This window comes from Macaca nemestrina, chromosome X, assembly GCF_043159975.1.
Source record: "Macaca nemestrina isolate mMacNem1 chromosome X, mMacNem.hap1, whole genome shotgun sequence".
Classification (NCBI taxonomy): domain Eukaryota; kingdom Metazoa; phylum Chordata; class Mammalia; order Primates; family Cercopithecidae; genus Macaca; species Macaca nemestrina.
Window position 1 is genome coordinate 25,260,236 of NC_092145.1, and position 60,948 is coordinate 25,321,183.

The 60,948-nt window shown below is 39.8% G+C and overlaps 2 protein-coding genes across 5 annotated transcripts; one reads left to right on the forward strand and one right to left on the reverse strand.

The window, feature by feature from the left end:
- The first annotated feature begins 1,599 nt into the window (after positions 1-1,599).
- On the forward strand, positions 1,600-2,701 carry LOC105481447 (G protein-coupled receptor 119). Its single transcript, XM_024792734.2, has one exon. It carries the CDS (start codon positions 1,600-1,602, stop codon positions 2,605-2,607), a length of 1,008 nt encoding a protein of 335 aa, XP_024648502.2. The 3' UTR covers positions 2,608-2,701.
- Positions 2,702-14,599: 11,898 nt separating this feature from the next.
- On the reverse strand, positions 14,600-48,717 carry LOC105481448 (solute carrier family 25 member 14). Of its 4 annotated transcripts, none has more exons than XM_011741075.3 (11): positions 48,571-48,677; positions 48,203-48,440; positions 43,274-43,367; positions 41,860-42,007; positions 39,193-39,287; positions 37,519-37,604; positions 29,410-29,505; positions 22,871-22,995; positions 21,953-22,088; positions 15,976-16,056; positions 14,600-15,048 (listed from the first exon to the last, which is right to left on the reverse strand). In XM_011741075.3, the coding sequence occupies exons 2-11, from the start codon at positions 48,266-48,268 to the stop codon at positions 15,007-15,009; spliced, it is 969 nt and encodes a 322-aa protein (XP_011739377.1). In that variant the 5' UTR covers positions 48,269-48,440; positions 48,571-48,677; the 3' UTR covers positions 14,600-15,006. The 4 variants fall into 4 exon arrangements, with proteins under 4 accessions (XP_011739377.1, XP_011739376.1, XP_011739379.1 ...); XM_011741074.3 differs by having other exon boundaries at positions 48,194-48,440; positions 48,571-48,668; XM_011741077.3 differs by lacking the exon at positions 48,203-48,440 and having other exon boundaries at positions 48,571-48,717.
- Positions 48,718-60,948: the final 12,231 nt, after the last annotated feature.

Sequence of the window (60,948 nt, forward strand, 5' to 3'; positions counted from 1 at the left end):
GGCTAACTTGACTCTGTGGAGTCAAGAGCTGGGGAAACCCAAGCACACCTTAGGTCCAGGTATAAAATTAGGCTAGGTTCTAAGCAGCTGGAATCAATCTCCCAATGGGCGTACACAAGAATAAGAACTGTTTTCAGGCTGGCAACTAGAATACTGAGTCCCCACAACACAGTCTTTCTGATCCTTTTTTAGGAGAGACATCTGCCAAAGGCCCTCTCAGACTGTCAAAACGTCCTGAAATATATTTGCGTCCAACTCTGCACCTTGCTCTCTACTCCCTCACTTCAAACACTAACCTTCCCCATTTGTGCTCTCACCTGAACTGAGTAAATAAGCTTCTAACCACTCTTCTCCCCACCCCTCTCTTCTTGGTATCCAAGATGAGAGTGGCAGGCGAAAGGTTAGTTCTAATGTACCCAAGCAAATAGATACACATCCTAAAACAGGAGTGACTTATGCAGCTGCCCCTCTGGAGTGCATCTTACCTGCTTCAGCAACACAGTCGCCCTTTGGTCTAACCTTCCCCCCTCAACCACCCCCACGTTCCTATTCCTGGAAAGTGGAAAATTCCATAGCCAAACATCAAACAGACACTTCCCAGAATGCAGCTCATCTCCTCTTCTCCTCCTCCCACAGAGGTACCTTGGGTCTATAGGATTAAGAAAGGCAAGCCCAGCAGCCACTATTCACTGACCAGAGACCTGGCCCAACATGCTGCAGAAATAATTATCAATGAGTATACTTGAGAGACAGCAGCGCAAGGTGGCGAATGGGCTCTAAACTGAATGACAGCTGTTAACAGTTTTTGGCCCTGTTTTTCCTGTCCTGAATCCTCAAATGGGTTCCAAGGGATGAGAAACGGGGGAACAGCATGCCCTACTTGAGAGAATTGGAATTTGAGGAGCTAGGAAGCAAAAGGAAAGAAACAGCTTAAATGTGTGGTAGCACTCTTGAAAGTATGCTGGGGCCCCTCAAAAAGCTCACCTGCCCTCACTTCCCACTTCAACTGATTGTGAGCATCTTGCTTGATTAAAAGCAATTCATAATAGTAACTGAGAATTAATTATTAAGAAAAAGTTTAATTAAGCTGAGATTAGTTATTTAAGCTGGTACTCGAGGTTTTGGAAGGAAAGTAGAAATTTAATGTCAAGATATAGAGGAAGAAAAAAGTATGATTGGAGTCAATTATATCTTTTGACAGACAGGAGACCTGATGAATGTCCCTGTCCCTCCAGAGTCCCTGAAGCACCATTGAAGGGAGAGGGCCTGGCGAGACAGCATGTACAGGTACTTGGGAGTTGTCTAGTAACTTGGTGGTTGGAGGGGGAGGGACTAGTTCAGGGCCCAGGGGGAGGTCTGTACTGAGGTTGCTGCCTTTAGAGAGCTGGAGAGGCAGGAGGCTGAGGACTGAAAAGAGAGGGTGAGTAATTCTTCATGACCTGTAGGATCCCAAAGATGGCGAGCTGCCAGCCTGGACTGCCAGTGAAGGCTGGAATCGTGTTGTAGCTCTGAACCCACAGCTCTTCTTCTCCTGGCTCATGAGAATTTCGGCTGGAAAGACAGCATGCCCTGGTAAGTGAAGTCCTGCCACTTCGAGACATGGAGTCATCTTTCTCATTTGGAGTGATCCTTGCTGTCCTGGCCTCCCTCATCATTGCTACTAACACACTAGTGGCTGTGGCTGTGCTGCTGTTGATCCACAAGAGTGATGGTGTCAATCTCTGCTTCACCTTGAATCTGGCTGTGGCTGACACCTTGATTGGTGTGGCCATCTCAGGCCTACTCACAGAACAGCTCTCCAGCCCTTCTCGGCCCACACAGAAGACCCTGTGCAGCTTGCGGATGGCATTTGTCACTTCCTCTGCGGCTGCCTCTGTCCTCACAGTCATGCTGATCACCTTTGACAGGTACCTTGCCATCAAGCAGCCCCTCCGCTACTTGAAGATCATGAGTGGGTTCGTGGCCGGGGCCTGCATTGCCGGGCTGTGGTTGGTGTCTTACCTCATTGGCTTCCTCCCACTTGGAATCCCCATGTTCCAGCAGACCGCCTACAAAGGGTCCTGCAGCTTCTTTGCTGTATTTCACCCTTACTTCGTGCTGACCCTCTCCTGCGTTGGCTTCTTCCCAGCCATGCTCCTCTTTGTCTTCTTCTACTGCGACATGCTCAAGATTGCCTCCATGCACAGTCAGCAGATCCGAAAGATGGAACATGCAGGAGCCATGGCTGGAGGTTATCGACCCCCACGGACTCCCAGCGACTTCAAAGCTGTCCGCACTGTGTCTGTTCTCATTGGGAGCTTCACTCTATCCTGGACCCCCTTCCTTATCACTGGCATTGTGCAGGTGGCCTGCCAGGAGTGTCACCTCTACCTAGTGCTGGAACGGTACCTGTGGCTGCTTGGTGTGGGCAACTCCCTGCTCAACCCACTCATCTATGCCTATCGGCAGAAGGAGGTGCGACTGCAGCTCTATCACATGGCCCTGGGAGTGAAGAAGGCGCTCACCTCATTCCTCCTCTTTCTCTCGGCCAGGAATGGTGGCCCAGAGAGGCCCAGGGAAAGTTCCTGTCACATCGTCACTATCTCCAACTCAGAGTTTGATGGCTAAGACGGTAAGGGCAGAGAAGTTTCAAAGTGCCTGTCTCCTCCCCACTCTGGAGCCCCAACTAGATCAACAGGAGTTACGGGGATGAGAGCACTTGCTTCAGGCAACTGACCCCTGTCACAGCATCCCCCACCCCCAGACTGAGAGGTAACTGAGGCAGGGTCCTGACTTTCTTCTATAATTGGTTTCCCCATTTTCAAATCGCCACTCCTCCCTGTCCTTCTTTTGAAATGAGCCTGTCTCTGATGTATAGGTACACTTACTCAAAGCAAGAAATGTACTGCTAAAAAGATGCTTATAGATCAAATTCTATTTTTTAGTATACCAGAGCAGCACTGTCCAACAGAAATATAATGTGAGCCACATGCATAATTTTAAATGTTCTAGTAACTGTGTTATAAAGGTAAAAAGAAACAGGCAAAACTAATACTTTATTTATCCCAATGTAACCAATATATTGTTTTCAACATGTCATCAATATAAAAATTATGCTGTTTTTTTTTCATACTAAGTCCTTGAGATATGGTGTGTATTTTGCCCTTACAAAAAAATCTCAATTTAAACTAGCCATATTTCAAATGCTCAGTAGCCACATGTGGCTCGTGGCTCCCATACTGAACAGCACTAGAGAAATGAGTTTCTGTTATTTTTAACTGTTTACTATAGTGATTTACTACAGTAATTGCTTTGGCAAGGTTAGGAGTCCCTCCTCCTCCTGCCCTTACTGATATTAATCAGATATTTTATATGGTGAATGTGCCTAAAAGGTAGAAACCTCAATTCATCTAAAGCTTGTGTTTTCCCACACCTCATGATGTTCAAAATAGGCTATTTGCCAAAGAAACACTATCTTGTGATTACTTCTGCTGTTAACGGTCCCAATCCATCACCTTTTAACCCTCTGCTGCCCCTTCCCTTAAGATGGCCTCATATGTCACTTGTAGCTACTTGCTGATGACAATGCTGGATCACAAATTCTGAGGCACTGGGAGGGAAAGGGAGAGAAAAAAGGTGGGTACCAAGACAGGCACAGCCAAGCTCTCCAGACTGGAGCCACTTTGCTCCTCGGGGCTCCTTCCACTTACTCCCCAATTTACATTTTCCTAAGAAACTGTTGCACGGGAGACCAGCTGAGGAGCAGGTGCCTCATCCTCCTTTCTGTGGGGTACAGAAAATGACAAGGTTGGCAGAGGGAAATTATGCTCAGTTTCCCTCTGGGCAACCTGGCAGCAAAAATTCAAGAACAGAATGGCGAAGACACTCAGAAACCGCTCTCTGCTTTCCTGAGCTTCCCTGTAACCCTCTCCAAAACCTCCTGGTCTCCACAGTGGATTGCTAGAGAGTTTGGCTCTCAAGACCTTAAACTGTAATACTGCCCCAGAAAGCTGCCAAGTTGACAGCAAAAGAAGGCAAGAAGAAACCAAACCAGTATGAATTAACTTGTCTAGGATTTGATACCGAAACAACCTTAGGTTGGTTAATCCCTCAATATCCCTAAATTAATGACTTGAGGATGCATTTGAATCCAATGTGTAATGGCTAACTCCAAGAGGCCCTTGAAAATTTTCATTCTAATCACAAATTATAATGTTTAGACCTGGATGGAATCCAGCCACCCTCCTTTCAAAGGATGTCACCACACCACTATGCTTTGCACTCGGATTTTCTTAATCCCCCATTCGTCTTAGATTAACTCTCAGCTTTCTTTCCTCAGTCATTCAGAGGATAATGATCATCCCTTTCGGTTTCCCTACTCTTGAAATTTTCCTTCTCCCTACCTTCACCCTGTATCTTCTTCAGCCCAAATGGTCTGTTTCTCATTGATCTATTCTACTACATACACATCAACCCACCTTTGGTAAATTTTTTGCAGTCGCTTTGCTTACCAGTCTGGCCCAGAGGAGAAACATACTTTCTTTCACCATAGCAAGCATCGTGTTCCTACAACTGAAGAACTTTTTGGCTCTCAAGTGGATGATGGAACCCAATATGCTTTGAAATGCTGAGCATCCAGCAAGTACCAGGCCAGCAATAAGGCACATTCTTGGATTGTATTATGAGTTACTGGGAACTAGGTAAAATATGAATAACTGGATTTTGGACAAAATTGAAAGCAGGCTCAAACCAATGTCCTCCTTACTGGTGGTTCAAAGCTTAAATCCTGGCCTTGCTACAAAGGACTGATCTTGTCAAGGTAATATAAGCAAAATGGAATGAAAATTAAAGTTAATTCTGAAGCCAAGGTCCTTTTAGGAGAAAAAAAAAAAAAAAAAGGCCAGACGCAGTGGCTCACGCCTGTAATCCCAGAACTTTGGGAGGCCAAGGCGGGCGGATCATGAGGTCAGGAGATCAAGACCATCCTGGCTAACATGGTGAAACTCTGTCTCTACTAAAAATACAAAAAAAAAAAAAAATTAACCGGGCGTGGTGGCAGGCACCTGTAGTCCCAGCTACTCGGGAGGCTGAGGCAGAAGAATGGCGTGAACCCGGGAGGCAGAGCTTGCAGTGAGCCGAGATCGTGCCACTGTGGTCCAGCCTGGGTGACAGAGCGAGACTCTGTCTCAAAAAAAAAAAAAAGTAAATTAGTCTGATTTAATCATTCCACATTTTAAACATATATATATCAACATCACATTGTACCCCATGTAATATATACAATTATTTATCAATTAAAAATAAAAAATATATATATTTTTAAATACAGAAAAGCAGGAGGGGAGGGGAGGGGAGGTGATTAGTGTGTTGTTAGGTTCAATCTAAGAAACTCTGCTACCCCTGGGAGTCAGTATGTGCAGTGGAAAAATCACAGGTCTTGAAATCCAACAGACCAGTGTTCAAATGATAATTCAGTCATTTAAATTCTCAAACTAGATCCCTCATTCATCAAACTGGGGTAATAATGCCTACTTTACATGGTTATATTGAAGATTAACTCAGATAATATATATGTAAATATCTAGTAAACTACAGCACACTGTTAGTGCTCAAAAATGTCAGTTCTCTTCCTCTTCCTTAAACACCCTGAACTAAATAGTCAGTTGACCCATTTAAGGGAGTCCCTCATATTCAGATATTATGACATATAGGACAAGGACAATTGGACTCAGAACTATGAATTCCTCAACCCCTGAATAAGATTTTTAAAAATGAGTAATGAGAGGTGATTCAGGTTTAAAAAGACAAACAATAAATCTAATACCTTAGCAGTATCAAGACAGAGCAGATACAAACAAGGCATTGGCACTAGTATGGTAATTGGATTTAAGAGTAATCATAATTTAAAACACTGTGTTTCACCAGGCACGGTGGCTCACGCCTGTAATCCCAGCATGTTGGGAGGCTGAGGCAGGTGGATCATGAGGTCAGGAGCTCAAGACCAGCCTGACCAATATGGTGAAGCAGCCCATCTCTACTAAAAATACAAGAATTAGCCAGGCGCAATGGCAGGCGCCTGTAATCCCAGTTACTCAAGAGGCTAAGGCAGGAGAATCACTTGAACCTGGGCGGCCGAGGTTGCAGTGAGCCGAGATCACGCCACTGCACTCCAGCCTGGGTGACAGAGTGAGACTCCGTCTCAAAACACTGTGTTTAATAAGTCACCAAGAGCAGACATACAGGATGCTACGCAAAAGTCTAATGGCTTTCTTTGATGCAGGCTCCTTCACAGACAAGGGAATGTACTGAAAACATTTAGATTTCATTCACACATCTACTGTTATCTCCTGATGGGCTTACCAAGAAGCCAGATTTAGTTCAGCAAGGTGATCAAAACATCCCAGATATTAATACCTTGTAGGATGCAATGTAGGCCAATCAGTCCCATTTATTATTTCCATGAACAGCTTACTGTGAATTTGTGGTGTTTTTGTTTTAAGAGACAGGGTCTCACTCATCACCCAGGCTGGAGTGCAGTGTTGTGATCATGGCTCCCTATAGCTTCAACTTCCCAGACTCAAGCGATCCTCCCACCTCAGCCTCCTTAGTAACTGGGAACACAGGCACATGCCAGCATGCCCAGCTAATTTATTTATATTTTGTAGAGACAGGGTCTTCCTATGTTGTTCATGATCGTCTTGAGTGATCCTCCCACCTCAGCCTCTGAATGTGCTGTGATTACAGGAGGAAGCCACTGCACCAGGCTGAATTTGTAATAAAAATTGTAACATGACTAAGTTTTATATTAATTCCTTAGGTAGGAAATGTTATACATATCAACACCTCAATTTCAGAGGACTATTCTCGAAGAACATAAGGACACTATAGCCCTCTGTACAGAGGTGTTTCAAGTGGTTTCAGAAGTGTTAGAGGCAGGTTGCCCTGACCACCATATCCCTGCTTGTCCATATGTCCAGTGTGAGCCAGAGATAACCTTGGGATATCTCCTCCCTAGAAGGAGAAGTGTTAACTAGTTCAAATGGGAATTGAACTCATGACCTTGATTTCATTCTCACCATGCTCAGTCACTGGCCAAACTGAATAGAGACCAGTGAAAACAGCAGGCACAAGATACTTAAGGACACACATAGAATCAGCAGAAACAAGAATAGCAATGGACCCAATGACAGACCACAATTCCTCGGCTACTGTCAGTCACTCAATTTTGTGGTTCCTTCAGTACTTTCCACGTCATCCTTCAAACTGCTGACTGGTCTGGAATTTTCTCCTTTTAATTAACAAATCTTCACTTGTTATTTCTGCAATCTTATAAATCAATGGTGGTGCCTACAAATGCCAATTGTCATTCATTCATTCATCTGTCTGTCCATCCACTTACCTATCTCACAAACATTTATTGAGAGCTATGTGCTAAAATTGCCCCAGCTTTGCTGGGATATCTTCTAGAGGTATAGATTGATATATAAATGATGTTTACTATTTCTTTTACAATTATAAAAACTTTTGTCCATTAAAAAAATTTTGCAAACATAGGAAATCACAAAAGTACCCATAATTATACTATCCAGAGATGACCACTGTTATTCTCCTTCATCTGTTTTTTTTCACTTAACATTATATTGTGTATATTTTCCTATGTCATCAAGTCTTTTTCAAAAACACAACTTGTAATGGTTGCATGCTTTTTCAACAAATGATACAATACTTTAACTATTTCCCTATAGTGTGCTAAAACTTAGGTTATTTCTAATTTCTGTTATAATACCATGATAAATATCTTTGTGTATAAATCATTGGCATGTCTCTGTCCCATTCCTTAGAATAAATTCACCAAGCAGTATTACTAGATCAAGGAGCATTAAATATTTATAAGTAATTTTTTTTGAGATGGAGTCTCACTCTGTTGCCCAGGCTGGAGTGCAGTGGCACGATCTTGGCTCACTGCAACCTCCACCTCTCAGGTTCAAGTGATTCTCCTGCCTCAGCCTCCTGTGTAGCTCTGACTACAGGTGCACACCACCACTCCCAACTAATTTTTTGTATTTTTTTAGTAGAGACAACATTTCACCATATTGGCCAGGCTGGTCTTGAACTCCTAACCTCGTGATCTGCCCACTTCAGCCCCCCAAAGTGCTGGGATTACACGCATGAGCCACTGCACCGGGCCAAGAATTTTGATTCACATTTCTGCTGGCATTTCTTGAAGTGTAACATTTCCCTGAGATATCTGCTAAGAGAAGTCATTAGTGAGCCATAAATGAACAGACCACACTGATAGGAATATCCCAAAGAGATAAAAGCACATGGCTTCCTGAAAGAATAAACCATACTAAGGAATTTAACCAGTTGCTTTTATTATTATTATTATTATTATTATTATTATTTTTACAAAAGAAAACTTTTTGATATGGCCTACTGCTAGGGTTCATCTGCCTTCTGCAAATTCAGAAATCTGAACTAACAGAACACAGTAGTTTAAGAATGCCTCTCACAGAGTACAACTTCATCATCAATACAGCACAGTGTGATATCCAGATATCGACTTCAGTGCTTTGGTTCTTAAAATTTTCGGACGTAGTTGCTCCATAAAATGCTAAGTAGACATGAGAATAAGAAAACATTTTCACACAGAGCTAGGAAACCATTCTTGAATTTGCTGAATGAAGCCTTGAAGCCATAGTCTTGCATTTTGCTGAAAGGGCAAGATATGCTTCACCTAATGGATCAACCATGGCAGGGTAAAGTGCATGAGAGCTTAACATGCTACTACTCAGCCATATGTTCCCTGGATTTACAAGCTGTTGGGACCATAATCAGCCACTGGGCTCAAAGAGCCCTCTCATGAGGAGTCCTAGAAACGACTGATGCAGCTGCTAAGAGTCTAAGAGTCTGTTTTAATGCACAAAGCAATTCCTGTTTGTTTCAAAGCGCCTTGTACACAATGGGGCAGACGGGATTCACTTGCTATCAAGCACTGGGGAAACTAAAACCCCGTAGGGCCAAGAGCCTGAGGGGCTCTCTTCATCTGCTTAGGTTTGTTTTTATTTGGTATATGTTGCCCAACAATCCCATGATTGAATCACAGTTCTCATTTACCATGATACATCCGTATCAGTTCCAGTTCTATCTCAATTGTGTTGACATTAAGCCACTAAAAAGCTGATAAACTTGCTGAGATAACACAGTCACAGGCCCAGTAAAATGCCATGCTGTCTAACAAAACTGTTCAATGTGCTTTTACTCACCAATCCCTCCTTAGTATTTTTGCAGATGTGTCCATTGAGCCATTCAACAAATATGAAAGCATTTCCTATAGAAAAGCAAATGGGTATTATATCATCTCAGAAGTAGTTAAAAAAAAAAAAAAAAAGGTGAGAAAACTAAACCAAGAAATCATAGCTGAATGGCTCTGAGATCATTTCAAATGTGAAAAACAGACTCATAATCCAAACATTTCTTATCCAAAATTCCAACCACCACTTTAATATTACCAGGTCCCTTAGTAATCTTATACAATGAAAGTGTTAAATGGTTTTTCTTATTTACAAAATAAATGGGAGACAAGAATGCATGAAGTGTTTATAGTAAGTAAAGCACAGCCCAAAATACAACTGAATTCTGATGCTGAGACACTGAATAGAGAGAAGAAATATCCGTTAACAGTGAAACCTCAGAAATAAGAATTATTGGCCAGGTGAAGTGGCTCACACCTGTAATCCTAGCCCTTTTGGAGGGCGAGGTGGGTGGATCACCTGAGGTCAGGAGTTCAAGACCAGCCTGGCCAACATAGCGAAACCCCGTCTCTACTAAAAATACAAAAATTAGCCGAGTGTGGTGGCGCATGCCTGTAATCTCAGCTACTTGAGAGGCTGAGTGAGACAGGAGAATCATTTGAACCCAGGAGGCGGAGGGTGCAGTGAGCCAAGGTTGCACCACTGCACTCCAGCCTGGGCAACAGAGGGAGACTCCATCTCAAAAAAAAAAAAAAAATATATATATATATATATATACACACACACACACACACACATATATATATATATAGAGAGAGAGAGAGAGAGAGAGAGAGAAATGGCCATTTTGAGAAGACATGAAGATATTTATTTTTAATACCCAGTAATTTTATTACTTTAATTTACATGAAACATCCTGACTGGATTAGGCTAATAAAAATATTACCCCTTAAATGACATGCTGTGGTGAATAGAGATTTAATTTATAATCAGGTTCATAGTAATCATTCCTCCTATAAATTTGTTTATAAGCATAAGAAAATTTTTCTTTCCATTGGAGGAGAAAGGGTGGAAAGCCTAGCCCCATGTCCAAATTACTAAATTTCAAACTAGTGGCATCTGTATCAATAATTCCACATTCTTCAACAAATGGTCTTACATAAAACAGTAAGAAGTTCATGTTGTTCTGGTGTGCCATCTCTGACTGCAAGACCCTCTTTTTGAACCCTGTTGTGCTGCCCCTAGTGAACTGTCCTCAGACTGGAGGAAGAAGGGGGTGGAGCAGTGAAGGAGGTCATGGAGAAGAAAGGCCAACAAAGGGAAGAGAGAGAAGTGGGAGAAAGTGGAGAAAGGGGAAGTGATGTATTTGCAGTCACAGGTCTCCAGGAAAATAATCTTAATCCAGTATTACTGTTAAGTGATAAAGAGTGACCAACCACAAAAACTATTGACCTGGCCGGGCGCGGTGGCTCAAGCCTGTAATCCCAGCACTTTGGGAGGCCGAGACGGGTGGATCACGAGGTCAGGAGATCGAGACCATCCTGGCTAACACGGTGAAACCCCGTCTCTATTAAGAAATACAAAAAAAACTAGCCGGGCGAGGTGGCGGGCGCCTGTAGTCCCAGCTACTTGGGAGGCTGAGGCCGGAGAATGGCGTGAACCCGGGAGGCGGAGCTTGCAGTGAGCTGAGATCCGGCCACTGCACTCCAGCCTGGGTGACAGAGCGAGACTCCGTCTCAAAAAAAAAAAAAGCTATTGACCTTCTTTCTCCCAGGGTGCTATAAAGATAGGGGAATTAATGAAATCAATATTCTTTACTGCTCACCTGCCATAAACTTTAAGTGACACTGGACAAAGTTAAGTCAGTACACTTCAAGCATAGTGATTGTAAGTATGGGATCATGAGCCAGACTGCCTGGGCTAGAATCCTGACTCTGTCATGTTTTAGAGGCAAAAGTATTTCACCTTTCTGTGCCTCAGTTTCTCATCTGAAAAAGCAGAATTGTACCTACTCTCATAGGGCTGGTTGTAAGGATGTAGACAGAGTATAAACACAATATACTTAAACAGTACCTGGCACATAATAAAACCCATACTCTGTATTATCTATTATTAATAGTTAATAATTATTAATTAAACTATTAATTAGCTACTATTATCTGAGTTGTTTCATTCTCCAGCCTCTCAGAAAAAGGGGGAAAAAGTTGAAAGTTTTTGCATCTTACAACCTACAAATTTTGGTTATCATTTTATCCCTTCAAATATGACTTGCTAGGGGAAAGGATGTGGGTTGTGGAAGAGAGCAAGCAGAATTAGGGATTACTTCAAGGCCTGAGCCACTAAAAGGGTTTTTAGGGGCAAATCCAGAATTTTGTTTTGTGAAGTGTCATTTAAGACTTTATTTTTGGCCGGGCGCGGTGGCTCAAGCCTGTAATCCCAGCACTTTGGGAGGCCGAGGCGGGCGGATCACGAGGTCAGGAGATCGAGACCATCCTGGCTAACACAATGAAACCCCGTCTCCACTAAAAATACAAAAAAATTAGCCGGGCGTGGTGGCGGCGCCTGTAGTCCCAGCTACTCGGGAGGCTGAGGCAGGAGAATGGCGGGAACCCGGGAGGCGGAGCTTGCAGTGAGCCGAGATCGCGCCACTGCACTCCAGCCTGGGCGACAGAGCGAGACTCCGCCTCAAAAAAAAAAAAAAAAAAAAAAAAAGACTTTATTTTTTAGAGACAGGGTCTTGTTATGTTGTCCAGGTTGGCCTTGAGCTCCCGGGCTCAAGTGATCCTCCCACCTCTGCCTCCTGGGTTAGCTGGGACTACAGATGTGTGCCACTGAACCCAACTTGTGCCTATTAGACTTTATGAGTGATGTAAAATAAGCAGTGGGACATAGAAGTATGGAGTTCAAGGGAGAAGTATGGGCTGAGGATGTATATTTGGAAGTCACCAGCAGATATATAGTACTAAAACCATGGAAAACACTGCCCTACTTGCTCATACCTTTAGTAATCCTTAGCTTACAGCCATTTTCCTAATAATTCAAAATTTTTTTTTTTTAATTTTTTGAGACGGGGTCTTGCTCCGTCGTCCAGGCTGGAGTGCAGTGGCATGATTTTGGCTCACTGCAACCTCCGCCTCCCGGGTTCAAGCGATTCTCCTGCCTCAGCCTCCCTAGTAGCTGGGATTACAGGCCACCACGCCCAGTTAATCAAATTTTAATTTAATTCAATTTAAATTCCACAGTATTTGTTGAACCTTTCCTATGTTTTAGGCATTTAATCAGATCCTTTGGATACAGACCAATTCATTTACTCATTTAACAAATGTGTACTAAGTGCACATAACTGTATAAAGCACTGAGAACCCAGTAGTGAAAAAAACTGACATAATCCCTATTTTCATGGAACCCCAAATGATGGGAGATACAGAAATTAGTGAAATAATCACACACATATAATACAGATATAAATTCTGATATGTGGTATATGAAATTATAATGAGGAAAGTTATTTACATTGGGGGAGAGGAAATCACTGGAAGGTTTTTCTGAAGGAATAATATTTAGGTTGAGGTGAATTAAAGCCATTCTGCAATGGATATAAATCCTTCAAGAAACTATTTTCAGGCCAGGCACAGTGACTCACACCTGTAATCCCAGGACTTTGGAGGCCGAGGCGGACGGATCACCTGAGGTCAGGCGTTCGAGACCAGCCTGGTCAGCATAGTGAAACCCGGTCTCTACTGAAAATACAAAAAGATTAGCCAGGTATGTGGCGGGCGCCTGTAATCCCAGCTACTCAGGAGGCTGAAGCAGGAGAATCACTTGAACCCGGGAGGTGGAGGTTGCAGTGAGCCAAGATCACGCCACTGCACTCCATCCTGGGCAACAGAAAAAAAAAAAAACTATTTTCAGCCTGCACTATTGTGAAAAATGGGTTCCCTTTTGCTAATTTGGGTATGAGTAGGGTATCTGATGGATATAGTAAATGTTTTTAAAAATTAATAATATAAACAATGAGACACCACTGCCCACCTATCAGAAGGGCCAAAATCCAAACTGATGACAGCACCAAAAGCTGGAGAAGATGTGGAGCAACAATAGCTCTCATTCATTGCTGCTGGGAATGCAAAATGGTACAGCCACTTCACAAGACAGTTTGGCAGTTTCTTACAAAACTAAACATACTCTTATCGTACCATCTAGCAATTGTGCTCCTTGGTATTATATTTACCTAAATGAGTTGAAAATGTCTATACAAAAACCTACACACAAATATTTATAGCAGTTTGATTCATAATTGTCAAAACTTGGAAGCAACTAAGATGTCCTTCAGTGGGTGAATGAATAAACTGGTACATCCAGACAGCGGAATATTATTCAGTACTAAAAAGAAATGACCTATCAAGCCATGAAAAGACATGGAGGAACCTTATATGCATATAAGTAAGTTTAAAAAGCCAGTCTGAAAAGTATGATTCCAACTATACGACATTCTGGAAAATGCAAAAACATGGAGACAGTAAAAAGCCTCAGTGGTTGCCAGAGGTTAGGGGAGAGGAAGGAATGAATAAGAGGAACATAGAGGATTTTTAGGGCAGTGAAACCATTCTATATGATTCTATAATGATAGATACATATTATACATTTGTCAAAATGTATAATGCCTTATCCTCATGGTAACATCGACTCTTGCTGTCTCAGCTCAAGTGTCATTTCTGCTATGAAGCCTTTGGCAAATCCTCTAGGTAAGGCTGTTCCTCCTCTGTGCTCCCACACAGCATTTTGTTTATCTCTTACATAGTATTTAGGTCCTACTGTAATTATTTACTTACAAATCTGTTCTTCCTCTATAATATGAGCTTGAAAACAGACACTATGTCTTAGTCATTTTATAGTCCCAGAATCTAGACATAATAGATACATAATAAATGTTGAACAACTTAATGAATGGATAAAGATGAAGAACTATTGATTCCACAAATATCTGAGTGCCTACAATGAACCGGCCTCTGTTCCAGTACAAAAAAAGTAGCCAGAACTTTACACCTGTAAGATGATTAGAACCCTGGGAGCAGGCTTCTATTTTAAGCCTTTTTTTTAAGCTTTTTACCTGTAGAAACTTCCAAATGAGCCACTTGCTTGTTTATTCATGTTTAAGAAAGAACCACCTGCCCAACGTTTAGCAGTGGCATTATGCCCATTAATGGCAGTAGGAAAACACAATGCACTCATTCTCATCTCATAAAAGTGCACTTTAAGAGTCCAGTCTCAATTTCATAGACATCTTCTTTTTATTACTCTCTGGAGAATGTAATTTCAAGAGTTGGCAAAGGAGAAAATAGTAAATGAAGACAAAGACAAAGTGATTCTGCCAATAAATACTTTAATGAGAACCGAGGTCTGTAACACATATAGCAATAACCACCCTGGCCTATGCCTTCTGCTCTAGCCCAAGTCTGGGGCTAACCAATTACATTTAACCACATTTGGAAAGCAGGCCGTTTTCAATGTCACCCATCAGTATCCATCTTCATAGAAGATACCAATCTGGGGCCAGAGTCTCAATGTTAACACTTTCTCTCGGGGAAAAGTTAACATGGTAACACAAACATAGAAATAACTTTGAATCACCCCACTGTTCTTCCATCAGGAGGCTCTTAGGAGACCAACGGCTTGGTAAACACTTACGACATTGTCAAAATACATCAGAACATGGGAAAAGGGCAAAGGAGTAGAAAGGCTGGCAGGGCTGGGCTCACATATAATTCAGTTCTTAGATTTGAAGCCTCTTTAGCTGCTCGTATGTAATAAAAAACTGGAGTAAGTCAAGGAAGATCACCAGGTTGATACTGAAAGCCAAAGCTAGTTCTAAAATTAGCATTGCATTCTCTTAAATTAGTCTATGCTATTCTAAGCTTCATTTGCTTTAAAATCTTTTTTAAAACACCACCTGTCAAATCAAGCATGTGTTGCGTGCCTACCATGTGCCCATTTAGATCACTAGCATCGAACAACATAAACAGAGTAAAACTCTTAATATATCTGTAGTCTTCAGGGGGAAACAGGACAAACACACACACACACACACACACACACACAGTAACCAAGAACATCAATGATAACATATAAGATCAGAGTGATTCCAAGAGGGAACGAGATACCCTCTCTCTGTCTACAGACCCCACAAGGGCAGGGAATTACTTTCCAACGCTGTGGTGCTTGCCATTATACACACAACACCACACACAGTATCCAATACATGGCTCTGCACTTAGGAGGCACTCTAAACACAACTGAAGGAGACAGATTCACCCATGAAGAAAGAAGCCTACTTGGCTGTGGATTCCGTCACCCCATGAATGTCTTCTGTCCTGTTTTTATTTCCCAGCTATTTTGGTCCTACAGTTAGGGGTAGGAAATCTGAACCACCTCAGCATGGACTTTCCTGTAGGCTTCTTCCATCAGGGTTTCTAAAAACTTCATAGCCCCTTCCAGATTAGCTGTGTTTGTTGTCATTTTGTTTTAAAGAGTAAAGTTTGACATATCTTTTCCATCCCCTTTAGTTTGTATTAGCCTCCAATTGAAAGCTGTTTCTCTACTTAATTCCATTAAGTAGAGGGTCACCAATGGGATGCTTGAGTTTCTCACTAGCCTAAAAGGCTTTAATAATCAAATTTTCCTTCCCATAGGCTAGAATTATCTGGGAGCTTGAAGCACTTGCTTTCATCCTCTCAAAGGATACAATGATGTTCCAGGGTCCAAGCCGAAGCCAGTTTGGCCAAAATCCTTTATAGAGTGCAAAAAAGCCCTCATGTTTCCACATCTGCAGGAAAGATATAACCAAAAACAGAGTGAATTCACCTTTCTCTACATTTGACATCACCTTCCACTCCCACCTCAGAGCAACTTATGGCTCCATGAATAGTCTTTTCTCTGAAGGTCCATTTTAAATTCATCTGTAGTCTAAATCCATCCACCCACTTAATCAATAAATATTTACCTACCATACATATGCAAAGCACCATTCTTGATGTTGGGAATATACTAATAAACAAGACAGAAGAATTGTCTATGGTAGCCAGCCTCCAAGATGGCCCCCAATGAACCCTACCTCCAGTTATTTGTACCCTTGTGTAGCCTCCACCTCATAGTATTTGGTCTGTGTCACCAACAGAATACAGTAGTAGTGAACATATGTCACTTCTATTGCTAGGTTATAAAATATATATTATATATAATAAAGCATCTGTCTTATTCTCTCTTGGATTCATTCACTCTAGAGGAAACCATCTGCTATATGATGAAGAGAGGACTACATGGTGAGGAACTGAGGGCTCCAGCCAACAGCTGCACAAGTGATCATTGAAGCAGCTATCCCAGCGTGTCAAGCCTTTAGATGGCAGCAACCCTAGTTGACATATGAACTACAACCTCAGGAGACAGCCTAAGCTAGAATCAGCTAAGCTGCGTTGCAATCCCTGGCCCATAGAAATTGCAAAATAACAAATGTTTAAGGCAGTGAGTTTTGGAGTAATGTGTTACACAGCAATAGGTAACCTACACAGCAGTCTCTACCCTCATGGAGTGTATATTCTAGTGGGGCTGACAAATACACAAATTGATATATATTATATCCAAAAATAAGTGCTACAAAGAAAACTAAAGCAGGGTAAGAAAATAGAAAGTTGGGCAAGTTATTATTCTTCTCTGAGTCTGTTTCATCATTATAAATTCTATATAATGCCATGGCCTACCTCATGTGAATGCTTTGAGGATTACATGAAGAAAAATGTGAAGTGTTTTGAGTTTTGGTTTCCTACTTTATACAACAGGGATCTTATATACATGGTTATGAGAATTAAATGATAAATTATGCATAAACATTATAAACTGGTGGCATGTGCTGAATTTAGCCAGCAGAAATGGTTCATATATAATGGACAAATATCTATTAAGTAACTACAGTGTGTTAGGCATTGTGTTAGACATTGAAAAATGTTATTTTGCCTTTCCAATAGTGAAGTGAAACCCACCACAATTCTAAAAAAAGGAAATATTTGTATAAGACAATAATATGAGAAGCCAGAGTTGTAAATATCCTTTATCCCATCCTGTTCATTAAGTATACTAGAGATAATTATCCTTACTAACCACTTTTGGGAACAAACAGTAAAATAATAAGCACAATATTTATGAAGATATAGTGGTAATATGTTTCCCCCAGTGGATCTTCAGCAAATAGTAAAGGTCTGAGACCAAAACTGATGTTGGAAAATTGTGAAAATCACCCCAAATAAAGCCTAGATGTGAATAACCTAGAACCTAGACTGTTAAATGACAAGAGACCTCTGAGAGACCATCCAATCTCATAATCTCTTTCCTGGACTACCACAATAGACTTTAAATTGGTCTAAAATCTCTACCTAGAAGCTAGAACAATCTTTTAAAATTATAAATCAGAGCATATCACTTCCTGCTTAAAGCTCTCAAATGGCTTCCTGGTGGATTTCATTCTAATTACAAATTCTCTGCAAAGACCTGTAGGATCCTACATGATTTAGCTGCTGCCTTTCTCTCCAGTTTCATTTCCTACTAGTTTCTCCCTTTATTCACCACACATTCAGCCACACTAGCTTTCTTTCTAACCCTTGAACATGTCCAGCTTATTTCCAACTCAGACCTTTAGTAACCTGTTCCCTCTTTATGAAATGCTTTTCTCCCAGCTCTCATGGCCAATTCATCATCATTCAGATCTCAGCTCAAATGTCACCTCCTCAGAGGTTTTTCTTGACCATCCTTGCTGAAGTCGTTCCCCACTACTGAGTCACTACTGCAATATGCTGTTGTTTTCTGCATAGCATCTATTTCTATCTAAAATTATACTGTGCATTGTGTGTTTATTGTGTCTCCCTCAACTAGAATGTAATCTCCAAGAGATCAGAAACTAGCTTTGTTTGTTCACCATTGTGTCACCACCACCTAACACAGTGTCTGGCACAAGAAATTTTCCCGTAAGTATTTGTTGAAGAGGTGAACACAAAAACAGTAAGGGTCTCTAACACTCTTATGAGCCATCTGGATCTTTTTTTTTTTTTTTAATTAAGAAACATGGTCTTGCTCTGTCGCCTAGACTGGAGTGCAGTGGCAAGCCTACGTAGCTCACTGCAGCCTCAAACTCTGACTCAAGCAATCCTCCCGAGTAGCTAAGACTACAGGATGCAAGCCACAGCACCCAGCTTGAATCTTTATAAATTTCCAAAAACAGTGACCAATTTCTTCACAACATGAGAACTGGGAGGCACCTTTTGGCATAAGGCAGTTGTGTGAAAACAAAGAACTTCTATAGACAAGCATAGACAAAATAATAAAGTATGATGCTATTACACATAATGGCAAAATAGAACAAAGTCATTTTAAAAAATGACTGCTATTAAAAATTTTTAGTAGCACATAAGTAAATGACTGAGCAAATGTAAGTACTTAAAGGTTACTACCAACATAAAAACATGTTTCTGCAGATTCAAAACAGCATAGTGGTTGTAAGTAGAAACTTTGGAATGAGACAGATTGTGGATTAAGTCTCAGATCTGCCTCTTATTAGCTATGTAATCTTGTGTAAGTTATTATTTAGCTACTCTGAACCTAAGTTTCCTCCTTTATAAAATAGGAAAGATAATATTTACTCCACAGTGTTGCTGTGAGAGTTAAAGGATATACTCCATGTACAGTGCCTGGGACAGAATAAGCATTCAATAAATATTAGCTATTACTATATTATTGTATAGTAAATCTTTTAGCCAATCTTCTTGAAACAGTGCTCTTACACCTGTCTATCTATTATTACTTCCTGTGTTTATCTCCTTCTATTAGAATCCAAGTGTCATAAAGACAGGGACATTATGGTTTATTTACCAATACATCCTCAACAACCTAGAACAGTGCTTAGCACATAAGACAAACATTTCTTTCATTTTTTGGTGGCGGCGGGGGTGCTCTTCAAGCGTCAGCTTGATTTTTTTATTTTTTATTACTTGAATGAATAATCAAACACACTCCTCAATGCACAGCAACTGGCTTTTGCAAACACCAATTCACCAAACCTTCTAAAAAATATTAAATCCAACAGACGCTTTGCAGTCCTTATCATATTAGATCTCTATTGTATGTGACATTAAGTAACCACTCATTCCTTCTTGAAACTCCTCCTTTGGCTCCCATGACACTACTCTCTAAGTTTCCTCATCTTTGGTGTCTTTCCTAGGTTCCTCATCTGCCAAGATCTTAAAAATTGGTATTCCGGGCAGGGCACGGTGGCTTACACCTGTAATCCCAACACTTTGGGAGGCCAAGGCAGGCGGATCATGAGGTTAGGAGCTCGAGACCAGCCTGACCAACATGGTGCAACCCTGTCTCTACTAAAAATACAAAAATAAGCCAGGTGTGGTGGAGGGTGCCTGTAATCCCAGCTCCTCAGGAGGCTGAGGCAGGAGAATTGCTTGAACCCAGGAGGCAGAGGTTGCAGTGAGACGAGATCGCACCACTGCACTCCAGTCTGGGCATAAATAAATAAATAAATAAATAAATAAATAAATAAATAAATATTGGTATTCCGCAGTGTTCTTTCCTTGGCCCAGTGCTCTTCCCTCTACACCAGTGATTGTCAAATGCAGAAATACCAACGGGGGCTTTTGCCAAACTATACTTTCCAGGGTCTGAGAATTGCTGCCTCAGTCAATCATTATTACAGGAAAGAACTTTATAGTACTCCAGTATGCTGGGAAGGCAAAAAGGTTGTGAACTCTTCTACCTACTCTCCTTGGTCAACTCTCTCCACAGTTATATACCACCTGTGTGCTAATGACTCCATGGGCTTTTATCTATATCCACGAACCCTGTCTTGAGTCAGGGCTAGAATATCCAAATGTATCCACTGGATTTTCCTCATGCATATCAAACTGAGTATCCAAAACTATGATGTCTCCCCCAAGACCTGCTCCTCTTGTGATGCCTCTGTCAATGAATGTCACCACCTGGTCACCAACTCCAAAAACCCAGAATTTATCTTTGACACCTCCTTTCTCCCACACCTCTCCACATCTAGTCAACCAAATCCTGTTGACTCTATCAACTAATTCTTTCTTGACTCTGTCCCACCTTCTATATCTCCATTATCATGCTCAAGTTCAGGCCTTCATCCCCTCTTTCTCAGATTACAAGAGCCTTCTATTCAGCTTCCCTATCTGTAGGTCAGTGGTTCTCAAAGTGTGGTCTCCAGACTAGCAGCATCAGTATTGCATGGGAATTTGTTAAAAATGCAAATTTCCAGGTCCCACTCCATACTTACTAAATCAGAATCTGGAGATGGGTCCAAGTGAACGGCAGTTTAACAAGCCCTCCAGGTGATTCTGATGCATGTTAAACTTTTAAGAATCACTGCTCCAGGCTTATCCCCTTAGTAGTCTTCAACCTTGGGTGAACATTGCAGTCACCTGATATAGTTTAAAATATTGACACCTGGACCTTACTCCACAGGTTTTGAGTTAATTGGTCTAAAGTAGAGGAGGGAGCTGAGAAAGTTCCCCCAAGTGATTCCAATGTGTACCCAAGATGAGGAACCACTGTGGTAGATCTAGTCTCCACAAAGCCAAAGTGATCTATTTAATGCAAAGCTAATCTGATTAAAAACTTTCAACAGCTCCCTGACAAGTTAAAAAAAATTTCAAGCACCTCAATATAGCATTCAGTATCCTTTATAATCTAACCCTTGGCCACCAATATGAGGAAAGCACCATAATGGAGAGGTAAATGTCAGTTTGAGGTCAAATGATCCGAGTTTAAATTCCAGTTCTACTTAGTGGCTGTGAAACCTTAGGCAGCTTACTTAATTTTTCAGTGCTTCAGTGTCTACCTCGTGGGGTAATGGTGAGGATTCAATGAACGAATACACGTAAGTCTCATAAGGACAGTTCCTGACACACAAAAAAGCACTAAGTGGATGTGAGTTATTGTTATTCAAGATGCCACCATCTACAGGGAGCCTATCTCAATGCTTCCAAATTGAGAACTCTGAGTTTATCACTTATTAGGCTATACTGATTATCTGTTTGTATACCTATAGTACTTTTGTAATATCTGTAATTTCTCTCTAACTACTAAAATGGTCTCTAATATGTAATATTGTTAAACAAAACTGATAATAGGAGAGAAAGCATATGGCAACATCATATTTTAGCCTCAATTTGTTTTCAGTAGCAATAATATCACCAGTAATTACGTAATACTTTTAGAATATTCAGTTCCCACAAACACAACAGCAGGAACTTTCAAAGCCAGAGTGAACAACAGCATAACCCTGAACTGAAATAAAGTACAGGCTTTTTTCCTTAAGTACTGAGTTATCTATTGCAGGGTCTCTGTGTTGTATGAAGTAGGCAAATGGGGGATATACTGTCTTTTCTATCACTAATTCTACATGATACTATTAATAAAAGTATCCTGTATTTTAAAGCATTCAAATGGGAATCATTATATTAAATACCACTGCAAATTAGCAGATTGCTAAGGAGACAGCTTTTCTACCTGGGAATAACTGAGAAGCTACTAAAAAATATGATTCTTTCATCTTCAAAATGGTATGTAGCAACTAATAATAAGAACTGAAGGAAGGTCTAAGACATCAAAGAAAACCAAATTGTAACCCAAATCCACAATGTACTTACCTTTAAAATACCATCAACGGTGCCCTTATAGAGATCCACATGTCCCACGATTGCCCTCTGGTTCATCATGCGAGTTCGCACCACATCAACCGGGTTGGAGGCCAGAGCCCCAGCCAAACCACATGTAAAGCTGGAACTGAAAGGAAAAGTTTAAGTAGATTGACCCCACTTCCACTTCCTGCCCACTTAAACAGAAATTAGGCTAAATGTAAACTGTACAATATAAGTCAGACCCATCAGATAAAACCTGGCACTTGGCCTTTCATTACAATCTAAAGAGACAGGAAATTTTTCTAAAGAGACATCATTCAAAGGCTTCAGTTTTCAATCTGAAACTCAGCCTCTTTTTAAAAGGAGAGTTTCTAAACCTAATAAGATTCCTAAGTAGAAAGCATCATGCACCACCTATTAGTTACATAAATTTTTCAAACCACAGCATCATATGCCAAATGCATCTGAGTAACAAAATTATCATAAGGGTTGCAAGACAAAGAAAACGTAAAGTGAGATTAGCAACAGTCTTTAGCCAAAAAACTGTGCTTTAGTTTCACAGACCTTATTTACCCCTTTTTTTCTGATTCCCATTGAGAAAAGTTTGCTTTCTCAAACAAAATTAACCAAAGCAAATAATAGATGTGCTTATTAGATATAGAGGCTGTGTATGGACAAATGTAAATCAGACAGACCTCTGATAGGCTGCTGTATTAGAAAATATTCCCAAGTACCCAAGCCCCCATAGCACCTGGGATTTCTGTGAAGTATAAAGTGTTCACAAGGCTTGAAGTTCTGATAATAGAAGAGACAAGGGTATTTAGGCCATACGTACCAGTTATCAAATTCCACCTGAGGATTTCAGTAAAAGAGACTTTTTGTACTCAAAATGCTGGAAATAAAATGAGCACATCCCATCCTACTTACACAAAGTGAGTTAAAATTGTATCACCCATCATTCCTGACAATATTAAGTGCTTCTTAGTAATATCATAGACTGGTAGCTCTACTCCCACAACGATGGCAGCACGCTGAGCAGTTGGAACCACACCCTACAAAACACAAGTGACATTAGGCACCAAGGAAATATAAAGGGAATGATGTCTTAGAGTGAACAAAATAGGTCAGGAGTTGAAAAGTAACAGAAAAATACAAGTCTGAAGTACACAGGTCACTCTTTCAAATCAATGACTAATAAGGGAACATTTACAAATTTCCAATTCACTTGCTATACTAAAAATAAAATAATTGATATGACACCCAAAGCACAAAAGACAAAAGAAAGAAAAAGATCAACTGGACTTCATCACAATTAAAAACTTTTGTGACTCAAAAGACACCACCAAGAAAGTGAAGAGCCAACACACACAAGGAAAAAAACATTTGCCACTCATATATCTGATAAGGGACTGGTGTCAAGAATATATAAAGAACTCTTACAACAAAAAAGGCAAACGATCCAATTTTAAAACGGCCAAAAGACCTGAAGATATTTCCTTCAAAAAAGATACACAAATGGCCAATAAGCAGATGAAAAGATGCTAAACATCATTAGTCACTAGGGAAATGCAAATCAAAACCACAAGGACATTCCACTTCATACCTACTAGGAGGACTATAATGATTTTTCTTTTAAGTAAAAGAAGGCTAGGTGCAGTGGCTTATGCCTGTAATCCCAGCACTTTGGGAGACTGAGGCAGGAGGATCACTTGAGCAGGAATTCTAGACAAACCTGGGCAATACAGTAAGACTCTATCTCTTAAAAAGATTTTAAAATTAGCCAGGCATGGTGGCATGTGCCTGTAGTCACAGCTACTTGAGATGCTGAGGTGGGAGGATCACCTGAGCCTGGGAGGCTGAGGCTGCAGTGAGCCATGATCGCACCACTGCATTCCAGCTTGGGCAACACAGCAAGATCCTGCCTCGAAAAAAAAAAATTAATTAATAAATAAATAAGTAAAAGAGCAAGCGTTGGTGAGGAAGTGAAGAAATAGGAACCCTTACATGCTATGGGGCAGCCACTGTAGAAAACAATTTGGCATTTCCTCAAAAAGTTAAACACAGATTACCATATGAGCAAGCGATTTTACACCTAGGTATATACCCAAGAGAACTGAAAATATATGTTCATACAAAAATGTGTACAGAAATGTTCATAGCAGTATTTATAATAGCTAAAATGTGCGAAGAACCCAAATGCTCATTAATTGATGAAGGGACAAATACAATATGGCATATCCACACAATGGAATTAATATTCAGCCATAAAAAAGAATAAAGTACTGATACATGCTGCAACATGGATAAACCTTAAAATCAGTATGCTAAGTGGAAGAAGCCAGTCACAAAAGTCTACATATTACCTGATTCCATTTACATGAAATACCTAGAACAGGCAAATCTATAGAGACAGAAAGTAGAGTAGTGGTTCTCTGCAGCTAGGAGGGCTGGGAGAAATGAGAAGTGATGGGTAAAGGGTAAGGGTTTCTTTTTGGTAATGAAAATTTTTTTTTTTTCTTCTTCTTCTTTTTTTTTTTTGAGACGGAGTCTTGCTCAGTCGCCCAGGCTGGAGTGCAGTGGCACGATCTCGGCTCACTGCAAGCTCCGCCTCCCGGGTTCACGCCATTCTCCTGCCTCAGCCTCCCAAGTAGCTGGGACTACAGGCGCCCGCCACTACGCCCGGCTATTTTTTTTTTTTTTTTTTTTTTTGTATTTTTAGTAGAGACGGGGTTTCACCTTGTTAGCCAGGATGGTCTTGATCTCCTGACCTCGTGATCCGCCCATCTCGGCCTCCCAGTGAAAATGTTCTAAACTTAGACAATGGTAATGGCTGCACAAATCTGTGAATACACTAAAAACAATTAAATCGCATACTTTTATGTGAATTATCCCAATAAAGAATTTGGGAATTATCATTATAATATGTGAATTTTCCCAATAAAGCTGTTATAAATAAAATCATGAAGCAAAAATCAGTGGGGGGAAGACAGCTTTCAAGTTTAACTCACAGAATTTTCAGATGTGCAGAAAGGACAAACACTAGGGTGACAGCAAAGGTATGAAGAAGCAAGAGAAAAAGTCAAGGGAAAGTGGTCCTTTGCTAACAACTCCTGCTGTGGTAACATTACCAGGGTTTCACTCGCTAGCATGATGTTCCTATCACAGCTCCCATTACAACACAGGGTTGCTAGTACATTAAAAGACACATTTATTAACGACACAAGAAAATGCTTATGATAGCATGTTAAATAAAGCAAGGCATAAAATTATATATAGTATTATTCTATCTTCAGGGGAAAAGGTATACACACACATGCCAAATTCTTAGAAAGGATTAGAACGAAATACATCAAAATATTTTTTTCCTCTGGTATTAGGATAAGAGATGTTAATTTTCATTTTTATGCCTATCTATTTCTTTTCACATTTTCACAATGAATGTTTTACTTTTATAATTGTGTTTAGGTGTCATTTAAAGTTGAAAATAACATACCATGTGGACATCTGCTTTCTGGGATAATTACTATATTAAAAAGTTTTCAGTTATCTCTAAGTTCCCAAACTCAATTTATAAAGTGGGGCTGCTCTGCCTATGGAGTAGCCATTCTTTATTCCTTTACTTAATAAACTTGCTTTCACTTTAAAAACTAATAATAATAATCCCAGCTACTCAGGAGACTGAGGCAGGAGAATCGCTTAAACCCAGGAGGTGGAGGTTGCAGTGAGCTGAGATCGTGCCACTGCACTCCAGCCTGGCGACATAGCAAGACTCCGTCTCAATAAATAAATAAATAAATAAATAAATAAATAAATAAATAAAATGAAGTGGAAGTGACACAGCTGTGCCAAGATGCTTGATTGTGCTGATATGGCTGGCTAGCCGAAGGGTGCCTTCCTTGCTGGCTCTTTGACCTGCTTCTCATAAAGAGGGCACCCTTCACAGAAGACTGCTTTGGTGAACAAAGGCCCCAAACTGGAGCCCACAGTCCAAAATCAGGCTATAGACATGTTTTGAGTGGCCCACAGTGTTTCCAAAAGACTGAATTGGCTGTTAATATGTAAAAATCAGGATATTTCACACAGAAATGCAGATTTCCAGCATCTCTTGAAAGGCCAGAAAATTTGACCACACTGGGCTCACCGTCAACGCATGGCAGCAATGGGCTGGAGCTAAGGAGTAGCTGTCCTCTCTCAATGGGGACTGTGCTTTCCAGGACCACAGTCCCCACCACGCTACTCTCTCTCCAAATCTGTGGTAAGTGCTAGTTATACCTTGTTATTGTACTCGTGCTATTTTTTCTTACAATGAAGTTAGGAAGAAAGTGAAATGTTTTCATTATTCATGTTACAATCAGAGTGAGAAGATAAAACAAACAAAGATGAGCATGTTTGAAGAAAAATGCAAACATATTTTCTTGTTGAAATGAAAACTAAGTCCTGTATTTTTAACATGCAAATAAAACATGTCTGTCTCAGAAGAATACATTCAACAATGTACTTTGCTTCTTTATGTTAGGTGCCTAGATCATGTAAGTAGCCTGGATCATAAAAACAGTTATGTTCAGTTTCTCGAAATATAAACATAGATTTACCACATAATCCAGCAATTCCACTTTTGGCTATATAACCAAAAGAATTGAAAGCAGGGTCTAAAAAAGATATTTGCACACCCATTTATCCAGCAGCATTATTCACAATAGGCAAAAGGCAGAAGCCATTCAAATGTCCATCAATGGTTGAATGGATAAACAAAATGTGGTATATACATACAATGGAATATTATTCAGCCTTAAAAAGGAAGAAATTCTGACACATGCTACTGCATGGATGAACCTTGAGAATATTATGCTAAATAAAATCAGCCAGTCACAAAAAGATAAATATTATATGATTCCACTTACATGAAGTACCTATAATAATCAAATTGATAGAGACAGAAAATAGAATGGGGTTGGCAGGGGCTAGGGGAAGGAGAAATGGGGAACTGCTTCATGGGTATAGAGTTTCAGTTTTACAAGACCTAAAGAGTTCTGGAGATCAATTGTACAACAATGTGAATGTACTTAACACTACTGAACCATCGAAAATGGTTAAGATGGCAAATTTTATGTTATGCCTACTTTTTACTACAATAAAATATAAAGTAGCTATGCTCCTGTGAAAAAATCTCCAATTCTATTTATTCCTCTGTTTTTGTTCCTTATCATCAGTTTATGAGAAAGTTCTAGTTAGTTCTATTTTCTGGCTTTAAATTAGATATATCAAGAAAGTGTACCCTGCTATTACCAAAAAGCAAACCTCAAGGACCATTAATGGATGCAAAGACCATTAGTTAGATGAAAGGTGATTAGATATTAGGATATATGCACGTTACTAGAATATTATCACCTCACAGATTACTTGCTAATTGCAAAGGAGGGAAAAAAAAAAAACTTATGTTTTACAATGGCGAGATCTGGTGGACGTTATCTTACCAAATAATCAAACTTGGTACCACTAATCATGGGACAAACTAATATTATGTGCCTCTTGCTGTGATGCGGTATGAAATACACAGCATCACCTATGAAGCACCCTTATCAAAAACGTTTAACATGAATCTAATCAAGCCAATATACCCTACTTACAGTTTATAGGAAATACAAAAGACAGAGAAACAACTTAAACACAATCAGGAAACATTTTATAAGAAAACTAGCCTGGCCAGGCATGGTGGCTCACATCTGTAAGGCCAAGGCCAGAGGATCACTTGAAGCCAGGAGATCAAGACCAGCCCAGGCAACAAAGCGAGACTCTGTCAAATAAAAAAAAAAAAAAGGAAGGAAGGAAGAAAATAAATTTTGAATTAGCCTGGTCTCATTAACAGGAAATTCTAATATGGGCTAGATATTAGGTATTAGGGACTTGTTAATTTTCTTAGATATGATAATGGTATTATTATGTAGAAGAATATCCTTATTCTTAGGTGATGCATAATTAAGTATTTAATTGAGTGCCATGATGTCTGCAACCTACTTTCATTTAGCTTAGCTTAAAAGAGAGAGTGTTTGTGTGTATACACATAAACAGATAAAGCAAATACGACCAAACTTTAACAGTCATCGAATCCAGCTCACAGGTATGTATTTCATAGTTGTATTCTTTCTTTTTTTTTTTTTTTTTTTTTTTTGAGACGGAGTCTCGCTCTGTCGCCCAGGCCGGAGTGCAGTGGCCGGATCTCAGCTCACTGCAAGCTCCGCCTCCCGGGTTCACGCCATTCTCCTGCCTCAGCCTCCCGAGTAGCTGGGACCACAGGCGCCCGCCACCTCGCCTGGCTAGTTTTTTGTATTTTTTTTAGTAGAGATGGGGTTTCACCGTGTTAGCCAGGATGGTCTCGATCTCCTGACCTCGCGATCCACCCGCCTCGGCCTCCCAAAGTGCTGGGATTACAGGCTTGAGCCACCGCGCCCAGCAGTTCTATTCTTTCAATTTTTCCTTATGCTTGAAATTTTTGTTATGAAAAATTATAAAGGAAGAAAAATAGCAAAGCTCTCATTTTTATTTAAAAGTCTATTAAAGATTTCCCATTCCACTCTCTCTGTATATTCTACTAATAATCTTATTAATATTACAACACTTAGGGATTAAAAAGTTAGAGCAACAGTGATGCAAAGCAAAGTATAGATAGAAGACTGAAAGATAATATGACAAAAAGTTTAACAGAAATTATCTCTAGGCAGTGGGACTACTGGATTTTTTTCTTTTTACTTTTCTATATTTTCTCAATATTTTACAGTACATGTTATACTTTTTAGGTTAAAAAATTGTTTAAGGTAACAGCTCTTTTTTTTTTTTTTTTTTTTTTTTGAGACAGAGTCTCGCCCTGTCACCCAGGCTGGAGTGCAGTGGCATGATCTTGGCTCACTACAACCTCCACCTCCAGGGCTCAAGCAATTCTCCTGCCTCAGCCTCCTGAGTAGCTGGGACTACAGCCGTACACTGCCATGTCTGGCTAATTTTTGTATTTTTAGTTGAGATGGGCTTTCACCATGTTGGCCAGGCTGGTCTCGAACTCCTGACCTCAAGTGATCCACCCGCTTTGGCCTCCCAAAGTGCTGGGATTACAGGCATGAGCCACAGCACACGGCCAGTAACAGCTTTTGAACACAAGCACTACAAAGACATACGTCATCATGTTAGTACAAAACTGGCAAAAAAAATACACTGAACAACTACATTCACTGTGAATATGATCAAAATGACCATCTCAAATAATGTAATAACTTTCCCCACCTATATAATCCCTAAACATTATGCAGAAATAAAAGGCCAATGATAAGTTTTGGGCCTTTCAAAGGAGATGAGGAGTTTCTTACCTTAGTTTCTGGATTACAATTCACGATTTTATGTCTTTATATTAAAAAAGTATTCTTTGCAAATTATAGGAACTGAGGAGTGTAGAATAATAGCAGGAAAAGAGTACTTACCCTCCACAGACCCCTGGTGCCTTCTTGTTGGTATATATCGATAAAGCTTCCAATCATGCTCCCTTGGAACAAGCTTCCTTGAGCCTGCATTCGAATCTAAAATGAAAAGAGGTGAACATTTTATTTTGTCAGAGAGAACCAAAATGCTAAATTCATTTTAAATTCCTTTAAATTCATTTTAAATTTATCTAAAATGTAAAAAGCAGTATTCGGGAATCCCAGAAAAATATCTGCTATTATGATAAAGTTAATTAGTTAAACTGTATAGAAAAAGAATTTGTGTCAAAGTGTATTTTATAAAGATGATTTTCATCAGCCTCACATTCCTCACACTAAGTCTATTATTTCTGGAGCTAGAAGAAAATCTGGGGAAAAGAAAGAACAAGTGCTCAGCAGGACTAAAAAATGACTCATTTAGTGAAAAATTAGAAACAACTTAATATCCAAAAACAACAACTACACAGATTGGTTACAGAAATTATACATTCATTTAATAGAATACTATGGAGCCGTAAAATTTTGTTGTACGATGGTATTTGCTGACACTGAAAGATATCAAAAATTGCTAACCAGAAAAAAAAATATTACAAAGTACTATATCATTTTTATTAAAAACATGTAAACTTAAAAATATCCATAAGCACAGCAAAGAGACGAGGTGAACATATAAAACTAAATACTTACAGTGGTTTATGTCTGAGTGGTGAGGCTACAAGTAAGCATTTTTCTCTTTTGTGTTTTTTCTGCCTTCCACATTTTTCTACATTAAACATGCATTGCTTATGTAATTATAAAAAGGAAAAATGTGTTTTAAAATATAATTTTATGTTTATGAGACCTTAAGTTGAGTTCTATTTATAAAAAGCATGATATTATATTCTGCCAAGTGGCCTTTCAGAGCTGCAAGAAAGGAAAGATAGCATTAAATGGCCGTGTAAAAGGTTTGGTACAATTCCCCACAGACTCTGCACACATACAATCCTAGTAGTCAGTCACTAAATACTAGTGGCCCAAATGTAGGCCTGATTTTTATGCTACCATTCTAGGTTTCAACAAATGTATTTAGTAAGTCATGTAATGGCAACATGCTTTTATGCAGAAAGTTAACTGTTACTACTAAGAGTTTTAAAATATAATTATAAAAACCTAAACCCATTAAATCAAGATACAAACTGTCACAAAGACAAATCAAAACTACTAATACACTGTGGTAAGTAGAACACTTCTTTAAGGAGGTGATTCCTGAGCAACACAGGGACTAGCATGAGGCAAGTGAAGTGCTTTTCTTAGGCATGAAATGTAAGGGAGTGCAAGAAAAACTCAGTAATCAAGATAAATGATGTCTCAATATGATATTTTTTAACCAAAATTCATCTTTTCTTAGGCATGAAATGTTAGGGAGTGCAAGAAAAACTCAGTAATCAAGATAAATGATGTCTCAATATGATATTTTTAACCAAAATTAATCCACAAAAAGCCATGATGAATCAAATATCAAATTTAACTAAAGCTAGGAATCAACAGGGCCAGGATTAGGGTGAGGTGAATGAGATGAGTTATATGAAATCTTGGTATCTGGTTCATCATGAATTTTTTGCATTAATTTTGATTACTTAAAAATACTGCATACAAATGTTGTTTATATTGATTACTGAGTTTTGTGGCACCTTCTTACATTCTGCATCAAAGGGGACTGCCTTACTTGTTTTGCCCTAGTCCTGGCCCTGTTTATGAGCCTTGTCTTGAAGGACAAATTCACCAGGAAAATGAGAAAGACATTTCAGGAAGAAAGTGCTACATGCACAAAGGCAAAGAAGCAGTACATAGCAGATCAGATATGGATTTAGATAGATCTTTCTAGCTTCACCTGGGGATGGGTTGAGGAAGTGGAGTACACACTAGAGTGAAGGGACAAGTTAGGAGGCTACTGAGATGAGGCCCTACAAGAGGAATGGTGCGGAAAGGACAGAGTTGAGAAAGATAGATGAGGCAAAATCTGTAGAAACTTGGTATCTAATCCAATACTAGAAGGAAGCAAAGATAGAGAAGAATCAAAGATGATCTAGGTTTCTAGTTTAGATGACCCAGCAGGTCTGGGTAGTGTGGTGGATATGAGTTGTCTCCCAAAATCTACTCTCCTTTCTTGCAGCTAGATGTAGCCATAGAACTAAGTCTTTCAGAATGGAACATGAACAGAAATAATGGTTGAAACTTCCCAGTGTCTTGCTTAGAAGGAAATCACCTGTATTTCAGAATAGCCAAACGCCCTACTAAATGAGAAAAAGTTGTCCTTGGCCGCCTATAATCCCAACACTTTGGGAGGCCAAGGTGGGCAGATCACCTGAGGTCAGTAGTTTGAGACCAGCCTGGCCAACATAGCGAAACCCCGTCTCTACTAAAAATACAAAAATTAGCCAGGCGTGGTGGTGTGCACCTGTGTAATCCCAGTTACTCGAGAGGCTGAGGCAGAATTGCTTGAACCCAGGAAATGGAGGTTGCAGTGAGCTGAGATCACGCCATTGCACTCCAGCCTGGGCGACAGAGCAAGACTCCATCTCAAAAAAAAAGAAAAAAAAAAAGAAAGGTTGTCCTTGCAGAAGAATTCTAGCTAAGAAACATGGATGGAATGATGGAATCAGAAAATCACCACTTTGCGACCTTAAATGAAACAATTGATTCAGGTAATAGTCACCAATGGATGAAACCATTAGATGAAGGATTGACAGGAAACTACAAAGGAGAAATCGGACTGTCACGCCTGAACCCACTGATCAATCTTAACATACCTATATTGGGACAACTAAACACTGTGTGCCTCCTCACATGACTCAGTATGACCTTTACAGAAACCTTCCTTTTACAGAGATAGAAGATTTAGAGGACTAAATTACAAAAGACAAATCCAAAACTTGGGAATTCTAAAGGAGAGCTGATCCCATTTATTTGACAAGTTAATGGCAAAAAGCAAATAAATAAATAAATAAATAAAAGGTATATGGACAGGAGTAGGGTACTCTAGAATAAAAGGGACTTAAGAAACATAACAATTAAATATAATGCATAGGCTTTGGAACCCAAGTTAAACAAATCAACTGTAAAATATAAGACAGTCTGGAAATGTGAACACAGATTATTAGATGTTATTAATGAATGTTAATTTTGTTCAATGTAACAATAGCATCGCGGTTATACAGAAAAATATTCCTTTTATGAGATGCACATTGAAGTATAGGGGGGAAAAATGACAACGTCTGGAATGTGCCTTAAAATAATTCAGAAAAAGGGAATAAAAAAGCACGTCTAGCAAAATCTCAAGCTATCTCGGTGATGTGTACAAAGATGTTCAATGTACTATGTTATTTTCTACTCACTCATATGTTTGGAATTGCTTATCAAAAACTACATATTTAAAGATTTAAACTGTTAAAGATAAAAATGGAGGCGACAATTGAGATAAAGCCCAAGACCAGACACCCATCATCAGGGAACCGAAACTTAAGTCTTCCTATTTCTTCAGAACTGCTATCTCTAATCATAACAACAAAACATAAGCTTTATATCTTTGTCAGAATGCTTCAGTGAAATGAAACCAATAACTATAGACAATCACCTTACACAGCTGTTTGCCTTTAAAAGAAGGATAATTTATAACAGTCGATCACAAAAAAGGTCAAAATGTTTCTGCCCTTCTGCTTTATAAACTGTACTGTAAGATAAGTTTGTTATCACTCGGTTTGAAGTATCCTGGATCAAGATCTGTACTTTCTCTTATTGCATACAATAAACTTTAAAACTTTTCCTGATTTTATTTTTGACAAATCAAAAGGAAACTGCTTTCCCTTTACTCTCTCCCATGGGCTGGAATGAAGGTTTGATGGTGCTCCAACCTCAACTATACAGATTAAAATAATACCACAGGACAGGGGTCAACAAACATTTTCTATAAGGGTCCAGACAGTAAATATATTAGACTTTGCAGGGCTTATAACTTCTGTTGTGACTACTCAGCTCTGCCACTGAAGCACAAAAGCTTTAAGACAATAAAAAAACAAATGGAGTGGCTGCGTTCCAATAAAACTTTATTTACAACAGGGAGTGGGTCAGATTTGGCCCACAGACAGTAGTTTGCCAATCCCTGCCCTAGGAGATGGCAGTGCAACAAAAATGAAGAAAACTGGATCCTGGATGAATACATGAAGTAGTGCTGCCTTACCAGCATTAACTGCAGTCCTCTAGATGGTTACATGAGAGAGAAATAAACTTGTATATGGAGACGTTTTATTTTTGAGTTTCTTTGTGACAGTAGCTTAGCCTATAACCTAACTGGTACAGTGAGAGCTAAAGTATTAAGAATGAAAAAGGCAGTCGGGCACAGTGGCTCACGCCTGTAATCCCAGCACTTTGGGAGGCCGAGGCAGGCAGATCACGAGGTCAGGAGATCGAGACCATCCTGGCTAACAGGGTGAAACCCTGTCTCTACTAAAAATACAAAAAATTAGCCGGGCGTGGTGGCAGGCACCTGTACTCCCAGCTACTTGGGAGGCTGGGGCAGGAGAATGGCATGAACCCAGGAGGCATGGCTTGCAGTGAGCCCAGACTGTGCCACCGCACTCCAGCCTGGGCAACAGAGTGAGACTCTATCTCAATAATAATAATAATAATAATAATAATAATAATAATAATAATAATATTTTTTAAAAGAATGAAAAAGGCCACCAGGGAAAGACTGAAGAGGAGAAAAGAGCTAAAGATGGAACCTTGGGTGGAAGAAGAAAAAGATTTAAAGTATATGCATAAAAAGGAAGCCCACAAATGAAACTAAGGAATAGGAAAACTAGAAGAATCTAAATAGTGTAGTAACAAAACCAAAAAAGAACTTCAAGTAGAAGTAATTAGTCAAAATAGGTTAAGTAAGATGAGAACTAAAATGTCCACTGGATTGGATAATGAGGACATTACTGATGACCCTGCGGAGAGTGATTTCAATCAAGTAGCAGGAGTGATTACAGCAGGTTATGGAGGAAATGTGAAATGTAAAGATTACTCTTGTAAAATCTGAATGAGAAGGTAAGGAAAGAGATAGCATGGTGTTTTGAAGTCAGAGGGTCAAGAAAATATTTTAGGATAGAGCGATTTGACCATAGTTATCATTTGAGAGCAGATAACCAGTAAAGAGGAAGACACTGAAGAGAAAGAGGACAAATGATAGAGAAAGGTCCCTGATGAAACAGAAGTGAATAAAAGTAGAGTAACCAGGTTTTTTTTTAAACTTAAGCATGTATCAAAATCACTTGAAGGGCTTGTCAAACCAGACTGCTGGGCCCCATCCTACCCTTTCTGATACAGTAGGTGTGGGATGGGGCCTGATAATTTGCATTTCTAACAAGTTCCCAGGTAATACTGGTCTGGTCTGGAAAACCACTACAGTAAGACAAGATAAGGATGGGTATAGATGGAAGTTTACACATGTAGGGTAGAAAGGACACGAAATTGAGAGGTATAAGGCCAGGCCATAGGAGGTCGGGTTGTCTGCTGAGAGTAAGAGGAACAAGGAACTCTTCAATTAAATTATCTTCATAAATACTTGTTCTAAGTCAACAAAAATAAGCATGGGGAAAGGACTCCCTATTCAATAAATGGTGCTGGGATAGCTGACCAGCTATATGCAGAAGAATAAAACTGGGCCCCTACCTTTCACCATATACAAAAATTAACTCAAGACAGATTAAAGATTAAATGTAAGACCTCAAATTATAAGAATCCTAAAAGAAAACCTAGGACACACCATTCTGGGCATTGGCCTTGGGAAAGAATGTATGACTAAGTCCTCAAAAGCAATTGCAACAAAACAAAAAATTGACAAGTGGGACCTGATTTAACTAAAAAGCTTCTTCACAACAACAAAAAAAAACTATCAACAGAGTAAACAGACAACCTACAGAATGGGAGAAAATATTCACAAACTATGCATCTGATGAAAATCTGGTATCCAGCATCTATAAGGTATTTAATTCAACAAGCAAAAACCACATAACACCATTAAAAAGTGGGCAAAAGAGATGGACACTTCTCAAAAGAAGACATACAAGCAGCCAACAAACATGAAAAGATGCACAGTATCACTAATCATCAGAGAAATGTAAATCAAAACCACAACAAGATACCATCTCACACCAGTCAGCATGGTTGTTATTAAAAAGCAAAAACAACAGACGCTGGCGAGGCTGCAGAGAAAAGGGAATGCTTAGACACCGTTGGTGGGAATGTAAATTAGTTCAGCCACTTTGGAAAGCAATTTGGAGACTTCTTAAGGAACTTAAAACAGAGTTACCATTCAACCCAGCAATCCCATTACTGGGTATATATCCAAAAGAAAATAAATAATTCTACCAAAAAGACACACACACTCCTATGTTCATCACAGCGCTATTCACAAGAGCAAAGACATGGAATCAACCTAGGTGCCCACCAACGTTGGATTGGATAAAGAAAATGCGGTACATATACACCATGGAATACTATGCAGTCATAAAAGAGAACAAAATCATGTCCTTTGCAGCAACATGGATTGAACTAGAGGCTATTATCCTAAATGAATTAGTGTAGGAACAGAAAATCAAATACAGCATGTTCTCATTTGTAAGTGGGAGCTAAATATTGCATACTCATGGACAAAGATGGCAACAATAGACATCAGGGAATAATAAGAGGGGGGAGAGAAGGAGGGGAAAAGCGTTGAAAAACTGTTGGGCACTGTGCTCACTATCTGGGTGATGGGATCATTCATATCCCAAACCTCAGCATCATATAATACACCCATGTAATAAACCTGCACATGTACTCCCTGAATCTAAACACTGAAAAAAAAAAAAAAAAAAACCTTGTTCTGTAAATCTAAAATGATATAAAAATTCTGTAAATTACTATCATTTTAGTCCAGAAAGACTGTCTCATATTTTTAATCCATCAACCACCAGTGGTTTATTTCATATGTGTTGTTTTTCAAGTCATTCTCTCAGTTCTCAAACCCCTCTCTGAACTGCAATAAACAGATCTCACCTTTGCTAACCTAGCCACTTGTGGTTTCACTAGTGGTCAAATTTTAAAAAGCATGTGTCCTCTTACTTTTTTCTCACAATCCCCTTAAAATAATTTTAAAATAATTTTTTAAAACTTTGGGTTCCCCTCACTTATTTTAATTCTATATTTAGTGCTTTTAACTAATCATAAGTTTAAACACGTTAACAAGTAGAAAATATTTACCATTTTTATGAAATAAGATGAAATTTTATATTAAAAGAAATGTTTCAGTCTGTGACTTGATAAAACCTTAAAGAAATCCAATTATACTCTTAATAAGTCAGCACCACCAACCTATACTGTTCTAGTTCTGAATTCAGAATATTCCAATACAGTCCAAAATATACCATTTTAAAGCCAAATCTAACCCTTAATAGAAATATTAATAAAACAGGAAAAGACAGAAGCATGACAGACTTAAGGTACCCAAATTAGTTATTAAAGTAAGCTTCTCCAAAAACTATATTTCAATTTACCCCTCTGTTTGGCATCCTAGATTATACCACAGGTCAACATACCATACCAAGATTTAGAATAGGCAGGGACATGCCTTTCTTTTGTAAAACTGAGTAAGGGCTATTATGTACAGATTCATTCTTGGACCAATTTTAAGATGGAGTACAAATGGATGTGAGAGATCTGGAAATTGATTCCTATAAAACTGCATAGCCCTTGGAAAGAACCTACAGGGCCTTGCATACCCCAGTGTGAGGACCAGTGGATTAATGCATATCGTAATAAACTGACTGCCATTTATTGAGCATCTACTACACCAAGTACAATGATAGGCAGTGTATATATATATATATATATATATATATATATATATATATATATAATCGCTAATCCTTTTCAACTCTATGTTATAAACACTGTATTATCTTTGTTTTTCAAAGGATGAAATTGAGGCTTAATGCAGTTAACTGATTTGCCCAAGGTTCTACAGCTGGCAAGTGACACAGCGAGAATCTGAACCCAAATCTGACTCAAAGTTTATGCTCCTTTCAAATCACACTGTGTCTCTCTTACCTTTAGAACATCGGTGGGATTGGCTATAGTGGAAGATATCACTCCTGACACTACCCCACAGATCATATTAATTAAAAGAGTTTCATCTGTGAAAAGGAAAAGAAAAAGAAAGGTCTGCTTGTATTAGGTACCAGTTTGAGAACACAGTACTGACCTACTGGAGAAAGGGAAACTTGGTTAGAGAGATGACTTTAGAAATGAACCAAAATGCTTAGGAAAATAAAGAAACTCAAATATTTCTACATCTCAATTCAGTGCTAAAATATGTTAAAACTTGTAAAATATAAATCATTTCTAAAAACATCATTATTTCAGCCGGGCGCAGTGGCTCACACCTGTAATCCCAGCACTTTGGGAGGCCGAGGTGGGTGGATCACAAGGTCAGGAGTTCGAGACCATCCTGGCTAACACAGTGAAACCCCGTCTCTACTAAAAAATACAAAAAGTTAGCCAGGTGTGGTGGCGGGCGCCTGTCGTCCCAGCTACTTGGGAGGCTGAGGCAGGAGAATGGCGTGAATCCGGGAGGCGGAGCTTGCAGTGAGCCAAGATGGTGCCACTGAACTCTAGGCTGAGCAACAGAGCAAGACTCTGTCTCAAAAAAAAAATCATTATTTCTAAAGGACACTGGCTGGAACACGTCCTTTTCTTCTTCATAACTATCAATATCCCACACACGAATTCAGAAGGTGGTATTTCCCCTTTGATCTTTTCAAACATCTAACATGCTTTTTAAGTATTTTTCTGGGTAATCGTCAACTCTAAAGATTCGGGAACTGAATGTTAAAAGAGAAAGTCTTCTGTCTAATACAAAAAACTTATCTGAATATTAATTTTGATAGGCCTGAGATCTCTCCTAGCCTCTGTTAATTTACAAAAGATTTCTGTAGTCAAATATGAAAAAACAATCATTTAGAACTAAATCTCCTCAGCAAGAAAAAAGAACAAAGAAACCAAAGAGCACATTGTTCTATAGTGAAATTCAATCTTTACCGCTCCTTCACACCATGAAGACCCCACAAATAGAAACTAAATAAACCCAAGTGAAGAATCTATGAAAGAAAAGTATTTCAGAAAGAGGTGGAAGAGAACCCTTCACGATCCCCCAAAAAAGGCTTCAGAAAAAGTTGATTTTAGGACAATAAAGTGATTCAAAGGACATTACTAACCGAAAGGCTTTCCAGCTGTCCCCAAACATCCAACAGCCCCAGGCCTGTGGTAAAATAACCATTTAGTGTAGTATCATGATGGAAAATGCTACAGCAGCAAACAGACATATGATAATGCTGAATATTCGTAAGGTAGTCATAAGTACATCAGAATTTAGAAAGTAGCCTAATAAAAGCTTATCAAAATTGCCAGCTAGAAAATGCCTTACAGTTGAAGTCCTCTTATTGATGAAGATAGCATTAATTTTCTGGACAAGATTGTTCCATGTTTCTTTTGGGATGATCACGTGCCTTGTTTGTTGCTAGGAAAAGGGACAAAATTTGAAGAAAAGGTCTCTCTAACTCGTATATCACCTCTGCAAAGATTTATTCCAAGTTAGAACAAGCTCACTTTGTCTTTGCAGTGACTCTCCTGTATTCTCAGGCACCTCATGACCAACACTTCTCACTAAGCATGATTTCAACAATCCCTTTGAGTATCACCTCAAAAGAGGGTGAGTATACTGACCTTCTAAACGTTCTACAAATAAGCGCTTCAAGCTTTGGTAAATCCCAATTTTAATGGTGCCATATGATGCTTGTCTTAGCAATGCAGGAGCAATTCTGCAAAAAAAAAAAAAAAAAAAAAAAGTAAAAAAGTTATTCTCAACATGTATTTGCAGATTATACATATCTACACAGCCTACTTATTTGCACTACCCATCTCATTCCACCCAACAACAGCAGAATATGATTTTTCTTCAAGCACTCATGAAACACTCACCAAGAAACTCAACATTCTCGATCATAAAACCAACCTCAACACATTTTAAAGAACTGAAATCATATACAATATGTTATCTGAAGATAATGGAATCAAACCAGAAATCAATAAGAAAAATCCTCAAACATTTAGAAATTAAACAACATACTTCTAAACAATCTATTGGTCAGACCAAGTGTCTGTCAAAGGAAACTTTTTAAATTCACAGGTCTAAATGACAACAAAATTCAACCTACTAAAATTTATGAGATGCAGCCAAAGCAGTGCTGAGGGAAATTTATAGCATGAAAAGCTTAAATTAAAAAAAAAAAGGGAGGGGGGAGTCTGAAATCAATAATCTATGCTCCTATCTCAAGAAACTAGAAAAAGAAGAGCAAAATAAACTCAAAGCAAGCAAAAGGAAGAAAATAATAAAAAGCACAAGTCAATGAAATTGAAAATAGGAAAATAGAGAAAAATCAATGAAACAAAAAGTTGGCTCTTTAAAAAAAACCAACAAAATTGATAAACCTCTAGCAAGACTCACAAAGATAAAAAGAAGATGCAAATAAAAAATGAAACGGGGACTAGCACTACAATCCCTGTAGCCATTAAAAGGACAATAAGAGTATGGTATAAACAACTTTATACTCATAAATTCAACACCTTAGAAGAAATGGACAAATTCCTTGAAAACCACAAGCTACCAAAACTCAACTAGATAAAACAGATAATCTGAATAACACTCATACCCACTTCAATGGACTCAATGTTTGTACCATCCCCAAATCAAGATCTTAAAATCCTAACCCCCAATATGATGGTAATAGGAGGTGATTAGGTCATGAGGGTAAAGCCCTCATGAATAGGATTTGTGCCCTTATAAAAGGGATCCCAGAGAACTCCCTCCCTCTCTTTCTGCCATGTGAGGATACAATGAGAAGTCTTGGCAGTCTGCAACCCAGAAAAGAGACCTCAGCAGAACCTGACCATACTGGCGCCCTGATCTCAGATTTCCTGCCTCCAGAGCTGTGAGAAATAAATTCTGGTTGTTTACAAGTCACCCAGTCTATGGTATTTTGTTATAGCACCCCAAACTATGATAACCTTAAGGAATTTGCATTCTGAATTTAGATGCTCCCCAAAAAGAAATATTCAGCCCCAGATAATTTCACTGGGGAATGCTACAAAACATTTAAAATTAACACCAAGTTACACAGTTCCTTCCAGAAAACAGAAGAGGGAATGCTTCCCAACTTATTTTGCCTAGTATTACCCTGATACCAAAACCAGACAAAAACAGTACAAAAAAGGAAAACCACAGACTAATGTCTCTCATGAACTTAGATGCAAAACTCCGTAAGAAAATATTGGTAAATTGAATCCAGCAATGTATAAAAAGAATTATACATCATTACTCACCTGATAAAGATTTTTTTAAAAAAATCAACCTCTACTTCCTAACAGTTGCAGATACGTCTTTAATCATATCAACAAGGAGGCACTAGAGCCAAACTTCCACCCTATTTAAGTTCTCCTTTAAACTGGAGACATTCTCATTCATACCTCCTTTGGGATTCTTCCAAATTGCAGAACTATACTGTAGGAGGTATAAATAGAAAGACAGCAGCAGCTCAAATGGTTAGGATTTTTAAATGATGACTAAATATGCATATTTTGACTTTATTCCTTGCTATCAGAAAAGAAAATATCTTGTGATTATACATGCTGATGAAAGAACAAGGTGAAACAGATGATCCACAAATCAGGATGGTGGATCATCTTCAGGATGCTTCAGGATATACTACTTGATTTTTCCCCCAAGAAAATTACCTTTTAAATTAAGTCTAACATAGTTTAACGATGTAACATAGTTTAACGATAACACTAATATCTATTCTCTGAGTAATAAACCGGTAGCCTAGACGCAGGAGTGGCCTAGGAAACTGGCAACAGATGAACGACAAACTAGACAGTAAACCACAAATGGCTAATCAAAAGGTGATGATAAAGATGGGTCTCCCTCTCTCTCATTATGCACTTTCTGTTTAAACTGCCAGGATAATATTTTTTTCAAAAAGGATAATTTTAAAGGAAGTCAGAATTTGCCAACTCAGGAGGGATATCACAAAAAGATATATAATTAATTGGTGCTGTTTTTAACAGTGGCTATTATGACTCTCGGGAAATCCGCAGAAAGTCTATGCTGCAACGACATATCCATTTTAAAATGTTATTATCACTTATAGCCAAATGAACACAAAATCCAAAGCTCAAGACTTATAAGGAGGAGAAATATAAACTGGCATATCAATACTGAATTACAAGTTGAAATAGTGACTATGAAACAGACACAAACTATCAGACAGCTGAAAACTATGGCTTCTTTAAAAAGCATTTCTGTTAATGATATAAGGAAAGAATCAGTCTTACCCTGAATAGAGAGCCAATACACCTTCCTCTTTACAGATGCGAAAGAGTGCGTGGAACATCCCTCTATATTTTATCTCTTTGAAACGGGCATCAATGCTTTGGCCTTGAACCTGAAGTCGTGTTTTGGTAAGGTCCACAGGGAAAGTCCCTATAAAGGAACACTCATTTATAAGTATGTCCAAAGAATCACAGTTAAGTTGTTGCTAAATATAAGCCAAGGACAATATTTGAATCCTAAGACAAAGTCCTTTTTAATAACACATAGAAGAGCTCTAGTAGAATACCACTGTCAGAGGACATGAGTTGCATGTGGTAAGTGAAATGCATTATACTATACATAGGCAGCACCAACTGACCCACAATATACTTCAAACTGTAATATGATAAAATGCTTTAAGATTGCCCTATTATAAATGCAAAATAATTAAATGTTGTTTTTTATTTCATCTGTAACGTTCAATCTGGCATTTATCAGTCTCCCTCCTGCCCCTTCCCACCCCAAGTGTCCCCACCGCTGTGTCTCATAAAATCTCCCCAAATTTTCACAAAGATAGGAAAGCATGGGATTGCTGCTCCAGATGCTCTTATATAGTGCTACAAAGTTTTGTGGGGTTTTTCTTTTATCTGTTTACAAGAAACAAATAGTCCCCTAATATTATGAAAGATAATGGCAAAGCCCTATTTGGTTCTCCTCATCCTGGTCCCTTAGGTAATTCAGGACTAATACCAGCAGAGTGTTTGGGGGGAAATTTTCTTTAACCAAACCTCTTACATCAACAAACAGAAGTGGTCATCACATTGACAAAATATATTTCAGGGTGTAAAACTAACAAGATGATTAGGTAGCTCTGGTCACTGATGACCCGAATATCACAACACCACAGGATATGCCAAGAACGTCAGTAGTCATTCATGAATAGTTTAGAAAAGAGAATATCTGGAAGATGAAAAAACAACAATCTAAAAATATTTCAAAATTAAAATCATGTAGAAGAGACTCTTGTTTGATCTTGTGAGTATATTTTCTTCTAAAATAGGACAGAGGTTTGAAAAAAAGGACTTTCAGTACAAATAAACTTATAAACAATTTAGCATAAAAGACTATTAATACAGAAATATAGCAAAAACCCTTAAGACATATCAACTCCCTCTATATATTCATGTATTTTACTTAAGCCTAGCAAATTAACAAATCACTAAACTACCAAAAAAGCTTTCCTTAGTTTGACTTTTCTTAACTCATCTGCCATAATATTAGTAGTACTTTCCCCGAAATATTACTTCATGGCTTTGAGACAATTTTCAAAATAACGTGAGCTTCTTATTTTTTATCTGGCTTTCACCAAAAATAACCATCACCATAAGCTAGCATCTATACCATATAATGCAGATTTGTCCTTTCTCGCATTCTTACCAAACTCAGCCACGATAGAGGCAAGGCCGCCATATACAAAGGGTTTCCAATTCAGACCAGACATCTCATGACTTACAGTGGTACTTTTCTGGTGCTAAAAATAAACACAAATCAGAACAAGGCACAAGAGTGAGGAGCATTTGTTAGCATCCGATCATATAATTTAGATAAACAAAATTGGCAAATAAAACAGAGGTAGAGGAAAAACCCCACCAAGTGGAATGACACAAAATAGGGGATCCTGTTTTATGTGCTGGATGATCATGAGTTTGTTCTTTACTGACATTTTGTAGGGGTAGGCGTGTGATTCACTCAGAGATCAACCTGTGCCCTTCATTCTCTTCAGTTTCTTTAATGTTATATTTGTCCCCTCCCAGAGAAGAGGCTTCAGTCCATCCAGCACACCCAACTTTGACATTCAACTAGATAATTACAAATGAAGGAACCCGGAATTCAAATTATGTAGGCTGAGGCATCTCATAAAAGCAGTTTATGGTATTCAGTTAGCTTGATTCAGGTACAAAGCACAGGCTTACACTACTACCCTCTCATATTCTTAGCCCTCCTATCTCTCCACTATAGGGTTTCTAGCTATATATAACTTTGTCCCCCCAACCAGGCCCAGGCTGAGCTAAGAACCTTTACACCTTCCTTCTAGCCCCCAAAGGAAAGATAGCAATATGATGTCTCTCTTCCCTCTGACATTTAACGTACATCCATCTAGTGGATCTCGTTTGCCTTCCTCTTGGCCTTTTAAAACACACACATACAAATACTGTTCTTCTTTTATGTTCTAGTTATTTAACGATGTATTCTGCTCCCAGCCTCCCTTTTCTCCTTCCCTATCCCACCCCCGTTAGACCTGTCATCGTCAGTCTTTTCAGCTTTACTCTCTTTTTATGCCACTTTCAGCTTGTTCTCTCTTGGATTTTATTTTTTTCCACAGCTCTGGCCTCTAGGTTTTGCAAATTTTAGCATGTATTAGAATCATCCAGAAGGCCTATTAAAACATAGATTGTTGGGCCTCTCCCCCAGAGTTTCTGATTGGTGGTGTGGCCCTGAGAATTTGCAAGATCCCAAATAACGCTGATGCTTCCACACTTAAGAACTGCTCTAGGCATTGCCTACTAAATCCTGGTTCACCTGAAAGTAGTATCTGTTCTTAGCATGGACTCTCAGATTTCTTTCAAATATTCCTTTTTCAGAGCTTCATAGTATGTATACTTCTGAATTTCAAAAGCAACTTCCAAGTGGTTTATGGTCAGGAATGCAGACTCCTGAAGTCAGACTGTTAAAATTTAAATGCTAACTCCAGATTCATTTCCTGACTCCACCACTTACTAGTTCTGTGACCTTGGGCAAGTTATTTAATCTCTCTATGTCTCCACTTTCTGAACTGTAAAATGGAACTAACAATAAAAACTATATCATAGGGTTGTTGTGAAAATTAAATATCAAAAACACCTTGAAAAGTGCCTGGCACGCAGTTCGATAATTGTTAGTTAACTATCATTATTACATTTTTAAAAATTTAAGTACCCAAATTTACATCTTAACAGATATTACTTGCTACCCACCCCTCCCTCCCATTGCCCAATCTGGGGTTAGCAGCTATGAGTCACAGTATCCCTTTAAACGTTTTGCTTTGCTTCCACATAAGGAATTCTCTGTAACTAAGCAAAATACAACTTTCCAGAGAAGATAGCAAACATGCTGATTAAATGTTCTAGTTACAGGCCACAAAAATCATTATGGAGTCTTCCTTTCAAGCATAGTACATATAGAGTCTGGGATAGATAACCCTTTTGGGGGAAAGTTGTTGAAAAGAATTCTAATGAGCAAAGCAGGAATAGCCACTTCAAATATCAATTGCAGCTGGAAATAAGAGTCTTGAAGACTAAATACTACCTTATCACCATTTCTAGCTATGCCCGCATTTTCCGATTAGAATTGATAGTAAAATATGACACATATAGTGAGAGTAGAGATGGAAAAGCAAGACCATGGCATATCCCCTCTTTGAGTTTGTGAGGAAAAAATTAACTCTCCATTCACAAATTTAGAGATTGCCCCAAATAGTCTTAAAGGTTTCAGACAGCTACTTTTACATAAAGTTGTCTCTCCAAAGCTTTCTCTTTACAACTTTTTTCAATTCTTTGTATTACAGAGAAAGCCTCTATCGGAACTTTACAACCTGCTACCAGCCCCTTAATAAAGAAAATGTGCTCAGCGTTCAGGGAGCGATGATGAATCAGTGAAAGGCAGGGAGCAGGGAGGACATGGCAGGAAGATGAAAGACCAGTTGCTGAATCTTTCGACAGCCCAGTGGTTCCCTAATGAAGTTCCCACAATTCTAAGGTGAAATGAAAAAAATAAGGGCATTTAGTGCTTTTTTTTTTTCAGCTAAATGTATTTAATTTAGGGACTGTCTATTATTAACAGATCACATTCTTCTTATGCCTGGAGCATAGGCTAACTAGCCTGTATTTGTGTACGTTCCCCACACTTTCATTTACATTTTACTGGCCCATGAAATCCAAAAATCTGGGGACCACAGGCAAAACCCACCATTGCCACAATCACTACTTCCCTACCCCCATCTGATAGTAAAATCTCTTTCACTCCAATGTTAGGAAAAAATCTTATGAAGAAATCCTGGATCATCTTTGATTACATCTGTTTTTAGACACTCCCTCCTCATATTGAGCCAAAAGTCTGTCTTCCTCTAATTCGTACCCAGTCTTTGGACAAATGCATTCTTTTTTCCCTAGGCAAGCCCTTCAAATATTTAAAGACAGCTATGATGTTCTCTTACATCTTATGTTTCTCAAGCTAAATATCCATGATCTTTCTCTTCATTCGACACATTATACTTCAATTACTAGAGCTTAAACTTGCACTCACTTTTTTGGGAGCCACATCACACTATCAAATCATTAAACTGTCAGCTGAAACCTCCAAGTCTTTTACATAAAGTTGTCTACATGCATGCATGTTGTGTCACACCTATTCTACAGGTGTGCAATATTTTTTGAACCTTCTTTTATCCCTTCTATATCTTAATCTCAGGCATAAAAATAATGACTAGGATGAGGGTCAACTTCAAGATGTCCAATGTTATTTCCTCTCTTAACTAAGTAAGATCCCCGAGGGAAGATACTATATCTCACAGTACTTTTTTTAACCCCCATTATAGCTTGCATAGAATTGAGTACACATCCATTCAATACTTAGTTGGTTTTGCAGTGTGACGTCCTTTACCTATGTATGCAGCCTGTATATAAAACATTGCAGGGGAAACCAGGAAGGTAACTTGCTGGACCTGACCAATGCTACACACCCTGTGTATGACACTATCTTGATCCCCAGATATTCTCTGCCTATGAACCCTGTTCCCTTGCTTTTGTTGCAAGGAATTACTTACGTAAAATACCCCCAAGCCCTCTAAAAATTATTTTAACTTGTAGGGGCTAACCCCAGATATGGGTAAAAGTAGTCATATCTAAGGTAAAATAAAAATATAGTACCCTAAATATTTTTACTGTATAAAGAAACCAATGAAAATTGTCTTCAAAATGCCAACATTTATTCTGAAGATCTGACTTCGGAGAATTTGATAGACTAATGAGTGAAAGTAAGAATGTCCTACAATACAAGTTACATTGCCCTATACTACTCCCAAGATCTGGTCGGGAAACTCTGGGTGCCTTTCCTGCTTTCTCCTTTAAGAAAGACTAGAAATTAGAGATTCTCAGATCCAGAAGGTAACAATGGAGAGCCAAGCAGATATTTATCGAAGGCGTGCTAAATGCCCAAACCTGCAATGCACTTTGGGTATAATCATGTTTGAAAAACACAGATATTCGTTCTAGAACCAAAACAATATTTACCATTCAACCTATCTTTCCTGAATAACCAATGAGATGGGACAGGGGAAAAAGTACAAAATACAGTACTTGCCTTTCAAGAGCTTATAATCTGGTGAAAGAAATCAAAGTAGTTCGCTAGAGAAAAATTAAGTGCTAAACTGTGTAGTACAAACTTTAAGAGCAAGAGGAGCATAGAAAAGACTACAACCAGCATGGGCTTGACTAATTTGAAAATTGCGGAGGTGAGAGAACCTAAACTGAACCTTGAGAGATGGTAGGTACAACCTGGTTAGGTGCAGGTAAGGGAGAGAGGCAGGGAAGAGACAGAATGAACAGAAACACAAATGTGAGAACAAGCACAGCATGTAGAAGCAGGCATCAGTATGGTTTGTGCTAAGAAGAAAGGAACCTAACTGGAACAGAGAATTCCCTTGTTGACTGAAACAGTATCAGACAAGAAGTGTGATAAGGAGCATGTTATGTTGAAAGGCTTGAAACCAAGGGGTGGGGGTGGGGGGCGTAAGAGGGGGCTGCATGTTTTGCTTGTGTGTGTGCGTTTAACAGAGAAGTGACTTGAGGAAATCCACATTTTAGCCTATTAGGGCTGCAGCAAACACAGTGGATTACATTACAAACGGGAGAGGCAGGGAGACTAGCTTAGGATGGTGCAAAGTACAGCAGACAAAGATGCTTGTTGGCACTGAGGTTAGAGATAGACTTCCCCAATGAAGACACAAAGAACTCGATGATGTAGGGAATGAAGACGAGGGAAGAGTTCATGATAACACTAAGCATCTCTAGCCCGGGGGGGGGGGGGGGGAAACAACAACAACAAGGAATCACTGACAGGAAACTATAAATGTCCCTGCTGTTATCTTGTCTGAGAAACTAACTCATGTTGATAACAGCTGTCATGCCAATCAAGTAACTGAACTGCATTTTAATAGATGCCTTCAATGCCTTGACCTCAGGAGTGACAGGGGGTAGAAACCGAAGGGGAGCATCTTTCAACAGCATCCCTCACACTAATACAATGGAGGTGTTTGCTTACTCCGCTTACAATCACGGCCGCCGTTGCAAACTTCACCCTTAGAAAAATTAGGATTATTCCGGGAAAGATACCCATTCACCCTCTGGGTAGCAGGATCTTGCCAGTTCCTCAGCTGTCAGAGCGAGCTCGTGGAGAGAAGGGAGGCGCCTGAAGGAGGCAGCCTCCCAGGGGGGTCGAGGAAGCAGGGTTCAATCGAAGAAGTAAAACCACCGATGCCAGAAGAGTGAAAGACAGGGAAGGGACTCAGCTGAGGGGAGAGAGAGACCAGAGGACCGTTAAGCCCTTCCCAGGTCGGGAACCAGGCCAGCCCGGCCCCACGCGGCCTGGCGCGGCCCAGCCCCGCTCCCCAGCCTGGAAGTCCAGGAGCTCCCCCTCACCTGCTCGGGCTCATCGGACGACTGGGAAGCTGAGGCTCCCACAGTCGGAAACGCCACTGCAGCGCCAACCCGGAAGCATTGAAATCAACGGAAGTAACCAAGGCGTTGCTTCGGCAACGGCGGCGCAACCATTTCAACTCCGCCCCTTCCCAACCTGAAAACAAAGGCGCGAAATAAAAGGCGGAAGCGGCAGGGGTCTAAAGGCGAGGGTCAGAACCATTGTGGGCGCAGAGGCCTAGAGGGGCAACTGGACTTGCGGGAGGTGGAGGCAGGGCACCTAAGGCGTGAGAATTTGGCAGCTTCCCCAGTTAACGTGCTCGCCGGAGAGGAAAGAGGTGTCGCCTCGTCACCGCCAAACCCACCCACCTAGCGCGTGGAAGGACTAGAAAAGGAAGGGGCCTCTCCCCGGTATCAGGGCTTGCGGAGTTGGGCAAGGGGAGTGGTGGGCGTGGTGCCCTGCGAGCGCAGTAGGAAAAAGGCGGCAACGTGGAGCTGCTGGGGCAAAGGCTTCAAAACAAAAGTAGGAAAATGAGACATATGGGTGAGCCGAATTTAGTGAGGTGCCTGGGCTCAATAAGAAAATAAAGGTCAAGGCCAGGCGCGGTGGCTCACGCCTGTAATCCCAACACTTTGAGGGTCCGGGCGCATCACTTGATGCCAGGAGTTTGAGACCAGCCTCACCAACATGATGAAATCCCGTCTCTACTAAAAATGCAAAAAAATTAGCTGGGTGTGGTGGCACGCACCTGTGGTCCCAGCTACTCGGGAGGCTGAGGCAGGAGGATCACTTGAACCCCGGAGGTGGAGGTTGCAGTGAGCTGAGATCATGCCACTGCACTCTAGCCTGGGTGACAGAGCAAGACTCCATCAAAGAAAGGAGAGAAAGAGAGAGAGAGAGAAAGGGAGGGAGAGGAAGGAGGGAGGGAGAGGAAGGGAGGGAGAATGAACGCGAAAGCACCTACTGGACGTCAGACATTAACGAGTGAAAAGTTACGGTCAGGCCCCTTACTTGAAGCTCTTGCTTTAATCAGAAACTTCACTTAAGAAAGAGCAAGTTGGATACCAAAAAGGGGACCATAAAAAGCTAAACGGATAAGGCAGAAAAACACCAACAGGGGAAATCCCAGTTAATCCAAACCTCATAATCTGCCAGCAGATGACAAGAGTCCAACCCCCAGCTTCCGACTCTGGCCCCTATGGCTGCTGGAAGGGGACACCGCAAAGCCCCCTGGGTGATTCAGTTAGCCAACGGGCTATGACGTCCGATTTTTGAGCCCCTTAACAACGTTCCCTAATCACGTGAGAGTACGCAATAGTAGGGTTTATTGCTTCTGTGCTATAAGGAAAAGTCAGTGCAAGGCATTTGGCCCTATATGGTTATTTGTTGAATGAATAAATATTTGGAACTGTGTTCTTCCAAAAGGATATTTCTCATTTTAGTTCACCTTGTTTTATTTTGCTGCGTTTTTTTTGTTTGTTTCTTTTTGGACAGAGTGGCACTCTGTGGTCCAGGCTGGAGTGCAGTGGTGCGATCTCGGCTCACTGCAACCTCCGCCTCCCAGGTTCAAGCGATTCTCCTGCCTCAGCCTCCTGAGTAGCTGAGATGACAGGTGCCTGCTACCACACCCAGCTAAATTTTGTATTTTTAGTAGAGATGGGGTTTCGCCATGTTGGCCATGCTGATCGCAAACTCCTGGCCTCAGGTGATCCACCCGCCTTGGTCCCTCAAAGTGCTGGGATTACAGGCGTGAGCCACCGAGCCCGGCCTATGTTTTTGTTTGTTTTGTTTTCCATTTAAAAATTTCTTCAGGCAGCACACATGATCATAATATTAGCTGACATTGTGGAGTACCTACCATGTACCAAGGGTGGTGCCAAGAGCTTTTTGTGTTCCTAACTACCAGATAAGACAGGTACTATTATTTTCCCCCTTTGACGGTTGAGAACACTGAGGCCATAAAAGGTTAGGAGAGTAATTTAGTAAATGACAGAGCTGGAATTGCTCTTAAGCACTATGCTATATTGCTCTCATCTATACTATAGTTGGGAAGCCGAGGCAGGAACATCGCTTGAGCCCAGGAGGTCGAGACCAGCCTGGGCAATATAAGGAAACACCCGCCTCTACCAAAAATTTAAAAATTAGCCATGACTGTAATCCCAGTTACTCCGGAGGATGAAGAGAATCACTTGAGACCGAGAGGTCGAGGCTGCAGTGAGCCGTGATCGCGCCACTGTGCTCCAGCCTCAAATTTTTTTTGGTGGGGTGCGGTAGCTCACGCCTGTAATTCCAGCACTTTGGGAGGCTGAGACGGGTGGATCACCTGAGGTCATGAGTTTGAGACCAGCCTGGCCAACATGGTAAAACCCCGTCTCTACTAAATATACAAAAATTAGCCAGGCGTGGTGGCACATGCCTGTGATCCCAGCTACTCGGGAAGCTGAGGCAGGAGAATCACTTGAACCTGGGAGGCAGAGGTTGCAGTGAGCGAGACTGAGCCGTTGCACTCCAGCCTAGGCAACAAGTGCGAAACTCCGTCTCAAAAAAAAAAAAAGTATATATATATATATATAATTTTTTATTTTTTAATAAAAAAATTTAAAAACATACACATACCACACTTTGGTTAACATGTTAGCAATTTAACTGCTTACTTATGGTTTTTCCAACATTCTCCAAAACTATAACAGAAAAAATATAATCCTTATTATCAAAGTTGGTCATATTCCTTATAAATTGCCTCCTATTTGTAGTCTCTACCATAAAGACCAGTATTTGACTATACTGTCTCTTATGTTATGCTTGAATTCTGATCTCTCCAAGAGATAAGCTATTCAAGAGTATAGAATCATGTAATCTAATGGTTGGAGGGAAACTTAGAGGTCCCTTCTATAGTAGTCATTATAGACAGCTGTCCAGTCTCTGCTGGAATACTTCTAGGGTAAGCATACAACATAAGTCAGCCCATTACATTATTGGATAACTCTTAGAAAGTTCCCACATGTATTAACCACAGTGCACTTTCCATTTTCTACTCTCCCCAGAGAAACAGCTGGTCTTAAAGAATGAAAAGAGCACTGTAGTTGAAGCTAGAAAACCGTTTTTTATTAATTGAGGCGAAGTTCACATGATGTTAAATTAGCCATTTAAAGTGAACAATTTAGTGGTGTTTAATACATTGACACTATTGTGCAACCATTTTCATCACCTAACATTTTCAAACCCCACATCCATTAAGCACTTGCTCGCCATTCCTCCCTCCCCAGATCCCCTGGCAACCACCAATCTGCTTTCTTTCTCTATGAACTTACCTATTCAGAAAATTTCATATTAATGGAATCATACAATATGTGACCTTTTGCATCTGGCTTTTTCACTTAACATAAGTTTTTGAGGTTCATTCAAGTTGTAGTGTCAGTACTTCATTCCTTTTTATAGCTAAGTAATATTCCACTCTATGTATACACTACAATTTTGTATCCATTCACTCACTGGTAAATATTTGAGATGTTTTCAAGTTTTGGATATTGTGAATAATGCTGCTATAAATATGTGTGTAAAAGTATTTGAGTATCAGTGTTCAATTCTGTGGGGTATATGCCTAGGAGTGAAATTGCCAGAAGATCTTCTTGAGGTCAGACTCTGTCATTTTCTATCTCTGGTGACTCTGGGTAAATTACTTAATTTTTCTGAGCTTCAGTTTCCTTATCCAAAGATTAAATATTCTAATACTCCTAGCACAGAGTCAGGCACTTAGTACATGCTTAACAAGAGTTAATTGCCTTTCTTTCTTTGTTCTCTCCTTAATAGTCCTCTGATGTATCAGCAACCCCAGCAGTGTTTTCTTCCACAAGCTTAACATCCCCTCAATCAGTTTTCATAAGGCATGCTTTCCAGACCTCCCACCATATTAATTATCCTACTCCTGGAAGATGTCAGGAGAGAAAAACTTTTCCTCTAACCTCTTAGGGTCAGTGCCTGCAGGCTGTAAATTAAACTAAAAACAGATGAACAGGAGAAAAGGCACGCACTTTTTATGAATATTTATGTGCACAGTTCACAGAAAAGAAGTGAAACTCAAAGTGGATAGACTCAGAGGCTTATATACCTTTTTAACAAAGCAAAGAGGGTTTTGGCTTCCAGAGATGATAAATTTTGGAGAAGTAACTAGGAAATATATGAGAGAAGAATAGAAGATAAGGCCTAATGGAAGATAAGGGCTATTTTAGTAAGGTCTGTTTATGCCAGTTCATTTTGGCTTCATCTTCCCATCTCCAATGACAAGTAAGAGTTGCTCTTTTCTCCCTAGTATAGGGGGACACCTTCCTCAAAGGGAAATTTATGTCCTGCTTTTAGACTGATAAGGAGAGGACAGAGAACTCTTCCTGCCCCTGTAGATGCACAATTATGTTTAGCTCAAAATAATCCTTATGCCAAAGTGACATATATTGGGGTGGCATATTCTGATCCCCTTCAAAGACAAATAAAGGTAAATTCATAAGTAGTTAGCATCGCCTATTTGGTGGGGAAGGAGAGCATCTGTTAGATGTTAGGGATTGGAAACTACACCTAAGATGTGTTTTTTGAATTTAAAATTGGGAAAATTTTTGTTTTCATTAGAAGTCACCATTAAGGGCCGGGTGCGGTGGCTCATGCCTGTAATCCCAGCACTTTGGGAGGCCGAGGCAGGTAGATCATGAGGTCAGGAGTTCGAGACCATCCTGGCTAACACGGTGAAACTCCATCTCTACTAAAAATACAAAAAATTAGCCGGGCGTGGTGGCACGCGCCTGTAGTCCCAGCTACTCAGGAGGCTGCGTCAGGAAGGAGAATCACTTGAACCCAGGAGACAGAGGTTGCATTGAGCTGAGATTGTGCCACTGCACTCCAGCCTGGGCGACAAGAGTGAGACTCCGTTCCCCGTCCCCCAAAAAAGAAGTCACCATTAAGAAGAGTGAAAAGGCAAGCCCCACAATGGTAGATTTTTAATCCATGTATCCTACAAAATTAAAATCACAATACACACCCACCAGCGTGGCCAAAGTTAAAAGGACTGAGGGTTGGCAAGGATGTAAAGTATTTCAAATTCTCACATACTACTAGTAGGAGTGTGTGTTAATTTTCTATTGCTGCATTAAAAATTTGCCACAAATTCAGCAGCTTAGAACAACACACATGTACTGTCTCACAGTTTCTGTAGATCAAGAGTCCAGGCATGACTTCACTGGGTCCTGTGCTCTGGGATCTCACAAGGCTACAATCAAGGCGTTGGCCAGACTCATATATTTAAGACTTGACTGAGTGAAAATCCACTTCCACACTCACCCAGATTGTTGCAGAATTTATTTCCTTGTACCTGTAGCACTGAGGGCTTCAGTTTCTTTCTGGCTATTGACCAGAGGCCACTCTCAGCTGCTGAGGCTGCCCCCATTTTCCTGAAACGTGACTCTTTCCACAGACAGTTCACAATATGGCCACTGCTTCTTCCAGGCCAGTAGGAGAATGAGAGCCTAAGATGTGATTTTATCAGTGCAGTGTACAGTGGGACTATTACTTTCTTTGGTGAAGACTATACATAGTTTTCAAAATTACAACAGCTTTATTATTTTTTCTGATTATAAAAAATGCATAGTTATTATAAAACACTAAAATATACACAAAAGTGGAAGGAAGGTAGCAATCACCTGAAATCCAAACATCCACTGCTACTCTTGATAGTCAAGAGCCTCCTCCTAGTCCTCACCATGCATACACACATGCTTATCCTATAATTCTTGAGATAGATGTGTTCATGTCATGTGCTTCTGGAGAGTGGCCTTATGTCCTTGTGTACTGGAGTCAGTGGCCTGGCTATTCCTAACTTATGGTCCTCCTACATCAGGAAGCAGATTTTCTGCTTTTGTTTTCATAACAAGTAATACTCCCTCGCCTGGCCCCAATTTTAAAGTGATGCATCTTCATGGAGGGGAAAGGAAAACACAAAAGAAAATTTTCAAACACACACAAAAAAGATAAAAACACAAAAGAGGTTGGGCGCAGTAGCTCACACCTGTAATCCTAGCACTTTGGGAGGCTGAGGCGGGCCTGAGGTCAGGAGTTTGAGACCAGCCTGACCAACATGGTGAAACCCCGTCTCTACTTTAAAATACAAAAAACAGTCAGGCGTGGTGGTGCACGTCTGTGATCCCAACGACTCAGGAGGCTAAGGCAGGAAAATTGCTTGAACCCCGGAGGCGGCAGTTGCAGTGAGCCAAGATCAAGCCACTGCACTCCAGTCTGGGCAACAGAGTGAGACTCCATCTCAAAAAAACTAGCAATACACACACACACACACACACACACACACACACACACAAAAGTAAAATGTAAGCGTCATCCCCACTACCCAGATACCAGCATTAACATTTTTCCATCTTTCATATATTCATATAAATGCTGCATAAACCTAGTCTTACCTGTGCCTTCTTGCAGACCTCACTCACTCCTCCTTGCTGTCCTGGAGAGCCACCTTCCCTCTCCATTTATCTTTCCTATCAGCTTCACATTCTTCCTAGGTTACCACAAAAAGAAAATCTTCTAACCCTGTGTCACCCTCTAGATTCTGCTTGATCTCCTTCCATTAATAGCCCTTTAAACTTTTTTTTTTTTTTTTTTTTGAGATGGGGTCTATCTCTGTCACCCAGGCTGGAAAGCAATGGCACTATCATAGCTCACTGCAGCATCAACCTCCTGGGTCCAAGTAATTCTCTACCTCAGCCTCCTGAGTGGCTGAGACCATAGCCATGCACTACCACACTTGACTGGGTTTTTATTTTTTATTTTGTAGAAAGGGTTCCTCCCTATGTTGCCCAGGCTGGTCTCAAACTTCTGGGCTCAAGGGGTCCCAATATTAATATTCTTTGGCTCACGCCTATAATCCCAAAACTTTGGGAGGCCAAGATGGGCAGATCACTTGAAGTTAGTAGTTTGAGACCAGCCTGGCCAACATTGTGAAAACCCATCTCTACTAAAATTTTTTAAAAATTAGCTGGGTGTGGTAGTGGGCACCTGTAATCCCAGCTACTTGGAAGGCTGAGGCAGGAGAATCGCTTGAACCCGGGAGGCAAAGTTTGCAGTGAGCCAAGATCATGCCACTGAGCTGCAGCCCAGGTGACAGAGCAAGACTCCCCCTCAAAAATAAAATATATACATCTATATATGAAATATCTATATTCTGTATATTGTATTTAGCTCAATACATCTAAAAATATCATTTCAGCATGTAATCAATATAAAAATTACTAATTAAATATTTTAGTTTATTTCCATACTAAGTTTTTGTGTATTTTACACTCACAGCACATCTCAATTTGGACTAGCCACATTTCAAATGCTCAATAACCACATGTGGTGAGTGGCTCCCGCAGTAGGCTGCAGAGATCTATCTCATTGCTCCATCTGATGAATTATCACGTAGCTTCTCCAGCATCCCCCTAAGGAATTATCTAGCCTCCTGCTACTCAAGTGTGCTCCACTGGCAACATCAATATAACCTGGAGCTTGCTAAAAATGTAGACTCTCAGGCCTCAGCCAGAATCTATTTAAATAAGAATCTGCATTTTAACACTATGTCCAGATGATTTGTTTGCATATGAAACTTTAAGAAGTCTGTTCTGCCCCTGTTAAACGCTTCCAGTAGCAGGGAGCTCACTATTCCACCCCCAAAGAAGCTCATTCTATAGTTAAATGGTTCTAAATTATTAGAAAAACATTTATCTTTCCTTTACTGAGTATTCCCTATGATCCTGGCACTGTGCTAAGCACCTCACGCAAATTATCTCATTCAAGCCCGGCAGTCTATGAGATAGAGGCTAATTTTGGCTCCTTTTGTTATCATTATGGTTTTTTTTTTAATTTTTCATTTTTTTGAGACAGAGTCTCACTCTATTGCCCAGGCTGGAGCCCAGTGGCGTGATCTCAGCTCACTGTAACTTCTGCCTCCCAGGTTCAAGTGATTCTCCTGCCTCAGCCTCCTGAGTAGCTGGGATTACAAGCGTGTGCCATCACGCCTGGCTAATTTTTGTATTTTCAGTAGAGACAGGATTTCACAATGTTGGCCAGGCTGGCCTCAAACTCCTGACCTCAGGTGATCCATCTTCCTCAGCCTCCTAAAGTGCTGGGATTACAGGCATGAGCCACCGCGCCTGGCCCGTTGTTGTTTTACTGTAGAAAAATGTACATTACAGCCAGGAGCAGTGGCTCATATCTGTAATCCCAGCACTTTGAGAGGCCAAGGCAGGTGGATCACTTGAGGTCAGGAGTTCAAGACCAGCCTGACCAACATGGTGAAACCCCGTCTTTACTAAAAATACAAAATTAGCCAGGCATGGTGGTGCACGTCTGTAGTTCCGGCTACTCGGAAGGCTGAGGCAGGAGAATCACTTGAACCTGGGAGGCGGAAGTTGCCGTGAGCCAAGATCATGCCACTGTACTTCAGTCTGGACAATAGAGTGAGACTCCGACTCAAAAAAAAAAAAAGGACATTACATTAAACTTACCATTTTAACCATTTTTAAGCAGACAATTTTATGGCATTAAGTACATTCCCAATATTGTGTAACCATCACCACTGTCTATTTCCAGAAATGTTTCATCTTCCCAAACAGAAGCCTATTAATCACTTCCCCTCTCCCCTCTCCCAGCCCCTGGTCACTACTATTCTACTTTCTCCATGAATTTGCCTATTCTTGGTACCTGACATAAGGGAAATCATACAACATTTGTCCTTTTGTGTCTGGCCTATTTCGATTAACATAATGTTTTCAAGGTTCATCTACATTAGGCCCTGTATCAGAATTTCCTTATTAAGGCTGATTCATATTCCATTGTATGTACAGAGCACGTTTTGTTTATCCATTCTTCTATAGATGAATATTAGGGTAGTTTCCACATTTTGGCTATTATACATGTTATGAACACTGGTGTACAAGAATCTGTTTGAGTCCTTGCTTTCACTTTTTGGGGTATATACCTAGGAGAGGAATTGCTGGATCATATGGTAATTCTATGTTCAACTTTTTAAAGAACTGCCAAACTGTTTTCCACAGTGACAGCATTGTTTCATCACAGCCCTTAAAAATACAGCAGTTATTGTGGCTACTTTTATGATCAGAAAAATGTTTAAACATGCTGTTTTATGAAAACTGAAATATAGACAACTTTTTTCCTTTATTGGAAATATTTATTTAACAATAACAACAAAAAAAAAACAGAATACAAAGAGTGGTCCTAACAAACTAGTGGTCTTTAATTTTTAGTGGCAATCCATATTTCTAGTGATGCTTTTAGAAAACAATGTAACAAACATTTAAAAGTCATGCTAATATTACTAATATTTACACCTTTCATCGCAGTTGGGTAAGTATCCAATTGGATACATATCCTAGTAAATTTTTAGCTACCAAACAAAAATTGAACTGATATTCATAACATAATGGTTTATTTTCCTATTTTTCCTGGCTATCACGTGCCATATATTTTTATAATGAAAAAGGGTACCAATTGTTTAAATGTCTTTAAAAACTACCCATCTACCTATATAGCAAGTTTTAACATGATTCTTCGAGTCATCCCTTACCCAAGAAATTCATCTGATTCTCTACCCTGTAATGTATACTTCATATAAACTTCTATAATCCTTTATTCATCACCTTCTATAATGTTATCAGTAACCTCACTGGCCTCACTTTGGTGTTTTCTTCTTTAAATCTGCTACTCTAAAACAAAGGTCAGCCATTTTTTTTCTTTTAAATGGCAAGATATTAAATATTTTAGGCTGTACCTGTCACTTGATCTGCGCAACTACTCAAAGTTGCCACTGTAGCACCAATGCAACCACAGATCACATGTAATAAGTGAACATGGTTGTGTTCCAATAAAATTTCGGGCCAGATATGTTACCAACCCCTGCTCTAAAGAAATCCTAAACTAGTATTGTTTAGGCAGAACTAGCAGTTGAGACTAGAATAAAATAGGATATAATTAAATATCAGAAAATTAAATGGTCCTACTTGCAGACCATAATGTATGATTTAAATATTATACTTCAAAATTTACAAGAATGTGTGAACTGAACTGATAAGCTAAAAAATTCCTAGGTTAAAAAAAAATCAAATGTGCACACCTATTCAATGAAAAATTGTCTTACTCTGCGGAAGAGCTTGGGACAACGATCAGATTCCACCACCTGCTTGCAACCAAGCCCATGCAATTACTAGAAAATGTTGGATACTGGCCAGGCGCAGTGGCTCACACCTGTAATCCCAGCACTTTGGGAGTCCAAGGCGGGCAGATCACCTGAGGTCGGGAGTTCAATACCAGCCTGGACAACATGACAAAATCCTATATCTACTAAAAGTACAAAAATTAGCTAGGCAGTGGCATGCACCTGTAATCCCAGCTACTCGAGAGGCTGAGGCAGGAGAATGGCTTGAACACTGGAAGCAGAGGCTGTGGTGAGTTGAGATCAAGCCACTGTACTCCAGCCTGGGTGACTGAGACAGACCCTTTAGAAAAAAAAAAAAAAAAACTGAAAATGTTGGGCATAAATGATTCAACAAAGGAGAATTTCTCAGAAATTTTCTGTTTGTCTCCTTGGATTTAAACTCAAAATGGTGGCATAAATAGACCTAATTAATTCAAGTTGAGGGGTAATACTGCAAAAAGACATAAAGAAAAGCTAGAAGAGAATTTATCAGTAAACCCCCTTCCTCTCTGCTCTTATTTTATAAAAAGTAAATAGTAAACCCTCAGAAATGAGAGCATTCTAATCTTAAAGTCGAAAAAAAGAAAAATCCCAAAGGAAAAAAAAAAGGTAATAAATCAAAATCAACCTCGCATAGCCTTTTCCTAAAAAATGAAAGCAACAAACATAGAAAGACAGGCTAAATAAATCTATATTACATTGAAAAATTACAGATTATATCTTTATTAACATTTTCCTTGGCATCAGATTCCTTGCTGTTCCAATACGGTTTTATCTCAGTTAAGAATGCCTGTCTCAGTTCAGCCTGGAAATTCACCACAGGCGCTTGCTGCTGCTGAGAAGGCCTCGGGTATAACTGACATTTTTGGTTCTCAGGTGGTCCTTTTGCGTTTAACTTGGACTTCCACCTCTTGCGCATGCTGGTCTGTAGTCCGTCTCAGGTGTTAGTGATCCCTCGCTCGCTCCAGCGTGTCACTGACAGCTCCTCGGGCATCAGAGACCTCTAGTGGCCAGCCGCTCTGCTCTGCCAACAAAGATTTAAACACACACAACACACACACACACACACACACACACACACACACACACACACACACTCCCATTGCCCAGTGAAATACACGTTAATGCAATCTTTCTGGGATTTCTTTTTATGACAATTGTTTCTTCAAATAAACGTTTTGTTCGTTCCCATGGAATTCTAAACATGCTTTTAAAGGAATAATATTTTAGAAATGTACTTACCTTGAAATATACAATTTTCCAAATAATATGCAGCCATCAGAAATTATGTTTATGGGAACCATGTAATAATAATTAATAAACCCTACCATCTATAGACTGCCTACTATATTCCAGAAACTTTACGTACACCAACTCTAATCCTTACAACAACACTGTGTAGCCTTTAGCCTCTGACAGACCAGGTTTCGCTAGCTGTGTGGTCTTGCATAAGTACCCAACCACCCTGTCTTCAAGTTTCCTCACCTGTGAAAACAAGGATCTACCAGACTTATCTCTGGACTTACTGAACATTCAAATGAGCTAATTCATATAAGGCACCTGGAACAGAGCCTGACACATCGTAAGCACTCGATATATGTCTATTATCACCAACAAGGGGCGTGCCTTTAAATTTTATTTAAACATGACAGAATAAAATCAAACCATGACAGTACCAGAAGAAGATGTAGGTGAACAGTATTATAACTCTGGGGTGAGGAAGACCTTTCTAAGCACACTACAAAAGGTAGAGACAATAAAAGCAAAGGATTAATAAAACTGACCACTCAATGAAAATAACTTCTGAACAGCAGAAAACACTACCAAGTTAGAAGAAAAGCAATAAATTGGAGGAAAAAAAGGCAGGGCACGGTGGCTCACGTCTGTAATCCTAGCACTTTGGGAGGCTGAGGCAGGCAGATCACCTGAGGTCAGGAGTTTGAGACCAGTCTGGCCAACATGGCAAAACCCTGTCTCTACTAAAAATACAAAATTTAGCTGGGCGTGATGGTGCACACCTGTAATCCCAGCTACTCGGGCAGAAGGGAAGGAGAATCACTTGATCCCAGGAAGCGGAGGTTCCAGTGAGCTGAGATCACATCACTACTCCAGCCTGGGTGACAGAGCAAGATTCTGT

Excerpts from the sequence above, each read along its gene's own strand:
- LOC105481447 (XM_024792734.2), top strand. The coding sequence starts at position 1,600 with ATGGAGTCATCTTTCTCATTTGGAGTGATCCTTGCTGTCCTGGCCTCC.
- LOC105481448 (XM_011741074.3), bottom strand. The coding sequence starts at position 48,268 with ATGGGTATCTTTCCCGGAATAATCCTAATTTTTCTAAGGGTGAAGTTT. Across the intron at positions 43,368-48,193 it reads CGGCCGTGATTGTAAGCGGA|CACCAGAAAAGTACCACTGT; the intron begins GTAAGCAAACAC and ends GTTTATTTTTAG. Across the intron at positions 22,089-22,870 it reads ACAATTTTAACTCACTTTGT|TTCCAGCTTTACATGTGGTT; the intron begins GTAAGTAGGATG and ends TTTTCCTTTCAG.